This window comes from Bufo bufo, chromosome 11, assembly GCF_905171765.1.
Source record: "Bufo bufo chromosome 11, aBufBuf1.1, whole genome shotgun sequence".
NCBI lineage: Eukaryota > Metazoa > Chordata > Amphibia > Anura > Bufonidae > Bufo > Bufo bufo.
This window is the reverse complement of record NC_053399.1, coordinates 47,721,134-47,774,684: the sequence shown is the minus strand read 5'-3', so window position 1 is coordinate 47,774,684 and position 53,551 is coordinate 47,721,134. Positions and strand designations below refer to the sequence as shown.

The 53,551-nt window shown below is 45.6% G+C and overlaps 2 protein-coding genes and 1 long non-coding RNA gene across 3 annotated transcripts; 2 read left to right on the top strand and 1 right to left on the bottom strand.

Annotated features, from left to right (window-relative positions):
- Window positions 1–6,911: 6,911 nt before the first annotated feature.
- SLC39A9 (solute carrier family 39 member 9) lies at window positions 6,912–22,132 on the bottom strand. The gene is made up of 8 exons (XM_040411685.1): window positions 21,972–22,132; window positions 20,076–20,198; window positions 12,918–13,026; window positions 11,606–11,788; window positions 11,462–11,530; window positions 10,031–10,116; window positions 9,024–9,158; window positions 6,912–7,334 (listed from the first exon to the last, which is right to left on the bottom strand). Exons 2-8 carry the CDS (start codon window positions 20,169–20,171, stop codon window positions 7,104–7,106), a joined length of 909 nt encoding a protein of 302 aa, XP_040267619.1. The 5' UTR covers window positions 20,172–20,198; window positions 21,972–22,132; the 3' UTR covers window positions 6,912–7,103.
- Window positions 22,133–29,098: 6,966 nt separating this feature from the next.
- ERH (ERH mRNA splicing and mitosis factor) lies at window positions 29,099–36,004 on the top strand. The gene is made up of 4 exons (XM_040412222.1): window positions 29,099–29,219; window positions 31,958–32,045; window positions 33,248–33,368; window positions 35,560–36,004. Exons 1-4 carry the CDS (start codon window positions 29,217–29,219, stop codon window positions 35,660–35,662), a joined length of 315 nt encoding a protein of 104 aa, XP_040268156.1. The 5' UTR covers window positions 29,099–29,216; the 3' UTR covers window positions 35,663–36,004.
- On the top strand, window positions 33,725–35,335 carry LOC120982218. The gene is made up of 2 exons (XR_005774862.1): window positions 33,725–33,865; window positions 34,097–35,335. It is a non-coding gene; the product is annotated as an uncharacterized LOC120982218 (long non-coding RNA).
- Window positions 36,005–53,551: the final 17,547 nt, after the last annotated feature.

Genomic DNA, 53,551 nt, shown 5'->3' with positions numbered 1-53,551 from the left:
GCCAAACAGAAGATCCTAGAGTCCTACATACAGGACTATATTTCCAAGGGAGCTCTGGAGGAGGTACCGGTAGGGGAGAGAGGCCTAGGGATTTATTCTCCAGTATTCCTGGTTCCCAAGAAGACGGGAGATCTCCGGATCATCATCGACTTGAGATTCCTCAATCGATTTGTAAGGAAAACCAGGTTTCGGATGGAAACCATAAGGTCAGTCAGCCACATCCTCAACCCGGGGGACGTCATGGCTACTCTGGACCTCAAGGATGCTTACCTCCACATCCCGATCCATCCCGCCTCCCGGAAGTTCCTCAGGATCGCGGTCCAGATTTCAGGGGTTCGCAGGCATTTTCAGTTTGCCGCTCTTCCCTTCGGAATCTCTTCTGCCCCTCTTATCTTCACCAAGGTGGTGGTGTCGGTGGTGGCAGCTTTGAGACTTCAAGGACTGACTATTGTTCCTTATCTGGACGATTGGCTTTTCATAGCCTCTTCAGTTCCGATCCTTACCCACCATCTTCAGATCGCAATCTCCTTTCTCCTCCGCCTGGGCTGGATTATCAACTGGCAGAAGTCGAATGTGAGCCCATCGACTTCAATTCAGTATTTAGGATTCGTGGTCGACTCTGTGGAGATGTCCCTCCAGTTGACTCTAGAAAGGAGAGCGCGGATTCAGGACCTGGCAAAGGTCCTTTACGTCCCTCGTCGAGTCTCCGTCCGGACTCTCATGAAGATGCTGGGGCTCATGTCAGCGGCTGCGGACGCAGTCCCTTGGGCGCTATGGCACCTCCGTCCTCTTCAGTCGGAGGTCTTAGACTTATGGAACGGCAGCCCTGCGGGGCTAGATTCCCTGTGCTCCCTGTCCAGTCAAACCCGGAATTCCCTCAGATGGTGGTTCCATCTGCCAGTAGGGAAGTCTATGACCCAACCAGTTTGGCTCATATTGACTACAGACACGTCCCTTGTAGGCTGGGGCGCTCACCTGGACGGATCCCCAGTGCAGGGATCTTGGTCTCCTCTGGAGCGGCGTCTCTCTTCCAATCTTCGCGAGATGCGAGCTATCCGGCTAGCCATCCTTCACTTCGCCCCTCAGATCCGGGGCAAAGCAGTGAAAGTCCAGTCAGACAATATAACTGCGGTTCTCTACATAAACAAGCAGGGAGGCACAAGATCATTGCCCCTTCTGTCAGAGATCGAGGTAATTCTTCGGTGGGCAGAGATGAACCTTTCCCATCTATCTGCCACTCATATTCGAGGCTCCCTCAATATGATTGCGGACCGCTTAAGTCGAGGATTACCGACCATGGAGTGGTCTCTACATCCGGAGATCTTCAGGCAGTTAGTTCACAGATGGGGTATGCCAGAGGTGGATCTCATGGCGACCAGGTTCAACGCCAAGGTGCTGAGGTTCTGTTCCCTGTACAGGGAAGACAACCCCCTGGCGATGGATGCTCTGTCGATACCGTGGAGGTTCAGGCTGGCTTACATCTTCCCTCCGTTTTCCATGATACCGAGGGTATTGACGAAAATACGTCAGGATCAGGCCTCTGTAATAGCCATCATACCGTTCTGGCACAGGAGATCCTGGTTTACCCAGCTCATTCAGATGAGGAGTCGGGGACAATACTGGAGGCTCCCCCCGGAGCAGACCCTGGTGTCGTGGGACACTCACCTCTGCCCAGATCTGCACAGGTTCAACCTGACAGCCTGGAGGTTGATCAGTCCCTTCCCAACATAGAAGGGCTTTCCGAGTCGGTCCTGAGAACTTTGTCGCATTCCAGAGCAGAGTCTACGAAGAAGGCCTACTCCAGAATCGTGAAAATCTTCGTGTCGTGGTGTGATTCCAAACAGGTAGCGTCTGCAGATCCGCCCCTTCCTGCGATATTACAATTCCTTCAGGATGGACTAGATAAAGGTCTCTCTCCAGCTACTTTGAGAGTACAGATATGTGCCATCTCGGCCTGCCTTAACAGGCCACATTCTCGGGACCCACTCATCAAACGCTTCCTGAAGGGAGCTGAAAGACTAAAGCCTACTATACTGAAACCTATTCCCCAGTGGGATCTTTCAGTAGTGCTCAGGGGGTTAGCATCTCCCCCCTTTGAGCCATTGGAGGAGGTGGAATTAAGATTTTTGACCTTAAAGGTGGTTTTTCTTCTGGCTGTAGCTTCAGCCAAGAGGATCTCTGAACTACAGGCTTTTTCTGCAATTCATCCTTACATCATCTTCTTGCAGGACAGAGTACTCCTGAAGTTTTTACCCTACTTCAGGCCTAAGGTTCCAACCTTCCAAAATATTAACCAGGTAATCTCTTTACCAGTTTTGTTTTCAGCCTCCTCCTCTGATACTCCAGCCAGACACCCGCTGGATATTTCGAGGTGCCTCCAGGTCTATGTGGATAGATCCAGAGAGTTCAGGATAGATGAGAATCTCCTCATCCTGTTTGCCGGTAAGTCTAAAGGCCGTAAAGCGTCTAAAGCTACCATTAGTCGCTGGATCAAGGAAGCCATTATGGAGGCTTTCGTCTCCCAATCTCTAGATCCTCCAGGGTTTGTGAGGGCCCATTCTACTAGGGCTGTCTCCACCTCTGTTGCGGAGAGAAGACTTCTCCCCTTAGAGTTGATCTGTAAGGCGGCTTCCTGGAGCTCTGAGTCAACCTTCATCTCCCATTATAGGATAGATGCTAGGGTGGCAGAGTTTTCAGCTTTTGGGCAGACAGTTCTTAGTTCTGCCAGGCATGAGGACCCTCCCTAGGGGATTCTTCTTGCTATCTCCCCATCTGTGCTGCTGGTAGGACGTAAGGGAATCGTTAATTTCTAACGATAATTTGTTTTCCCTTAGACCTAACAGCAGCACACAAATTTCCCACCCTAGGTACATTATGCTCGTTACAGACATGGTGGGCTGGGGGGCGATCTCCTCCCTTTGAGGGAGCTGAAGATCGCTTATTGGTTCTTGGGCTCATAAAAAATTCCGCCGGTCCTACCAGTCCACAGGGGGCAGTTAACCCCATCTGTGCTGCTGTTAGGACTAAGGGAAAACAAATTATCGTTAGAAATTAACAATTACACTGCCTGATTTTTCAGTAGATAATCGCTAACGAGTGTTCGCATGAACGCTTGGTAGCAATCATCTTGCAGTGTAATACTGCCGCCATTGGCCGGATGAACGAACAAAGCTCGATCATTGGGGAATCCAGCGCGTGAAACCAGAAAGGGGGGGGTGGGGGCCACAGCGGGGGAACAGAGCAGCCCATCTCCTCAACATTCCTACAGTGCCAGGTACTTATACTGTAATGTCAGGACTGGTGAAAGACCCTCTTTAATTAGTACTTGCTGGTATATCCCTAAAATTTTGACTTTTAAATGAATTTCTTCTCATCCTACATGCAAAGCCAAAATTGTGGGAATATACTGGTACAAAGGGAAGGCATAAGTAGGACTTTCCCCCTGAAGGTGACTTCAGATTTAGCTAGTCAGGCTGACTAGCCAAACCTGAAGGGACTTTCAGGTGGGGGGGTGGTGGTGGTGGTGGTGGGGGAGACGGACGGAGGGAAGGTGCCCACCCCATCCCACGTCATGCACACACCCATGTCTGTATTGCAGTCCACAAACCACAGATCTATAAAACACAGACACCTTTCGTATGGAATCTGCATTTTTCTCACTCTCAGCAATAAAAAGGACTATTCTTGTCCGCAATGCAGACAAGAATAAGACACATTCTATAAATTTACGGAACGGATACAAGGATAAGGACAGCACACGGATGACATCAATATGCTGTCCGTCTTTTTTGTTTTTGCAGACCCATAGAAATGAATGGGTCTGTGCGCAATCCACAAAAAAAAGGATACAATATATTGTTGTGTGCATGAGGCCTTCTGCTTATCCAGAGATCCATGGGGCTCTTTATATAGGCAGCTCCTTTAGCATGGCAGCGCATTCGTATCATGAACCTGTAATAACTTCCAGCACGTGCACCAAGTATAACTTCGGAAGACTAGTGTGGTCATCAGGGCAACAGCCTATAGCTATAGACGGCTAGTAGTCTCATGTGTTCATATACGAGCGCGGAGGATGGAAGATCTGCAGAAACCACAAGCCTGAAAGCACAAGCTTTCTTGCTTTTTTTTTTTTTTTTTTTTTTAAGCAAATTTCATCATTGGGGACTATTCTTTTTACCCTCGTGGATCACGAGAGGCACAATGATCCAATCAGACTAGGGGAATGACATCTTCATTTCAAACAACTATTGTAATTTGTGGGATGGCGCTGTAGATTTGGAAGAGCGATTACTTGTCTATCCTTCAGTAATGTGCTCAGAGTTATAACTCAGGATCCTTACAAAAAAAATTATATATATATATATATGGGGAGACAGACAGATTTATTTCGATGATTTAACATTTAATCAAGTAAAAGTACATTATACATAAAATGTATAGTTAAAAATCAATTTACTATTCACAATTAAATTGAAAAAAAAAAAAAACATGAAAGAAATAAGGCAGTTAATGTTGGAATGATTTCATGTACATAAAAAAAATTTGTTTCTGGCCAGAAATAGCCAGGGACCCCAAACCAAGGGAGATTTTTCGAGCTTTCAAAGTGTATTTGTCCTTCTGGAGTAGAGCTGACAACAAGAGTTCACTTGCTTCCTCGGGGCTCGAGTGACGAGCGCTGGATACAGCCAGTCGATAGTGCACATTAATAAGTCAATAGAATCCAGAGCGATAATATACGCAGGCAGAAAGCAGTCAAGGATTTGAGGAAAATTGCGCACTTATGTCTTGTTCCGAATTTCAGCCCGCATCCTGCTTCAGATGAGGTGACACGTACGAAGACAGACCTAGATACGACATGTCACAGGACACTACTTCTACTTATGAACAGTAATACAATGCTATAGTCAAAACTGATAGGTCATGGAAAACCATTGTACCTGGTACCTTTATGAACAGATCAAGAGACAAGTGTCAAAAAATGACCGCCACACTTGGGAAATGATGAAATCACTAATGCCACCGGTGACCAATGGCCTCCACTATGTGCATGTGATTAGCCATTTTGCTATTAAACGCAAATTGATGCTTCACCAATGCCAAAAATAGTTCTTTTTTTCCTTGCAAGGACAACCCCATTTCTAGTAAAGACTTTGATGCAAGGATATTTGGAGAATTTTAAAAAGGGAATGTGACCTATTAATTTTTTTTTTTAGAATTTTTGTGGAGTTTCTTTATTTTTTCTGCTACTATATTAAAAAAAATTATGTCATCCTGCAATTTTCACACTGGCCACTAGACCTAAAATGTACCTCCGAGCACCTTTGTGAGCCACGGACAGGAGCGTTTTCCAGACACGCCTTGTGACCTGTGCAGACGTCAGGAGGGAGAAGATAAGCTGTGAATGATGAATCCTCTTATCTATATAGAAGTGTTACTTGTCCTGCCTGCGCGGATAAGGATGATGGCTACTGTACTGAACAGGAAACATGGCCTATTATTCGACCTAGTGGCCAGTGCGACCCATATACGGTACTTTTTTTTTTCTTTTAAATATAGTGACATGGTAAAAATTAAAAATATTTAAAAAAAACCTCACCAAAAATTCTAAAAAACACGTTTAACACAAAAATGCGATTTAAACATTAGGTCATTTTCTGATGACACATCCCCTTTAACAACAAATCACATTGGTAACACCAACCATTATTTGACAAGTATTAGGAAGCTCAGGGCAATGACAAACTAATAGACTGACCCCAAAAAACGTATTTAAAATGGACACTGAATTTTAGAAGGTCAGACAATGCTAACTTATAAACACTGACGAGTCACAATCAGAAATACTTCACATAAAACACTGCTGTCAGGGGCAATGAAAGGCATCGTCTTGCACTAAAACGACGTCCTAACCAGGGGATAATACAGGCGATTGCTTTTCTGCACTGCCAATCCCTTTACCTCATCACATTATAAAATGACTCATTCCAAGAGGATCCGTCGGCTCTCCTGACATCTCTTTTATATATACTTGCAATTTTTCATAAAACAATTGTAGAGAATCATTTCTTGGATTTTTACATTCTGTCGTTCCTCTGTTATACCTCTTGGAATGTTACTAATGGTATAAATGGAGGACTGGGCGTTACTAGTCCCATTGAAGGGCATTGTCCTATACTCTAACACTGTCCAACCTGTGCCGACAATGTCAGACTGTATAGGCTCAAAAGTTATGGACAAGCAGAACGGTACTACCCAGTAGAAAAACGGTACAACCCTAGCGAAAGGTTCACCAGAATTAATATGTCATAGGTAATGAATACGTTCATACATTGTTCTTGTGGTGGATTTCCGGGCTGTTTTCCTGCACCGAAATAGAACATTAAACGCCCATCGATTAAATGAATTCCAGATTGTAGCTCATACGACGCTGATTTTTCTGCATGTGTATTTGCAAGCCACGTCATGGGGGGGGAAATGAAAAAAAAAATAAATCTGCGTGTTCATACTGTGACAGGCGGCTGCTAAATCCTTGGGCAGCATGTAAACTGCAGCAAATACACGTAGAAGAAGTGGAAGGTGTGCTGCAGGTACTATTAATCTTGCCAGATAGTCTTCAAATTTCAAGACTGCGACAGAATACAGTATGGAGGAAGCCTTGGCAAATTGCATCGATCATGCCGGTTAATCCACCCCATAGGCAGCTGCTGCATAAAGCTCATATTTTCTGTGTCAAAAAATATTTCTGAGAGCAATCGGGAGTCCTCAAGGGAGACAAAAGAGGAGAATGTGGTGTAGCAGAGAGAGGAAAATGCGAGGAAATAAGAAATAAGAGAATTTGAAGTTTCCATTTTCTTCATGTCATCACTCCTGAAAGCACCTTATATCCCAACATTAACAACGGATCATTATGATAAAAAAAACCAAAAAAAAAAAAACGTACGTACGGGGCGTCACTGAACTGCGAGACAATCACCCCAGCAGGATATTCCAAATCCAGAACAGTCATTTTCAACTACACGATAACTCATTTTAACAGACGTCAGTCTTAGAAGGTCCTCGCATTTGTCCAGTGTAATTAGGTTTGGAACACGCAGACTTGGACTTCAGTGCTGATGTCCTATAGATAAGACCAGGGGTATTAAACATCCCACAACTAAGGCAAGTACTTCCAAGCGGCTCAGTCCTTTAGCTGCACCAGACTCTGGCTTGTGGCTGTGTCCCATTCCGCCAACTTCTGGAAGGACATGGACTGTGGCAACATAGAGGAAGGTCCCAGCAGAGAAAAGCATTGCAACTCCCGTGGCATTCACCTCGGAGAGGGCCTCTTTACTGCTCTGTGAAGAGAACACACATTGACATTATAGTACCTGCTCAAAGGTGACTTACCAGGCGCTATCATTACAAAGACGGAATGGCCACTTTATTAGAGACACTCATCTAGTACCACACTAGACCTTCTTTGGCCTTCAGAACTGCAGCAGTTTGTTGTGGCATAGACTCCACTGGGTGTTGAGATCGTTCTGCTGTAATATCGGCCCATGCAGACAGGATAACATGAGATGGAAGTGCCGACATTCTCTGCTTCATCTGATTGCTTTGAGTAAGAACTGGCGCCCGCAGGTTTAAACGCGTAGCCCTTTGGATTGTTTATCTGGTGACTGCGTCATTGGATTTTTATGGACATACAATAAAGAATATGCTTTTATAAAATCCTGCTTTTCATTTGCCGTCGCACTGAACAACCAGTTCTTATTCATCCCCGAGATGCTCTATAGTATTATAATCTTTAGAATGTAAAGGCCAGGGAAGCAAGGAAAACTCGCTGTCATGTTCCTGGAACCAACCCATGGCTAAACAAAATAGTATTTCTGCCACAGCTGCCATGAAGGGATGAACTTGGTCAGCCTACTGTCCACACGTCCACCCATCAGATGACCCAAGGTGTGCCAAGAAAACATTCCCTCCACCAGCCTGAACGGTTGACCCCTAACAGGAACAGTTCATCGATTCGTGCTGCTTGTGCCAATTTTGACCCTCTTTGCAGCACGGTGCAACAGAATTCTAGATTCTTCTGACCAGGCCATGTTTTTTCCACTGTTCATGATCCAATTTCTGTGCTCTTTTGCCCATTGACTCTTCGGCTTCCCTTAGACAGCAGTGGCATTTGAACTGGTCTTCTGCTGTTAAAATCCATCTGTGTTACGTAAGGGCAAGTTGTGCGTTTGCCGATTCCACACCAAAAAGCCGCAGGGTAGCTGCACAGAACCCGGTTCTCATTGTTTTTAATGGGAGGCCGTGGTTTATGGCCACAACCACGCCAAGAAAGGACCTGCCCCTTCTTCACGCAGTTGCGGGAATAAACCATGGCCACATGAACCAGAGAGTGGCCCGCCATTGAAAACAATGTGAGGCAGATTCCGCACGGCCACCAAATTCTGTCTGCAAAAGAGGTCATGTAAATAGCCCCTTAGTTAGAGCACCAGCATTGTATTTGCCTGTTTGTCAGAATGATTCTTTATATTCTGCTCGGACCCCATTTTGTCAATTAACCGTTTACTTCTGCAGGATCCTGTATTTTTCCTCAGTCACGCCATTCTCAGTATCCTCTCAACACTGTTGCATAAGAAAACCCCACTAGGTTGGCGGCCTGTGAAATAATGGCCCTGGCCAGTTGACAGCCAAATGACTATGCCATGTTCGAAGTCGCTCAGATCGCTCGATTCTTCCATTCTTATGTGGATTCCCACAGAATCCTTACTCCCTTGATTTTATGCTGCACTCTGAGGTTGCATCTCATTTCCATTCAGAAGGGCAAGGGTCTCTAACAAAGTGGCCACTCCGTTTATGAGGTTTTAGCGATTTGTGACATCCCTCCTAGGTAAAGAGTAACAGTGAATGTGTAATGGAATCTAGATATGCACTTTAGCCATTTACGTTATTTGCATATTCTTCTATACTGTCCGGATAGAAGCTGATCAATGACCTCTGCAATACACTGTAAATGTATTTCTGAAGTAGCTTACCTTACTTAATCCCAGGTATGTCAACATTGATAGTAAAGGAGCCGCCAAAGCAAACACCAGCAAATGCTTCCGGATGCGGTTTCGCTCTAACCCTGCATGCATAAGGAAAGAAACCAAGCCAAACGCAGCTGGAGCCTAGAAGAAAGTCAGGAGAACATTAATGGACCAGTGTGCAGAATTACTTGAAAACATAGACATTTTTCTGTTCTGCGGCATTGACAGCAGGAAGTGCGCCAAAAATAGGATAGAAGATAGCAGTCATTCAAAAATATATAGAGTCGTAGGCAGATTTTGCAACCACATGATGGCTGAGAGCACCACAGACCTGTCTAATGGAAGTCTATGGTAAAAAGTCAGAAAAGAGCCAGGGAAAAAATTAAACTGCAGCACGCAAACCTGAATTCATGCAGCTGCACGTATTGACAAAACTGAAAATGAGATTTTTTTTGGGGGGGGGGAAGCATAGTCACACGTAGTAAAATATTTTTACTTCAAATTAACCCCCCATTGGCCTATTTTTGCAATTAGGAACCAAGCATTTTTGCCTACAGCAGATATTGATAGCAGACATGGGGCTTTTGCTAGGCCTCTTGCTAACCCTTTAAAGGATAGGTCATCAATATCAGATGTCTGACACCCCGCACCCCTATTGACGGTGACATCTAAGATGTCAAAGGTTCCCCTGATCTCATTAGTTAGGGTAGGGCTGTGGTTTTGTATTGCAGCTGTTGCCCCATTCCTTATCGCATGGGCTCACTTGCTGTGCCCATCTTATCAGAAAGTGCCCGCTAGACAGGATAAGCATACTCATCCTGATTTGTCAAATGGTGAACAGTTGGGTAGCTACATTGCCAATCAGGTGAGCTGGAAAGGAAGCACAGTGCAATAAAGCTGGCTGTAGAGCCACACGTTGCCAGGTCCTGGTAAAGCAGACAATGCTATTATTCATCATGTAAGTAGTCCAGATAAATGATGAGGATAACTATCGGGGGGGGAAAAACACTTACCTTATGTAACATGATGGCCACAAATACAATAAGCTGAACACTTGTCTGTGATGTTGATGCCGCAGCCCCTAGAGCAACTCCATCAGCTATGAAGATAAAATAAACCATGGGGGAATTAATTAATTAATTATCACTGTTCTCCAAAAGTTAAAAAAGGGAATTTATTTTTTATCTGCAAAAAAATAATGACTTTTGCATTTTACACTCCGATCACTCCAGTTTTAAAAAGTGGCTGGGAAAGTGGGCATGGATAGCTATGATAGGTCTGTTTCACACTTGCGTTGTGGCATTACAATTTTGAGATCTGGCCTCAAAACGGTCATTTAATACATCGCGATGGGTCAGTTTCGGCTGGATCTGGTTGTATTATATCAAAACTGAACAAACCGGATCCAGTATGAAAATGATTGACAGTCAGTGGGAGCCATATCCGTTTTATTTGCGAACTAAAAAAAACAAAACACACGAGTCCGGCACCATTGACTTACATTGATTTTCATGCTGGATCTGGTTTGTTTCACAGATCGGATACAAAGTCGCAGCTTGCAGCGGTTTTGTGTCCGGTCAAAAAAACACTATGAAACGGAATGGAATACATCCGGATCAGTTTTGTCCACATTGACAATGACTGGGGACAAAACGGATCCATTTTGGCTCGGTTTTGAGATCCTCTGCCGGATCTTAAAACTGGAATGCCACAACCCAAGTGTGAAACAGGCCTTAGTGTCACTCCATATTTCTCACTGCCACTTCAAATGTCAGAAAAATAAAAAGTCGCAAACTAACTCCAGTAGGAAGTAGCGTAAAAAAACCTGGAGTAGCATTTCTAGACAAGAGAGGTTTAAATGGGTTGGCCCATCTCGCACTTTAGTGGCATATCACTAGGAGATGCCACCAATATCTGATAGGTGCAGGTCTCACACCTACGGTATCTCTACAACAGGGCCCCCAAAGTGAACAAGGCACCGCAAAAGCATGGTCACCATCCTCACACTTCTAGGGAAGTAACAGAGTAACGAAAATAGCCGAGCGCTGGCTCAGCCATTTCCGGAACACCCACAGAGGTGAATTGAGCGGTGGCTGTGCTTTTGCTCTCTCCATTCACTTCTATGGGAGTTCTGGGCTCTTTTCAGAAGTCCCATGGAAGTGAATGGACAGCACGCAGCGAATGCGCAGTACACTCTCCTTTGGCTTTGGCACCCACACCTCGGATATTGAGGGCATATCCTAGCGATAATTAACCAAATTGTGAGATGGGCCAACCCCATTAAAAAACAATGATGTCAGTTGATAAATTTGGCACAAAGTATGCAGACTCAAGCTAACAGACTTAAAATATTAGTGTCAGGATAAATTCACCTCAGATTATACCGTCACAGGTTAGCCTGTATTCTACTGATCAATGTTCTAGATTATGTGGTGTCTCCTTACCTGCAGCGTGCACTACAAGACCCAGAGTGGTGGTAATCTTGGAACTGGCGGCTCTCGCTGCCTCTGGGTCTAAGAAAGAAAATAAATCCATCAGACACTCAGTAACAGAACTGCTGTGTGCATATCCATCCCATCAGTACTCACCCTCCACGGAGTGCATATGAGAGCTGCCAATCTGATCCACCAGCAACATGAAGACAAAGCCCAGGACTAGAGAGACCCCAATGTAAGCATGTAGTCTAGAATGATCATGTTCATGGACTGAGGAGACTTCAGCTCCAGTCTCCGATTCCTTTACTTTCGAGCTTTCCAGTTCATGATGTTTTGCTGGGGGAAAAAAGGAACAATTTTACCCTAATATTTGGTTGCATAAGTGGACTTCGAGCGCACCAAATTCTACATCAGCATAAACTCCCTAAGGACCCAATTAGACTTCCCGATGTTCAGTCAGAACGAGTGTTGATGGATAATTAACATGTCAATTGGAGCTCGTTCCCACGGCCTATTACACAGATCGATGCAAAGTGAATGTAGGAGGAATGATTGGCACAGTAGTCCTGACTACACAGGAAGATGTGCTTCCCAATATTAGTGCGTCTTATCCCGATGAAAGATGCAAATCATCTGACAAATGAGCTTTTGCTTGTTTATTATCTCCAGTTAATCTGTTCCATCTTTGGCGGAGACGGACTGAAGGGGCTGGGTGAGAAAAGATAATACAGTAGGAAGGTTCCTGCTCTAAACACGGTCTTACAAGGAGGAGGAGGGGGACATGAATGACCTCCTAGGACAGTGATGGCCAACCTCTGGCACCCTAGTGGTGAAACTACCACTCCCAGCATGCTCCATTCATTTTTATTGAGTTCTGAGAACAGCCAAGCAAGTGTGCATCTTGGGAGTCGTAATTTTACCACGGAGGTTAGCCATCACTGTCCTAGGATACTGGATATTATGAGAAGATCGAAGAAAGACTGTCTGCCAAAAATATGATATGCTGGGTTGGAAAATTTAATATCTGTTTACGGCATGGATGGCCAAATATGGCGATTTTTTTTCTATTTTAATCAGGCAGTTTAGACGGCCATGAGGCTGGTGGTCTTATCACACACTGCACCCCAGTGGATCTCTGCGTCAGCCATTTGTTCTGTCAGCACTTCCATTACATGTTCTCCTGGAGAAACCAGGTTAAACCAACCTACTTTTCCTTGTCACCCAGTGGTGTTAATAAAGATAGTCCAGAATGTTTTCAGTCCTTAGGGCTTATGTGGACATCAATGGAAAAGAACTGTCGATATATGATGTGGCTAGGACACGGAGTACCGAGGCCGAGGTCTGCGTCTCTGTTATTAATATGTCCATTTCTAATTCTAGTGTTATTGCTATTTTTATGTTCCAACACAATCTATCCATGAAGGATACAAATTACAATCTAATCTAGCTTGCTCAGGATACCAACCTTCTAGTGCTTCTTCATAGAGAGCATGGACACCTTCTGGTACAATCACCGCTAATGCAGTTCCACACAGGAGACCTGCACCCAGTACTGTCACCAACTTTAGACGTTCCTAAAAATCAAAAGGACATGACATCTCACAGGAGTCTACACTATTATCAACATTATTTGCACAAACTGCATACAACAGATTAGATGGTCAAGGACCAACAATATTCAAGAAAATGTAACGGTTTCAAGAAGATCATTTTGTTATAGTTTTTTTTTTTTATACTATAAAAAAAATGTTCATCAATTTATATGAAAGATAAAAAATCTGGACCATCCAGTGTATTAAATGGTTCCACTCATTCACAGAATGATAAATTGTAAGATTAGGACATTTGTACTTGTTTCATCCTCCTGTCTGTCTCTCTATACAAGGTACAGCAGTTAATTATCCACAAGATTGCTTTAGAGAAGCACAGTGTAATTACACAACTCCTGCCCACAACCATTGCCCCGCACACGGTGGGTCCACAATACACAGGGAACCGGTCGTGTGCATTCCGCATCACGGATGCAGACCCAATCACTTGAATGGGTCCGCAAATCCGGAGATGCAGTGCTTCCGCGGGATTCTGTTCCGTGCTTCCATTCCGCAAAAAAGTAGTGCATGCACTATTTTGCAGTGCGGACAGTCGGATGTGGATCGCAGACCCCATTCAAGTGAATGGGTACGCGATCCACATGCAGCTGCCCCACGGTCATGCCCGTGCATTGCGGACTGCACAGGCACCGAGTGCTTACGCTTGTGGACATGAGCCCTTTCTGAGGAAAAGCTTTACACCCAAAACACCAAATCAAACCTCACCACTGACACCCTTGACCCAATCCTATCCCACAGAATCCCCGAAATGTTGCCCTATACAAGCCCTTACCCACCTCTTCAACCTATCACTAACCACTGGTATCACTCCCAGCCTTCACTTGATCTCCTCTTTATCCAGTTATCGCTTCCATCAAAACTCCTAGACTAACATGGCAACCTTGTACAATCCTCCCACCTCACATACCACTCCCTTTTTGCCCAGCTACAATCTGTCTTCCATGATGACCTAAACGTCATTACTCTATGTTCCTACTTGTAGACCTATCCTCTGCCTTTGACACAGCTGACCATTTCCTCTTGTTACAAACTCCCTCATCCTTGGCGTCAGAGACTTATGCCTCTCTTGGATATCCTTATACCTCACCAAGCTAACATTCACCCACCACCTCCTCATCATGCCCCCTCTGTCAGTGTCCCTCAAGACTCTGTCCTGGGACCCTTAGGGTCCATTCACACGTCCGCAAAATGGGTCCGCATCCCATTCATTTTCAATGGGGCCGGAATGTGCTGTCTGCATCCGCATTTGCGGATCCGCACTTCCGCATCCGTGCTTCCGTTTCCGCAAAAAAATAGAACATGTCCTATTCTTGTCCGCAATTGCGGACAAGATTAGGCATTTTCTATTATAGTGCTGGCGATGTGCGGTCCACAAATTGCGGAATGCACGATGCCAGTGTCCGTGTTTTGCGGATCCGCAGAACACCTACGGACGTGTGAATGGACCCTTACTGTTCTCCATTTATACCTTCGGCCTGGGACAGCTCATATAGTCCCACTGCTTTCAGAACCACTTCTATGCTGCTGATACTCAATTCTACCTGTATGGTCCAGATGCCACTTCTTGTTATCCATAATCCAGCGGGTCTATTACCTATATTCTTGTTCTCCTCCTCTTGCTTTTTAAAACTGAACATGGAGAAAACAAAGTTCATCATCTTTCTCCGTGCCAAATGACCTATCAATTACAGTTAATGGCTCCACACTTTCTCCAGTCTCATAAGTCCACCCTATGGATAACATTTCATTCTCTTCAATCCACACATCCAAGCCAAACTAGCTCCTGCTGCCTTCAGAAAAAATTCTCACATCAGCTTCTTTCACAACCCGGAGTCAACTAAAATGCTTGTACATGCCCTCATCATCTCCTGCCTAGACTACTGCAACATTCTCCTCTGTGGCCACCCATCTAACACTCATCCAATCCATTCTCGACTCCACTGCCTGGTTAGTCCACCTCTCCCCCCTGCCAATCCCTTCTCTGGCTCCCCATTGCCCAGCAAATGCAGTTCAAAATACAAACCACTACATACAAGGCTGACCATAATCTGGCCCTCCCTTATAGCTCTGCTTTCCCGACACATCCCCACACGTAAGCTCTTATCCACACAAGACCTCCTCTGCTCTCCTCTTGTCTGTTCCTCTCACAATCGTCTACAAGATTTCTCTCGTACATTCCCCATACTCTGGAACTCATGACCCCAGCAACCTGAAACCTCACCTCTCCAGGAAAGTCCACAACCTACAGTACCCTGCTGCCACGTCTGGGCAGGGTCCTCTCCTGATCTGTACTAGTCCCAGTCTGTCACTAAGCAGTCCTTGCTTATTGTACTTGGTTTATATTGTCTATGTAAAACCTCATCACATGTACAGGTCCCTGGAATATATTAAAGTATTAATATAAAATAACAATTTCAGTTTGGCCGAAGGCTACAGCAACCATGCTATTCTGCAGAGGCCGGACAATGCGCCACTTTTCCAGGTTAGTGTGAAACAATAACACAAGATTACTGCAGCTCAACAAGAGCAGAGTCATTAGGGTGGCCAACTAAAAACCCTGTCAATACAGGAGCCTGTTGAACAAGTCTACAGCAACATAACTGAAGTGCTGTTCAGGCTGAGGTCTGATGGTTCTAGCAAGAACTTTGATTGGGGGTCTGACATTGAGGGCTTATCTAAGGTCTGGTATGGGTCTGAAATAAAGAGCTGATCTGAAGTCTGATGGGGGTCTGACATTGAGGGCTGATCTGAGGTCTGAAATAAAAGGCTGATATAAGGTCTGATGGGAGGGCTGGTATGGGTGTCTGATGTGATGTCCTGATATGGGGGTGTCTGATGTGATGTCCTGATATTTATGGGGGTCTGATCAGAGGATCTGATGAAAAATATTTTTCTTATTTTCTTCCTCTAAAACCTGGGGTGCGTCTCATCATCAGGTGCATCTAATGGGGCATTCACACAACTGTATAAATAAATCCGCATCTGCAATTTTGTGGAACGGGTGCGGACCTATTCATTTCAATGGGGCCGCAAAAGATGCGGACAGCATACCGTGTGCTGTTCGCATCCGTTGTTCCATTCCGCGGCCACGCAAAAAATATGGAGCACGTCCTATTCTTTATATAGCGCCGGCCATGTGCGGATCCGCAAAACACTTACGGTCGTGTGAATGCACCCTTATAGAGTGGAAAATACGGTACTTACCTCTCCAATCCCTCGTCACTGCTATGATCCCCTGGTCCTCATTGCACTCCACTTCTGGAGTGAGCACACAAGAAATGGTTCAGACTGGGCACTCGGCAGCTTCCTGTGTGTCCAGTCCAGCCAGGAGAGCAGTGGGGACTGGAATAGTGTCTGTGCAGCAGTGACGGCGATTAATCTTTTTTTTTACCCTCTTTTACACAAAATTATTCCACTGGAAAACCTTTTAAAAACACAGAAGACAGCAGATATAACAAATAAGCAAACCCAACTGAAGAAAGCCTTTTTCTAACCCTCTCTGTAGGGAGATTATGAGCTCCTGTATGGGCGCACTACCCAAGTCCTACAGCGTCTTCTGTGTGGACTGAAACTCATGTTCTCTATGCAAGTCTATGAGAAGCTGCTCATTGTGCAATATAATGGCCAGTAAGAGGACTGACCCGTCTGACCGCATTACCCTATTCGTCATGCAATTTATAAATGGAGCAACAAGGATTAAAAAAAAAAAAAAAAGCCTATGGTTATTTTTTTAACCTCTTAAAAGGGGAATGTCCCAGAATACATCATTTTTAACAGCTGCCAGCAGGAGACTGAGTTCTGTTACTGCTAGCATAATTGGGGGCATTATAGCTGCTAATGTGATGAGGCACTCTGGCTGCCATCATCAGGGGGCACTGTGGCTGGCATATAGCCAGGGGGCACTGCAACTGGCACATTCAGGGGGAATCTTGTCTGCTAATGAGATGAGCACTGTGGCTGGCATAATTGGAGGCACTATGGCTGCTAATGTGTGAGGTACCCTGGCTGGCATAATTAGGGGGCACTGAAACTGGCATAGTCAGGGGGCATTATGGCTGCTAATGAGATGAGCACTGTGGCTGGCAATTTTTTTTTGAGGCATTAGATTTTGTACTGTGTCTACCCCATATCAACTGTATATCCGCCATGGGAGATATGCAGTAAAAAAATGGAATTTTCTTTTCTTATGCTTCTAATTGTAGGTCGTTGTATAGTTCGAAAAATACCATAGTTTGTAATTTATGTACATTTTTTGTTCCTTTTACTTTATTGTTTACAGTGTACACATCGTTTACATATTTCACGCTGAATAACCTGCTGAAGGAGTCATTGAGGTTGTTTCAGTCGTGCGAATACCTAATAAGCTTCGTTTTTTTTTTCTTTTACATAATTTATGTGCAATTAAATATATTTTATGTAAAATAATTAACTGTGTTTCGTGGTGGGCATGGTGAGTTCATGGAAGTTTTTGTTTTTTTGTCACAGGTTAATGGAATATGAGACTTTGTAAGAAAAAAATAAATAAAATAAAAAACGTTTTCCGCTAACTTGTGACGAAGAGTGGAGGGTTCTATGAACTCACTATGCCCATCAGCGAATACCTTAGGGTGTCTGCTTTCCGAAATGGGGTCATTTGTGGGTTGTTTGTACTGTCTGGGCATTGTAGAACCTCAGGAAACATGACAGGTGCTCAGAAAGTCAGAGCTGCTTCAAAAAGCAGAAATTCACATTTTTGTACCATAGTTTGTAAACGCTATAACTTTTACCCAAACCAATAAATATACACTTATTGCATTTTTTTCTTTATCAAAGACATGTAGAACAATAAATTGAGAAAAATTTAAAAAATAAAAATAAAAAATAATCAACTGTCTTTTTGGTTTTGTTTTTTTTATTTAAAATGTTAAACTCCCTATGCAGGCTGCTTAGGGAGAAGCAAGGACACCAGTTAAGAACGGCTCAGTGGGGTCACCCTTCTGAGGTTGAGCACATTGCTCCCTGGGCAGCATTATTAGCTCAGGTCAAGTAGGGTAATCCAGGGTAAGAGACCCAGCACACGGATCCATCAGACCCCCCAGTAGGTACCACGATATGACCATATGGTAAGACCGTTCTTTTTACCTCTATACTGTCAACCACTGCACAAGCATGCATCACCTTTATCTATAGGTAGAGTTGTTGCGATACCAAATTTTTGATTAGATTTCGATACCATAAAAAAGTATTGCGATACTCGATACCATGCGAAAAAAGAAACAAAAAAAGCCGCGTGCATTCTGCATTTTAAAAAAAATGGCGAATCGCGCAGTTTTATTTTTATTTTTTCTGTTCCGGCGTTCACCGCATAGATTTTTTTAAAAATATTTTAATAGTTTGGACTTTTTTGACGTGGCGACATGTTTATTTATTTATTGTTTATATATTTTATATGTGAAATTGGGAAAAGGGGGCGATTTATACTTAATATTTAGGTGTTTTTTTTTACTTTTTAATTTTTTTACACTTTTTATTTAATAACTATTTCCCCCCTTAGGGGCCAGAACCTGGGATCTTTTCATCCCTTGTCCTATTCACCCTGATAGATCTCTATCAGGGTGAATAGGATCTCACACTCTCCCTGCTGCCCTGGGCATAGTACACACAGCAGCAGGGAGCCGACTATGGCAGCCAGGGCTTCAGTAGCATCCTGGCTGCCATGGTAACCGATCGGAGCCCCAGGATTACACTGCTGGGGCTCCGATCAGAAACTGCCACTGCCACCAATGAAGAGGAGCGGAGGGGACCCTGTGGCCACTGCCACCAATGAGAAGGGGAGGGGACCCTGTGGCCTCTGCCACCAATGATTTTAATAGTAGGGGGGGGTTGAGGGGGGTGGGCGCACTGTGCCACCAATGATTTTAATACTGGGGGGGTTGCGCGCACTGTGCCACCAATGATAATTAACCCTTAATACAGGAGGTGGGTACTGGCAGCAGATCAGCGGCAGTTAACCCCTCAGGTGCCGCACCTGAGGGGTTAACTGCCGCTGATCGCAGCTCCCTGTCAGAGGCAGGGTGCCGGCTATGTGATTCTGCTGCCGGCACCTGCCTCCTGTATTATGTGTTATATGGGTCCGGACTTAGTTAAGTATTAGGCAACACAGAGATGTCCCAGCACTTACTATTATTCCTGGGCGCCGCTCCGTTCACCCGCTGTGCCCCATTACTGTCTCCTGCTCCATATGCCAATTACTACCGGAGCAATGGGGAGGAGACATCAGCTTTTCTAGTGGACGTTCCTTCTCCCTGCGCTGCGATTGGACAGCGCTACAGCCAGGGAGAAGGAACGCCCACTAGAGAAGCTGATGTCTCCTCCCCATTGCTCTGATAGTAGTAATTAGCATAAGGAGCAGGAGACAGTAATGGGGCACAGCGGGCGAACGGAGCGGCGCCCAGGATTAATAGTAAGTGCTGGGACATCTCTGGGCGCCGCTCTGTGTAGCCTAATACTTAACTAAGTCCGACCCAGGAAAAGTCCTATCATTGGTGGTGTCCGCGCCTCCTCTTCTCCTCTCTCCTCTCATTGGCAGCAGCGGCACAGGGGGGGAGGGAGACACTGCTTCCTTCTCCCCTGTGCTGCTGAGAGAACATGAGTGCGCCGACAGCAGCGCGCTCATGTTCTGTGATACTAGACTGCGCAGCCCAGTATCGAAAAAAATGTAATCCCGGTATCGTATCGATACTAGGACAAAAGTATCGATTGGGTATTAAAATTTTGATACCCGCAACAACCCTATCTATAGGTTTACCTGCTTATGGGCTTTTATTCTATCTGCAAACTATATTAAGAGTTAAGCATTAATAAGGTCACCCTTAGCTTTTCTTTTTGTTGTAAAAACACCATCAATAATTAAACATTATTTCAATAATGTCATGTTCTGATAACACATTCCCTGACAATCTAAATTGTTCACATGTGTTCTACCCAAAATGAAGAAAATGGACTGAATATTCATAGAAAGGATCAACCCATACCTCTGAAAAGTTAACTGCTAGCGGGATTATTCCAGACACATAGCAGCCGACCAGCATAGCCAGCGACAGGAGGCTGATAGAGGTGAAGTCATCCATGACTGCGAAGAGGATTCAGGCTTCACTCTGCAAGCCAAGAAAAAGGGTTATCCTATAATGCTGAACCCTCCGCCATTACTAACATGGCGGCATCTGACTTACTGGTCAAAAGAGAGCTAATGCAGGACATGGTCTCAAGACCACCCAGTGGAAAAGTACATGACCAGGGATTATTTTATAGGGTCACTGAGTTTTCCAAAAACTTGGTAGAAACTTACTAAAGGTTTTGATTGGCTGAGACCCCCACAAATCACTAGAAAGAGGAGAGAGAAGCGCTTAAATACAGTGCGCGCTCTCTCCTTGCTATCAGAGACCGGTCCAGTAGACGTCTATGGACCAGTCTCAATTCTGTCTCCGGCAGCAAGGAGAGAGAGCGCTTCCCTCTTCTCGTTCTAGGGATTGGTGAGGGTCTCCGCACTCAGACCTCACCGATTAAGACCTTTGAAAAGCTCAGTGACACTATAATAACCTCTTATGGATAAAAGAATCGCGTTATGGATTCCGCTACCACGGACCATAACGGAATTTAGAATCCATAACGCGATTTTTCGATAACCCGAACTTTAGATGCCGAACTTAAAACACAAGTTCACTTAACACTAATATGGACACGTCACGGCTGAGTACAGGCTGCTGCCATCATGTACAGTATATATGGACACGTCACGGCTAAGTACAGGCTGCTGCCATCATGTCCAGTATATATGGACACGTCACGGCTGAGTACAGGCTGCTGCCATCATGTCCAGTATATATGGACACGTCACGGCTGAGGACAGGCTGCTGCCATCATGTCCAGTATATATGGACACGTCACGGCTGAGGACAGGCTGCTGCCATCATGTCCAGTATATATGGACACGTCACGGCTAAGTACAGGCTGCTGCCATCATGTCCAGTATATATGGACACGTCACGGCTGAGTACAGGCTGCTGTCATCATGTCCAGTATATATGGACACGTCACGGCTGAGGACAGGCTGCTGCCATCATGTCCAGTATATATGGACACGTCACGGCTGAGGACAGGCTGCTGCCATCATGTCCAGTATATATGGACACGTCACGGCTGAGTACAGGCTGCTGCCATCATGTCCAGTATATATGGACACGTCACGGCTGAGTACAGGCTGCTGCCATCATGTCCAGTATATATGGACACGTCACGGCTGAGTACAGGCTGCTGCCATCATGTCCAGTATATATGGACACGTCACGGCTGAGTACAGGCTGCTGCCATCATGTCCAGTATATATGGACACGTCACGGCTGAGGACAGGCTGCTGCCATCATGTCCAGTATATATGGACACGTCACGGCTGAGTACAGGCTGCTGCCATCATGTCCAGTATATATGGACACGTCACGGCTGAGGACAGGCTGCTGCCATCATGTACAGTATATATATGGACACGTCACGGCTGAGTACAGGCTGCTGCCATCATGTACAGTATATATATGGACACGTCACGGCTGAGTACAGGCTGCTGCCATCATGTCCAGTATATATGGACACGTCATGGCTTAGTACAGGCTGCTGCCATCATGGGCAGTATATATACGGACATGTCACAGGACAGGAAAACAAAGCTTGGTGGGGAGACTGCATGACAGGGCCGGGCGGTTAACCTGTGTGCTGTCATGGCAGCCCTCTGTGATCATCACTTAATGCCTGCCCTGAGGCTGAGCTGATCCTATAATGACAGGCATTACTACTAACTCCCCCTAACAGGATGAGGATAGGACATGGAGCTGCCGAGCATGTCGCCGGCTGTGGCACGTCTATAGAAGGAATCTCACATGTATTTCGGGTCACGGCGGATCTGTCCGGTCCTAGAAAGATACGATGTCCCTCGGCGAAAATCCCCCGACAGCCCGATCACAGCTGCTGACTATAGGCCTTAGCGGGTAACACATACACAGGCCGCCATCTTGCTTTCTCAGGTCCTCTAGCTGCCATGGTGTCACTACACAGACTACTTCCGGGTCACATGGCCGCTGACGTCACCGCTGTGTTACACAGCTTTGTGCGCTTTCTATTACACAGACCAGTACAGTATATATACACGCACAAGAAATAGAGTGGTTGCCAGTACTAACCAATCAGAACGCTTCTCTCACTTTCTGACCTGTACAGAAAAGATGAAAGCTGTAATCTGATTGGTCACCAGCAACTGTTCCACTTTGATCACTAGTTCTGAAAGACCAGTTTTCCCATGAGTGTGTGGAGGTTGGAATATAGGAGGTCTTTGTTTCCCCACCGAGCTGCGTTGCCGCAAGGCGTGCGCTGTGTTATAAATTTGGCGCACCTCTGGCAATCTATGTACCTTGAGTAAAAACTACTGAAGTCCCAGACTGGTGTAGTCTTTACTCCTCTTTTACGCCTTAGAAAATTTGGCGATGCCTAAGTCCCGGCCCAGCGCCCTCCATTACGAAGTGGCGAAAAAATGTCTGTGTGACAAAATATTGTTGCAGGTGTGGACTGCCCATAGACCCCACAGGGAAATTTCCTAGCAGGCCAATGCCCAGGGGGCCACTTGAGCCCTCATCATGGCCGCCGGCTGGATACATAATGCGCTGATACTCTGAGCATTAATTAATATGCATCAGGTACTTATGAACCTGGCAGCCGCTGCAGGGGCCCTCCTGAATTCAACTATATCGCCATCCTCAGTATGGCTATATTAGTGGAATTCTTGGGAAGGTGGTGGGGGCAGTATATTGTCCTGCACTGTGGTATTCGGTTTTGCTGGGGCAGTATTCTGTGCTGCACTGCGGTATTTGGTTCTGCTGGGGCAGTATTTTGTGCTGCACTGTGGTATTTGGTTCTGCTGGGGCAGTATTTTGTGCTGCACTGTGGTATTGGGTTCTGCTGGGGCAGTATTTTGTGCTGCACTGTGGTATTTGGTTCTGCTGGGGCAGTATTTTGTGCTGCACTGTGGTATTTGGTTTTGCTGGGGCAGTATTTTGTGCTGAACATGGTATTTGGTTTTGCTGGGGAAGTATTTTGTGCCGCACTGTGATATGTGGTTCTGCTGGGGCAGTATATTGTGCTGCACTGTGGTATTTGGTTCTGCTGGGGCAGTATTTTGTGCTGCACTGTGGTATTTGGTTTTGCTGGGGCAGTATTTTGTGCTGAACATGGTATTTGGTTTTGCTGGGGAAGTATTTTGTGCCGCACTGTGATATGTGGTTCTGCTGGGGCAGTATATAGTGCTGTACTGTGGTATTTGGTTCTGCTGGGGCAGTATATAGTGCTGCACTTTGGTATTTGGTTCTGGTGGGGCAGTATATTGTGCTGCACTTTGGTATTTGGTTCTGCTGGGGCAGTATATTGTGCTGCACTTTTGTATTTGGTTCTGCTGGGGCAGTATATTGTGCTGCACTGTGGTATTGGGTTCTGCTGGGGCAGTATATTGTGCTGCACTGTGGTATTGGGTTCTGCTGGGGCAGTATATTGTGCTGCACTGTGGTATTGGGTTCTGCTGGGGCAGTATATTGTGCTGCACTTTGGTATTTGGTTCTGCTGGGGCAGTATATAGTGCTGCACTTTGGTATCTGGTTCTGCTGGGGCAGTATTTTGTGCTGCACTTTGGTATTTGATTCTGCTGTGGCAGTATTTTGTGCTGCACTGTGGTATTTGGTTCTGCTGGGGCAGTATTTTGTGCTGCACTGCGGTATTTGGTTCTGCTGGGGCAGTATATTGTGCTGCACTGTGGTATTTGGTTCTGCTGGGGCAGTATATTGTGCTGCACTTTGGTATTTGGTTCTGCTGGGGCAGTATATTGTGCTGCACTTTGGTATTTGGTTCTGCTGGGGCGGTATTTTGTGCTGCACTGCGGTATTTGGTTCTGCTGGGGCAGTATATTGTGCTGCACTGTGGTATTTGGTTCTGCTGGGGCAGTATATTGTGCTGCACTGTGGTATTTGGTTCTGCTGGGGCAGTATATTGTGCTGCACTTTGGTATTTGGTTCTGCTAGGGCAGTATATTGTGCTGCACGTTGGTATTTGGTTCTGCTGGGGCAGTATATTGTGCTGCACTGTGGTATTTGGTTCTGCTGGGGCAGTATATTGTGCTGCACTTTGGTATTTGGTTCTGCTAGGGCAGTATATTGTGCTGCACGTTGGTATTTGGTTCTGCTGGGGCAGTATATTGTGCTGCACTTTGGTATTTGGTTCTGCTAGGGCAGTATATTGTGCTGCACGTTGGTATTTGGTTCTGCTGGGGCAGTATATTGTGCTGCACTTTGGTATTTGGTTCTGCTGGGGCAGTATATTGTGCTGCACTGTGGTATTTGGTTCTGCTGGGGCAGTATATTGTGCTGCACTTTGGTATTTGGTTCTGCTAGGGCAGTATATTGTGCTGCACTGTGGTATTTGGTTCTGCTGGGGCAGTATATTGTGCTGCACTTTGGTATTTGGTTCTGCTGGGGCGGTATTTTGTGCTGCACTGTGGTATTTGGTTCTGCTGGGGCGGTATTTTATGCTGCACTGTAGCATTGCAAGCTTTGCCTACTTGTGTTGCCTGCCTTCTGTCAATTTGGACCTGCCTACAACATGGGGCCTCTTGTCGGTTTCTTCCAGGGACACTTTAAGCTCCCAGCCCGCTCTGAACAGCTATTTAAAAATTTGCAATAAGGGGTCTTGCTATTTATTTTACAGCAAAAACTGGAATAAACATAAATGATCCCCATAGAGTCTGTGTGACGTCCACATGTCCCTGACCTGAGCTCCCTGTATCATGGTGCTGTATGATGCTGTGAGTTCCGCCTACAGCCCTGTACTGAAATGATGCTGTGAGTACAGGACAGTGGACTCATGGTTGAGCTGGAACTCACAGCATCATGGATCACGATAATACAGTGAATCTGGGTCAGCCAAGCCACTGTTGGTCCACAAACGCATCCATCATACTATTTTCAGGACCTCACACACTTGTGGTTAACTGGCCTAAATATATCCTCTATAAGGCCTGGTTCAGACTAGACCTAGAGAAGCAAATGTGGCAATTCACCTCCATTTTTCCATATGAAGTGAGGGTCCTTGAGAAGGAACTAAGGGCATGCATTACTCTGGTCCTTGTCTAATGGCACACGGACATGGAGACCATTACAGATAATGGTCTCTGTGTGTCGCCAGGTCCTTGTCCTGTGGAGACACACAAATCTCACGCATAGTCGCCAACAGTCCCAAATTGCAGGGACTGTCCCAAATTTTCAGAGACAGTCCCGGCAAATTCGGGCTATCCTGGGTTTATATCATAAGTGCGGGTCCTTGTTGGGTTTCGGCATTCCCAGGGGCAGGAAGTATATGTCCTGAATTTACCAACTGCAATGTTGGTAACAACAAAAACCAGTCCATCAGCATCTCTTGTCGGTGCTCAGACGTGGTCCAGCTCCTGTGGCTTCAGACACGCAGGGAACAAGATGATCCATCACTCATTACAGTTAAAATGTAACTTTTAATACAACCGCAATGTCACAAACTCGGGATCCAAACTACTCTTACACGTTTCAGATCGCACGTGGTTACTGTGTGGACAGCTGAGTGCAAGACCGCACCATTCAGAATGAAAACCCATGGACGGAACTGCTGCGGTTTCCGCTGTGAGTTTTTATTAAATGGCGCTAAACCAAGAGCAGGCTCCCGTTGCGGCTTTCCAATGTCTCCACGCCCTAACTTCGCCAAGAATGGATGTGGTCTGGAAAAATCCTCATCCTCATCCTCATGAACTGTGGCATGGCCTCCCATTGAAAACAATGGAAAAAGGTTTCAGTGCAGAGTCGGCAGTTTTCTGCACCGAATCTGCACTTAAAGGGAACTTGTCACCGGGATTTTGTGTATAGAGCTGAGGACATGGGTTGCTAGATGGCCACTAGCACATCCACAATACCCAGTCCCCATAGCTCTGTGTGCTTTTATTGTGTAAAAAAAACGATTTGATACATATGCAAATTAACCTGAGAGGAGTCCTGTATGTGAGATGAGTCAGGGACAGGACTCCTCTCAGGTTAATTTGCATATGTATCAAATCGGGTTTTTTACACAATAAAAGCACACAGAGCTATGGGGACTGGGTATTGCGGATGTGCTAGCGGCCATCTAGCAACCCATGTCCTCAGCTCTATACACAAAATCCCGGTGACTGGTTCCCTTTAAACCTGTGCCAAAAATCCAACGTGTGAGTATACCCTAAGGCCCCTTTCACACATGCGAGTTTTCCACGCGGGTGCAATGCGTGACGTGTAGTAACAAACTCCAGCTTCTGCTCGGACCTCCGGGGCACGGATGGTGCAGGACTGCACTCCCACAGCAATAAATGTAAACGATTTCCAGCCACCGTTATTGGTAAAATCCATTCAACTTAATTTTTTCTCCATTAAAAGCAGTTACAAAAGATAAATTCGAAACATGCCTCACATCTCTCTGACGCGTTTCGGGTACACGCTTGTAGCACCTTTAATCATAGAGTCACTAGATGACTATACCAGTCAGGTTTTATGGTGGAAAGGGGGGGAAGAAGACGCATTGCACCCACACTTAATCCTGACCCATTCTTTTCAATGGGTCTGTGTACATGAGCGATGTTTTTCATGCATCACTTGTGCGTTGAGTGAAAATCGCAGCATGGTCTATAGTCTGCATTTTTCACGCAACGCAGGCCCCATAGAAGTGAATGGGGCTGCGTGAAAATCGCATTGCATCCGCAAGCAAGTGCGGATGCAATGCGATTTTCATGGATGATTGCTAAGGAGATGATGTGAATAAATAGGGATGAGCCCCGGGACCCCATTAAAGAGGACCTTTCACCAGAAGAAAGTATCTAAACTGACTATACAGACGTGTAGAGCGGCACCCAGGGATCCCCCTGCACTTACTGTTATCCCGGGGCGCCGCTCCGTTCTCCAGTTATAGCCTCCGGTATGTTCGTAGTTAGGCTCCACCCAGGGGAACCTGCCGCGGTCTCCTTCTCCTATGCTGTAGCGCTGGCCAATCGCAGCGCTCAGCTCATAGCCTGGCTGGCTATAATGGAAAATAATAAAATCTACAGAACACCGAACCCAAACTTCAGTGAAGAAGTCCGGGTTTGGGTCTGGGTACCAACATTCAGTTTTTTATCACGCGCGTGCAAAACGCATTAAAACGCTTTGCACTCGCGCAGAAAAAAACTGAACAACGCAATCGCAGACAAAACTGACTGAAATTGCGTGCGCACTCGCGCGGGTTTCCCGCAACGCATCCGGACCTCTTCCGTGACATGCCTAACTGTATTAAAGGGGTTCTTCGGGATTTTTGATGTTGATGGCCTGTCCTCAGAATAGATCATCAAATATGAGATCAGCGGAGAGTCTGACTCTCGGGGCTCCCAACTATTAGCTGTATGAAGAAGCAGTGGCTCAGGCCTCTTCCTAGACCACGTGAGGCCACTTTGGGGCTGAGCTGCAATACCACCGATGCTAGCAAACTTTGGTGGGAAGATGCAAGGAGGCAGCAGCACTCATGGGAGAACTATGGCTTCCTCAAACAGCTGATCAGTAAGGGTGCCTGGTGTCGGACCCCCACCAATCTCATATTGATAACCTATCCGGAGGATAGGTCATCAATATGTAAATCCCAGAGAACCCTTTTAACCCTTTCGCTACCAGAACCATACATGCACATGCAGCAGGCGTCATGGCCGCTGTTTGAAACAGCAGAGACCTGCAGCTAATTATCGCGACCAACAATAATGCCGATGGCGGTAATTAAATTAATCAGCAATTTTTATTTTGGTCACCAGGAGGTAGGCTAACATAAGAAATGAGCAATAGACAGTAATAAAGTCATTTTAAAAATACATTATTGTTCAAAATTTAAAAAAATATATTTTGTAGGCTCAAATACAAGCTTCAAAATCATTACAAAAAGGTAAAAAAAACTGTTAAAAGTTTAAATCACCCCCCTTTCCGTATAATAAAAAAAAATACCTACAGTAAACAAAAAATCTATCATGGGTATCACAGCGGCCAAAAACGCCCGTACTATTAAAATATAAAACTTTTTCCAATACGACGAATGGCGTAATGGAAAAAAGGGTCAAAATTGCCAATTTGCCATTTTTTCATTGCTTCTCTTACCCCCAAAAAATTTATAAAATGTGATCAAAAAGTCACACACACTCCAAAATTGTATTAATAAAAACTACATTGTCTCGCAAAAAATGAGCCCGCTATACAGCTCAGTAGATATAACTATAAAAAATGTTATGGGGGTCAGAGTATGGTGATGTAAAAAAAAAGTTTTTTTCAAAGTTTACATTTAGTTTTACACTATTTAGACATAAAAAACTTTACATATGCGGTAATCTTTGTAATCATACTGACCCAGAGAATGCCACAAACGGAACGCCGTGGGAACAAAACCCGTGAAACAGTGGAGGAATTGCGTTTTTTTCCAATTTCAACTCATGTGGAATTTTTTTACCGCTCCCAAAAACATTGTATTCCATAATTAATGGTGGCATTAGAAAGTACAACTTGTCCCGCAAAGAAAAGCCCTCATACAGCTATGTGACCGGAAATATAAAAAAGTGATTGTTCAAGGAAGATTGAGAAGAAAAATGAAAATGCAAAAACGAAAAACCTCTGGTATCCTAAGGGTTAAATAGGGCCCATTTTGGAGCCAATATCACCAGAATTCCAACCACTAGCCTCTATGGATTTAGAAGGGACATGTAATAAGTTGACAGCTCCCCCTAGTGGTGGCTGGAGGCAGCTAGAACCGTAACTTTATAAAGCCTAGTCAGCCTAGCATTGCAAATCGTGACTCCGTGCCTCCTCCTCGTTACCGATCTGTACTGTGTATATTGAGTACAATGTATATCGATAAAATAAGCTAACAACCCCTTGCCTCCTGTGAAGTATCGCGAGATGAAAACGTGGTGACGTCACACATCGTCACTTCCTGTTCTGGCTATTACCTGCGGCCTCATTTTCGCCGGAACTTGCAGAGAGTCCTTCCGGTCTGAGTTACGGTTGGTTTGTGTTTTTGTGCAGAGCCTGGAGATGGTGAGTAAGGAGACGGTTCGCGCTTTACCTTACCGGTACATCTGTTACCGGGAGGGACGTGTTCCCGGCGTGCTGTGCGCCACACTGCGTGTTCCATGTGCGCCCAAGACCTGGGGGGTTGGGGTGAGGCCTCGGCCATGGCTGGCTTTAGTTAGCGCCTGCTCTGGCGGTGATTCCATATGTACACATGCGGCAGGCTAGAGGGGTTGTCCCTGCAGGACCGTATCTGTCCACATGCCCTGTATGTGCCAACATGGAGAGCCCTGCAAGCCCGGCCTATGTTCAGTTTAGCTTTTCTTAACCATGGCTGTGATTAAGAACCGCAGGGTTTGAAATGCGTCGGCCAGGCACGGGCTCTTGTGCTACATCCCAGAGAAGCTTTTTAAATAAGGGGCCATTTTGGAGCCAGTATACCCAGCATTTCCATATGGATTTAGAAGGGACATGTAATAAGTTGGCAGCTCCCCCTAGTGGTGGCTGTAGGCAGCTAGAACCATAACTCTATAAAGCCTAGCATTATAATTTGTGATGCCTCCTTGTTACCCTACTGTATGTATCGAGGGTACAAGCCCTGTATGTGCCCAAATGGAGAGCTCCAAAGATAAAATAACACCCTGTAACACAGCCCTGATAGCCCGGCCTATGCATTTTTAATTATGCATTTTTTTAATCATGGTTGTGGTTAAGAAACGCGTAGGCCAGGCACGTGCCGTTGTTACATGGTGTCATTTTATCTTTTTGATTATACCTGTGGATTTTATCAAGAAGCTACTGTGCTGAATCGCCTTATCTGAAATGGAAACAGACCGAGCACACCCATGCGCTATTTGTGGCTTACTGCAGCGATGAAAGCTGATGGAGGGGTCTTAGGGAAGCCTTAAAGGGGTAGGATAGGGAATAACTTAATATTTTTGGGGACAGAGAATAGGGGTCTTGTGTCCCATTTGGACTTCTAAAATGAATGCGGGTCTTACACTGATGACCTATACAATGGCCAGCGCTGTGCTTGGTGAGCTGTGAGGAGGCCGCAGCTAATCAGGGAGGGAGTCGGACCACCACTTATCAGATACTGATGACCTATGCCGGTAAGAAGTTATTAATGTGCCAGCAGGCTGAGCATTCATTATTATGGGCCTGCCAGAGACAGAAGAGCACCTGCACCCAGCCATAGAGATGAATGGGGCGGAGATATGAAAGTGTTTGACTCATTCCGTTTGGAGGGACTTGCTGTTGTGATTGGACCCCCATTGGTTTAATACATGTTCCTTATGGTGTGGAATAACCCTTTAAATGGCTTGTACCCCTTAATTTTAAGAGGAAAAAACCTCAGCTGGCGTAGGATACAGGTATTCAAAGACCAGCAAAGGGACAATCTGGGGACTTCTCTATCACTTCAACCCCTGGCTGATAGTAACTTACTTTTTTCTAAGCAGGAGGTACACTGGTTAAGGCTATATAGGTTCACTATAGATCTTGAAGCAGTTCCGTCGCAATCTTGATTGATCATAATATTGTTGGGCTATGTTGATAAGTGTGTTTTTGACCGCCAGGACCCCATACCCCCCAAGAAAGAGGATGTAATTCTCAGTGGAGTCCTGCTGCCCCTTTGGCTTTTACTAGGCCTATTACCACAATAAACCTTATTGCATTCTGTAGCATGAATATAAAGTTGTCTGTCTACCTTACGATGCACCAAAAGTCCGGAAAAAAGACTTCTATTCAACTGGCCGCACTATGTAAACCATAGCCTTGAATCAAGGAGGCAGCGGCTTTCTCGCCTGAATTCAAGAGCGCCCCGCCCTTACCGACTTATAGGATGTCCAATTCCTTCACTGCCAGGCGCTCTAACTTAGTCTCGCACTGGCTCTTTTGTGCGAGTGCCTGAGCATTGAGCCTCTGAAAACTACCTCACGGCAGAGGGGAACAGTGCGCATGTGCGGGGACACGGCGCTTGTGCAAGACTATGTTCAAACATCGTGTAGCGAAGGAATTGGAAATCCTATAAATCAAATGCTAATGGATGGGAAAGGGGACAGGGCACTCTTGATTTCAGGTGAGAAGGCTGCTGCACCCTTGACTTCCAGATGTCGCCAGTTGAATAAAAGTCATTTCTTTCAGACTTTTGGCACAATGTACAGCAAAGACACAGACAACTTTATAATTGTGCGACAGGCTGCAACAAGTTACGGCTAGCGGTTCAATATGTGTTTTCTAGGTGACTGGTTCCCTTTAAGCCCCATTAAAGCGATTGCGACTGATCGGGTATACCCAGATGCCAGTGAACAGAAGAAACGTCATTCTTGTGACCCTTGGAGATCCCAGCACTTGAAGCCACACTTGCTTATATGTTGGCGTGTCGTACCTACAGGACATCAATTATTATACCTGTAGTGATCCGGGTGCTTAGAGCTCTGCTCATCACCAGAATGAGGAGGCAGAACAGTCTCTACCATAGAAAGTCTATGAGCCGGTCTTCAGCTAGTATGGAGAGAGAAGGGGATTGATGGGGGTCTTAGCATCTGGGCTCCCACTGATCAGATCTTTTGATGTTGTTTTTTTTTTTAAATGAAAGTTACATTTTAAGGGCTATGTTCACACAACACTTTTAATCTCTAACACCCTTACCTTTATCATGTAAAGCTTACCGTTGACATAATTTTGGTAACATATTAAACATTCTGGAAATGAGGATTTAATATTTATTATAAATAGTGCTATAAATTATCTTTCTCTTCCAGTCTCACACTATCTTGCTGGTCCAGCCTACAAAGAGGCCCGAAGGAAGAACATATGCGGATTATGAATCTGTCAACGAATGCATGGAAGGTATGAAGTACCATATTTCCCACACCATAAGACACACCTAGGTTTTAGAGGAGGAAAATAAGAAAAATAAATATTCCTCTTTAGACCTCAGATCAGTCCCCCAAATCACATTCCTGTTCCCGAACAGACCGCAGGCCTTCAGCTTACCTGTCCTGCTCCAGACATCCCCGCCACTCTCAGATCCAGCTCTCTTCCTGCACTCGACACTCCCTGCCGGCGCGCCTCTGCATTGTGACCTTACATTGCACTGCCCTGTTGGACCTTTGGGGGGGAAAGCGTGTCTTATAGTGCAGGAAATACTCATGTTTTTTTTAAATAACTACCATATTGTACAAGGATCTTTAGGTTCTCTCTATCCAACAGGGGTTGGGGCAGAGAAAGGTCGTGAGTTCTCTCTCCCAGTCTTTAACTTCTCAGATGCTGTGGTCACATTTGAGCACGGCATCTGAGGGGTTAAAGGTATTTGATTAAAGATCTCGTTGATCGCATACATAAGTCCTGGGTGCCTGCTGTTAAAAATGACAGGCACCCAACGGCTATGGTTCTCGCTCTGAATGCGAGTGGGCGCTATTTTTTTAAATGCCCAATCGTCAACTTAAATTTATATTGGGTGGTCGGGAAGAGCTTAAAACATATCATCAAGTAACTTTGTATTCACATGCTGTTAATGCAGCGTATGTCTTCAGCTATTTGATGTTTTAAGCATGTCTTTTTCATCTACAAGTTTCAGCTGTCTAAACTAGGATAGCTGCTTTTTGGGACAGCAGGTTTAAGGGCTATTCCCATCTTGGAGCATATTGCTAGGATATGCCCCCAATGTCTGATAGGCGTGGGTCCCACCTCTGGCACCTAGAACCTGCAAAGTGCTGGAGGGCGCACCGCGCATGTACAGCTGCCCTCCTCTCATTCCTATGGCAGCACTGAAAGTAGCCAAGCGCTGGCTTGGACATTTGCGTCAGCCCCATAGAAGTGAATGGGGCGGTGGCCACACTTGCGCAGTGTGCTTCCCATTCCTTTCAGTTGGACTTCCGCAGGCTCCGTTCTAAGCATAGTTGCAGATCCCAGAGGTGGTACCCACACTTATTAGACACTAAGCATATACTATCGATATGCCCAACATGGTAATACCCCTTTAACGGCTGGTTCTCAGGAAGAACGACAAAGATCATTTTCTCATTGCTAACCTTTCTTCTATTGTACAGGAGTTTGTAAGATGTATGAAGAACATTTAAAGAGAATGAATCCCAACAGCCCATCCATCACATATGATATCAGTCAGCTCTTTGACTTCATTGATGACCTAGCAGACCTTAGCTGTCTAGTGTAAGTATAGAATCATATCACTTCACTTATGATAAATCGTCATAAGATGCTGAGTAAATATTAGTACAAGTGTGTTTTATCTGCATTGAGTCCAGCTACATCAGAATATACACACTAGCTCTCAGTTCATCTGTGGGTCTGCAGGAGATCATGGTACTGAGTGATCTCTCATTCTCATAGAGATGAAGCTGACAACTGCTGCTCCATCCGTGGAGGGGGGCACACAAGACAGTTCTTGTGATCAGTGGACCAGTGGGAGTCCCAGTTATAAAAAAAATATATATATATTATGCATTAGTTAAAAGGGAACGAAGACCCTTCCAGTTACTTTTGACTGTGCCTTTTTTTACTCCGAGACCCAGCACCTCCACAATCAGCTTTTTGAGTCTTCGACCTCCTCTGTCTACCAAGCACAGTGCTGTACTTCGAATAACAGCTGTGCATGGTATTGCAGCTCTGCCCTATTCATTTAGAGGGGTTTTCCAAGTTATTTGTATGTTTCTATCTAAACAAAAGTAATGTATTTTCAGTTGATTAACGTCTTCTAAAGTGGCCCATTTCTCATATTTCACTGTGACATAAGCTTCTATACACAGAACGTCATTTAAGTCTGATTAGCGGACTGTGCCTGCTGGAGGGACATGCCACACCCCCTGTGCGTGGGTCCTCACTGCTGATGTCTGCAGGCTTAGTTGTCTTGTCATGCTCCATCTATCCTTAGCTGAGAGGTGTCAGGCATGTCCAGGCCATTCAGAAGGCATCCTCATAGAGACTTGTCAGCTGCGAGTGTATATGGGCCATAGGAACATCAGAACTGAGGTTTGAAAAGTGGGCGGAGCTTGTTGGCGCGAGGCCTCACTTCCTGCACGTTACTGGAGGCAGAATGGCTTAGCATTAGCTTTTATAACCCAAGAAACAGAAGAGGAATTCCAGTCACAATGAAAGCTAAGAGGGTGGGTGGTTTACTGGACTGGAACAGGTGAAATACTTTGCCTGTATAAACGGAAGCAGCAGCAAGATGTAAATGGCCAGAAGAAAGAATGTCTGAGAGGTCAGTAAATACTGGGAAGAGCTGCAGCATGAGAAGATGGATCTGTCAGCAAAGAGAACCAAGACTGGGCAGGAGGAGGGGAAGGTAGTCTTAGCTGACACCCACAAATATTCATGAGAAGAACGTCCGAGAATGTTTCGCACTCCCAGAGCTCTGCAATTGCATGTAAACAAAGGGGCCAGAGCTGTGCTGGGTAGCCTTTTTGCTTTTGCTAGACCTCACTTATCTAATCTAGTCTATATATTCCTGACCATCGGGTTTGCGGAGTGTATTATTTTTTTCTGTAACTCGTACAACCCCGTTAAATGAGACTGAGCTGTCCCTAAGCTGCATGACCAATGAACGTGACGTCACTGGCATAGGAAGAGGGCACAGTATTCACTGGAGCCTCTTCAAACAGCTAATCAGCAAGGTGCCGGACATCAGACCCCCACCTATCGGATTACCTATTTCCCCCCAACAACTAATTCTGAATATAGCGCTGTCTGATATGTATATTTTTTTTATCTGATGCAGTTATAAGGTAAGGCATGAGTTAACAGGGTTTTCCATGACTTTTCTACTAATGACCTATCCTCAGTAACCTAGGTCATCAGTATCTCATCGGTGGGGGTCTGATCTGCTATCCAGAGAATTGGTCATCAGTAGAAAAGTCTCAGAAAACCCCTTTTAATTTTGCAGACAAATACTGACTGCAAGGAATCCATTTTGAAAGTCTGAGAGATAAGTGGGGCACACGTAATAATCCTGTTGCTGGCCTAAGCTTAGACTGGCTGTCTAGGTCTGCACCAGATTATCACAGGGGCTCAGGCTGGATAATGAAGGGTTAGACACATTTGTCTAGCTAAAGCCACTCCTCCTGTTTGGGCTAGTCGCAGTAGATTCCTGTATAACTATATACTCAAATTTGTTTAAAAAAATTCACATTTTGGTGCATTTTACTACGCTGTCTAGGTGCACTCACATGTTACTGCCTTGGGCCTATCCACATAATTTCAACCAGCCACACTGACCTATAAACTCTGAGGAATAAAAAAATCTGGAACAGGGCCAATTTCGGCAGACAATACATCTGCCACGTGTTGATACTGATCCATAATTTTTAATTTAATAAAATGCTTCTGTGTCATTCCCCTGCAGGTATCGGGCCGACACTCAGACATATCAGCCCTATAACAAAGATTGGATCAAAGAGAAGATTTATGTCCTCCTTCGTCGACAGGCTCAGCAAGCAGGGAAATAAGCGTCGGATGGTTGTGTGTACAGCGGGCAGTAGAGGGCGTTTTGTTTTGTAATATAGTGATTTTTTTTTTGTTCTGTTTATGCTATAGGGGACAATGTTTTAGATCAGTAACGAAACTGTTATATGTTAAAAACTTTTGTTACATTTTGTTGACCAGCAGAGATGAAATGGCAACTGGCTTTATGCTTGTACCCCTGAGAATCCTTGCAAAGTCAAGCTGTACCACCGCAGGACAGCTAGGTTGTGCAACATTTTCCAAAGCCCCTTTATGGCTGGATTCACTATGCCCTAAATTTAATATTTTAGACAAAAATAATAAAATGACTTCGTAGTTAAGATGTGGTGTTTTTTTTTTTGTTTGTTTTTTTTTTGTGTTTTTTCTAGTCCACGTTTGTAAGACGCAAATTGAAATTATTGGTGTCCAAGACTTTCTCCTGATGACCTATCCAGAGGATAGATGAGTATCTGATTTGTGGTGGTAACCAGGATCCCCGCTGATCAGCTGTTTGAAGAGGCATCGGTGCTCGCAGTAGCACCACAGTCTTCTCGCAGCTATGCCTAGGTCATGTGATGCCACATGGCCTAGGTGCAGCTCAGCCCCATTAAATTGAATAAGGCTGAGCTGCGATACCAAGCACAACCAGTATCAAATTGACGGTGCTGTGCTTGGTGAGCAGAGACAGGCCCACGGCTCTACTGCAAGCAGCAGATCGGCAGGGGGCCTGGGTGTCGGACCCCCACTGATCAGATATTGAGGATATTATGCAGAGGAAAGGTCATCAGTAGAGAAGTCTCAGAAACCCCTTTAACCTAATTTTTAACCAGCAGTCATGCACCAAGGTGACTCCAATTCTCCATAGAAGCAGTGAGATTTGGGTCTCCATTGTCAATAGTGAGTTCTGTTGCTAAGCCACCTCTGGTGTATACTTAAGCTGATCATTTCAAACGCCTGAGTAGGGACTGATTTAGGCTGCTTTCACACTGGCGTTTTTTCAGTTTGTGGGATCCGTTCAGGGCTGTCACACGCGGTCCAAAACGGATCAGTTTTACCCTTAATGCATTCTGAATGGAAAAGGATCCGCTCAGAATGTGTCAGTTTGCCTCCGTTCCGCTCTGGAGGCGGACACCAAACGCTGCTTGCAGCGTTTTGGTGACCGCCTGATGATGCGGAGGCAAATGGATCTGTCCTGACACACAATGTAAGTCAATGGGGACGGATCTGTTTTCACTGACACAATATGGCACAATAGAAAACTGATCCGTCCCCCATTGACTTTCAATGGTGTTCAAGACGGATCCGTTTTGGTTATGTTACAGATAATACAAACGGATCCGATCTGAACAGATGCATGTGGTTGTATTATTTGTGCAGATCCATGACGTATACGCATCAAGCGTGAGTGTGAAAGTAGCCTTACTGTACAATCTTAAGTCTGATTAGTTACAGTAGAAAATGTCAGCATTTCACTTTACAAAAAGTATTAAAAAAAAAATTAATTCGCAGCAGCATTGTAGTGCCATTCAGTTCTTTGCTTTTGATCTCCCTGGATTAACCCATTTCCTAGAGGCTTTGATACAGAACAATAAAGCAAAAGTATATTGACCTTAAGTGTAAATGCAAGCAAGAGGTTGATTTGTTGCAGAAATTTCTACAACTGTCCTATTCATCTGGGTGTGAGTGGGTCATACAGGAACCCATGTGCTTCCTTCACAGAGCCTTCTTCTGGGTCTGTCCACGGTTTGCTTTCTGGCACCTGCCATAAACTGCTAATTGGTAGGGGTGTCAGACCTCCAACAATATGACATTGATGACCTATCAAATACCGGTTTAAAAAACATTGGGGATGGCCAGGTTATAACAGGAAAAAACAAACCCTCATCTGCACTGGTCGTACCAGCTCCTGTGGTATGTGACCCCCACAGTCTTGTCGCTGCAGGTGCCATTTATTGGCATCAGGGTTCATATGCTGTGCATCGTCATGTCATCTTCCAGCCAGGTAGCAGGTCAAATGACCAGAAATACCAGCATCACATGGAGCGGCTAGTTTGGATCATTTGATTTGCAATCCAAATATGGCTCAGAAGTGCTCCTGTACTATTCTCATCTGAGCTGCCTCTGTGTTTTATTTTATGAAAAGTGAGTTTTTTTTAATAGAAACTAAATGTACTCTGCTGTCTCCAGCACTCCCATAGAAATCAGTGGAGCTGCAGTATGCTTTTCTGCCTAGCTGGGCTGTCTATTTCGGGGGCGGGGGGCTCCAGACGGCACAGGGCCCCTGTTCTTTTCATCGGTGGGGATCCCAGCGGTAGGACTCCCACCAATCTGAAAGTTCTCACCTAGTAGATATATATGTGAGAACATAATGCATCACCGTTGAATGGATGGGGCTGCAGACCAGTCCACCTGCCAAGGCTGTCCCCACCAAAAGCGACTATAATGGCCACTTGAGCTTTTAAACTGGACCATGGTGCAATGCAAGAAGGTGGCTTGGTCACATTTATGTTTTCTTTAAATAGTGTCCTTACAGATGCATGTGCGTAGCTTATTTAGGGAGCGGGGTGCATTGTGGGAAGAAGGTGAGCTGAATAAACCAGTGTGATGCTCTGTGCAATGTTTTGTTCGGAAACCTTGAGTCCTGGCACTAATATGGATGGCACTGACCCATACCACCTACCTAAACATTAATGTAGACCAAATACTCCCTATATCGCAGCATTTCTCCCTAATGGAGTCCATGCTTCGAAGGATCAGAGCTGTTTTGCCACACAAGGGGCGCCTACCCAATATTATGCCGGTGGGTTAATGTTTGGCTGGTTGGTGTAAAAACTTCTTTAGGGTGCATTCACATGACTGTATTAATGCGTCCACCTCCGCTTTGCAATTTAGTGGAACACACCGTGTAGGACTAGAAAAATAAAATGCCATTTAATAAAATAAATTTTAAGTGTTTTTAGTTAAAAAAAAAAAAAAAAAATCCATAAACATGTCTTAGGCCACTTTCACACTGGCATTTCTGGGTCCGCTTGTGTGATCTGTTTCAGGGCTCTCACAAGTGGCCCAAAACGGATCAGTTCAGCCCCAATGCATTCTGAATGGATAAGGATCCATCAGTTTGGCTGCGTTTGGTCTCCGTTCCGCTTTTGAGGCAGACACAACGCTGCTTGCAGCGTTCTGGTGTCCGCCTGGCGATGCGGAGCCAAATGGATCCGACCTGACTTACAATGTAAGTCAATGGGGACGGATCCGTTTTCACTGACACAATATGGTGCAATTGAAAACGGATCCGTCCCCCATTGACTTACATTGTAAGTCAAGACGGATCCGTTTTGACTTAGACTTTTTTTTTTTTTTTTTAAAGAATAATGCAAACGGATCCACTCTGAACGGATACAAGCGTTTGCATTATCGGTGCACATCCGTCTGTGCAGATACAAGACGGATCCGCACTGAACGCAGGTGTGAAAGTAGCCTTATTTTGTAAAGTTTTTTTATTTTAAATTAAACTACACAATCTTAAAGGGGTATTCCCATCACAGACAATAGGGGCATATCGCTAGGATATGACATGCCCCCGTTGTCTGATAGGTGCACCTACACCGAGAACTGAGCGGGAAGAGTGGTGGCCCCCGCCAAGCCCTCTCCCAATTCAAGTGAATGGGAGTGCACCGCACATGTTCGGACACCACTCCCATTCATTTCTGTGGGGCCAACAGAAATAGCTCGGCTATTTTCGGCGGCCCCATAGAAATGAATGGAGGGTGGCTGCGCATGCGCAGTGCACCCTTCGCCACCTTCCCAACTCTGTTTTCTGTGTAGGTGCGGGTCCCAGAGCGATATGCCCCCATTGTCTGTGACGGAAATACCCCTTTAAAGTCTACCTAAACATTCACATATACTGTATTAAACCCTGTTTTAAATGTCACAAAATAAATCAAATTTCAATATTTTTTTATTTATTTTTTTTAAAGGTTTTCATGTGAAATAGACACCTGAAGTCCAGGTGTCTATAGTGCTTTGGAGTCTGTAGACTAGTACACAGCTAACGTGTCGGTGGTGTACGGGAGTGCAGCTTCTACTGCGGAGCCCATTGAGCGATGTACAGGATGTGAATGGGATTAGGCTTTGTTCACGTTTCCATGTCTGTCTGATGTCTATGAAAAAATTGGTCCATGTTTCATCTGTGAAGGATCCGTGTTTGTTCCATGTGCATGTTGTTTGCGCTCCGTGTGGCCTCATTCATATTCCATGGACACTGCTCTGTTGAAAATTACTATATATTTTCCAGACTATAAGACACACCTAGGTTTTGGAGGAGGAAAATAAAATAAAAAAATAGTATTTTTTCATCAGACCTCCGATCAGACTCCCAATCCTCATCAGACCCCCAACCTTCATCAGCCTTAGGTCAGACCTCAGATCAGAAGTAAAAAAAAAAAAACTTACCTCACTCCAGGCGGCGCTGCCACCCACTCACCGATCCCTGCTCTGCCTGCCTGTGCTGCACTGTCACCTGGCGTTGCACAGTGTCAGGTCATAGTATGCACCTACGTACACAACGTCCTGGCACTGTAAGCTATCAGGACACCGTGCAGAGCAGGGCCCGGAAGAAGACCAGGAAGGGTAAGTAGAGCCAGCGAGTGATTGCCTCCCGCATGCAGGAAGCGGTCATTAGCATTTGGACCATAAGACGCACTGCCACTTTCTCCTCACTTTTGGAGGGGAAAAAAAGTGTCTTGTAGCCCCAAAAATACGGTAATATCCATATCATCTCCTACCAGTGGTCAGTGAAAAACATCCGTGTTGTGTCAGTGATTTTTCATGGACCCATAGACTTCAATAGGCTAGTTTGGTCCCCATCACAGACTAAAGCAGTGCATGTGTCTCCATGACGTTTTTCACTGACCGATGGTAAAAAATACTGATATGTGAACAAACACATTAAAATTAATGGGTACGTGTGCTGTTTGTGGAAAATGCGGTCAGCACACATCAGTGAAAAACAGAAATGTGAGCGAGGCCTTATTTGTAGAAACTGAGCAACAGAAAACCCGTCACAAAACTGTGGTGATTTGTGTTATATATGTGAATATACCGTTTTTGGAGGATTTGGAGCTCTGTAAAAATTGAACCTTAACTGAGGTGTACACAAATAGCATGCCCTCCACAGGGCGATTTCTACTGCATTTTTATAAAAATTTTCAGTAAGTGGCAGAATTTTTTAAATAAAATATAAAATCACACTCACTCTGTAGAAAACATGTGCTTTATGAATTTGGTACTGAACACCATATTTCTTTATGTATTTACACCAGATAATTGTCATAAATACATTGAGCAACATAAACCTCTGCATTCAGATCTACAGTATGTACAGTACAGTACAGTACAGTACAAGAGAAAACTGCAGTCACCACTAGGGGGAGCCAAGTGCATAAGAATTTATACGGTTACTACTGATCTCCCCCTGGTGGCGGCTGCAGGAAAATGCCATGGTTTTATGTGGGGGACAGGAGTTGTTGTTGTTCAGAGTTGGGCCCCATGTCACGTGGTCACCTTTCATGGTGAATATGCCCCTACAGATTTATGCCTTATGAAATGAAGCAACCCAGTACTTTGGACATGTTTTATTTTTAAATAGAAAACCCTGCACTTGATACATATGTGTGTATGACTTGAGTGCTTTGTGTGAGGTGATTTGGAGCACACACGGTCTCCATGACAACCATGCACCTGGCAGGAATCAGCCGCAGCCAGTCTCACAGCTCAGGCTTTGGGCCTGTGTCTTCTCATCTCAGATATGAAGTAACCTCTCTCACAGGACAGTTCCTTCTGGTGAACATTCTTCTCACCTCAGCTCAGGTTTGCAGCTTCATGTAAGCCATAGCAGCTATTATATTACCACAAATACTGTTACACCAAGCTTATTACTGTGTGTGCATGCTCTGGTAAATACGGCACAGTTTCTGTCTAGTTTTGTTTTATTTGGCTTTTACTACAGTATTAATACATACTGCATTTAGTTTGACATAATTTCCCCTTTTCGAACCAGCGGTGTGACAATATTTAGCTGGTGTAAATGTTAGCGAAAAACTACGCCAGTCAGGCGCAGCGACTGCCACAGATGGGCCTAGTTTATGACGAGGTGCATGCCTCGTCATAAATTATACAAGTCTAATTCGAATGCAGAGGGAGAAACTAAGTCAAGTGTAAAAACCCGGTATTAGTAAATGTGTCCCTCTGACTTTACCATGCCTCGTGGTCAGACCCATGGAGCCATGGATCCTAAGGCCTCGTTCACACAGAGTTCATTGATTCCGGAGCAGAAACATCATCTGAATCAGCCTGGAAAAACTCCACAAAGGTGCTTCCCATTGGTGACCATTTACTAAGACCGGCTTCTTACACCAGTCTTAGATTTCCCTCTGTGCTGCTGTAAGATCCGTCTTATTTCTGACGAGGCCTAAATTAGGCGCATCTGTGGCAGTCTGTGTGCGTCTGGAGTAAAAAAAAATAAGCCAGCCCCTGCTTCCGCCCCATCATGCCCAACTGGCGTACACGGCGCAAAACCAGCGGTGGGACACAATAATGTGGCATGGCTGGGCGCAGAAAAGGGGACTTGTGACATGTCTAATAGTGTCACAAGTCCCTTAGTAAATGTGCCCCGAAGAGTTTTTGAGAGTTGGGTGGGACGGGGGCAGTGCAGATTTACTAACATATGCCTAGAAACAGTTGTACATGTTGGTTTAAAAACTACACCAGCTAAGGCTACTTTCACACCTGCGTTCGGGTGTCCGCTCGTGAGCTCCGTTTGAAGGGGCTCACAAGCGGCCCCGAACGCATCCGTCCAGCCCCAATGCATTCTGAGTGGATGCGGATCCGCTCAGAATGCATCCGCCTGCCAGCGTTCAGCCTCCGCTCCGCTCAGCAAGCGGACACCTGAACGCTGCTTGCAGCATTCGGGTGTCCGCCTGGCCGTGCGGAGGCAAGCGGATCCGTCCAGACTTACAATGGAAGTCAATGGGGACGGATCCGTTTGAAGATGACACAATATGGCTCAATCTTCAAACGGATCCGTCCCCCATTGACTTTCAATGTAAAGTCTGGACGGATCTGTTCAGGCTACTTTCACACTTAGAATTTTTTTTCAACTATAATGCAGACGGATCCGTTCTGAACGGATCCAAACGTCTGCATTATAGGAGCGGATCCGTCTGTGCAGACATCAGACGGACCCGCTCTGAACGGTAGTGTCAAAGTAGCCCCACCCACGCATTTTACCCGGGTGCACTGTGGGCATTGTTGCTGTCATAGGGGCATTGGGGTAGATTTTGTTATAACTGGTGTAAAGGAAAACAGGCTTAGTTGCCCATAGCAACCAATCGGATTCCACCTTTCATTTTTCAGAGATCCTTTGGAAAATGAAAGGCGGAATCTGATTGGTTGCTATGGTCACCTAAGCCAGTTTTCCTTTGATAAATCTGTGTTTGTAATGAGGAATTTTATCTATCATGAGGCATTGTAGCTGGCCTAAGGTGTATTGGTGGTGATAAGGGACAATGTGGCTGCTATAGGGATGTTTCACAAGATAAGAAAAAAAGTGAGAGACCACTTCCTTGGCGCTGCTGACATATAGAGGAGTCTTCAAGACTGATAGATATTCCTTTTATTAATTTCAGTCGACGCGTTTCAAGGGCGAAGGGCCCCCTTCATCAGGACAATTTACAGAATACAAGTTTGCTACATGCTGTACAATTTAAATAGCAGTTTTGGCGCGCTCATCCGTGGGAAGGTACAGGGGCGGGAGCGGGCGCGTTCTGCATAATGAGGCTCCAGTGAACCTCACTCTCAGAACACGTCATTACTGCTCTGTTCAAATCACTAGCTACTTTCACACTTGCGTTGTTCTTTTCCGGCATAGAGTTCTGTCACAGCGGCTCTATACCGGAAAAGAACTGATCAGTTTTTATCCCCATGCATTCTGAATGGAGAGTAATCCGTTCAGTTTGAATCAGGATGTCTTCAGTTCAGTCGTTTTGACTGATCAGGCAAAAGAGAAAAACGCAGCATGCTACGGTTTTCTCTCCGGCGAAAAAAACTGAAGACTTGCCTGAACGCCGGATCCGGCATTTTTTTCCCATAGGAATGAATTAGCGCCGGATCCGGCATTCAGAATACCGGAATGCCGGATCCGTCACTCCGGCATGCGCATGCGCAGATTGGTAAAAATGTGAAAAAATGTACAAGACGGATCCGTCGGTCCGCATGACAAGCGGAGAGACGGATCCGTCCTTGCAATGCATTTGTGAGACGGATCCGCACCCGGATCCGTCTCACAAATGCTTTCAGTCAGCGGCAGATCGGCGGATCCGGCAGGCAGTTCCGACAACGGAACTGCCCGTCGGATCACACTGCTGCAAGTGTGAAAGTAGCCTTATACTGCTTACAGCAATGATTGGTGGAGATGGACACAATGTATTTGGTAACATATATGACAACAGGATGATACATGTTATACTAGAATGATCATTGCTACATGAGCGCTACATCAGGCGCTCCCCTTCCTATGTCTGCCCATCTATTCGGGCTGGTATATTCTCACAGCGCTGTCTTCTTAGCGCTGTGAGGTTTCCTGCCTTGCAACATCGTGGCACTTTTCTCATAGCTGCCGGGCGCTAGTGTCTTGCGGAGCGCTGAAGCTACTAGTACTGGACCTGTCCCCGCTAGCAGGTAACACTCATTTCACTGGGATGGTAACTACCCTGCGGCTGCGATCCCCCGACACTATATTTTTCGAATACCGCACGTATGTAGGCCTCCATACTGAGGGGATAAAAAGGATGGAGGATTACAGGGCATTATATGGGCATAAAAGCTATAATTTACTCTCTCTGGTGACTCACTTAAAAACCATATAGCAGTGACATGTAGAAGAAACCCAAATTAATGAAAAAATTACAATAATAATGATAATAAGGGTCAATAAATAGATACAAGCTAAAATAGGTACATATAGTGAAATCTAAATAAACACATAAATAATTATATAGCTATAAGATAAAAACTGTAAGCTGATATATTCAAATACATACTGTATATACACACACACACCGAGGCATATGTCTATTCATATTATTGCCTGTTTCCATATATAATTATTATTTTCATAAAAAACATGAACTCGCTCGGAATTGTGTCCGATTGATATACATCCATATACACTGCTCAAAAAAATAAAGGGAACACTTAAACAACAAAATGTAACTCCAAGTCAATCACACTTCTGTGAAATCAAACTGTCCACTTAGGAAGCAACACTGAGTGACAATCAATTTCACATGCTGTTGTGCAAATGGGATAGACAACAGGTGGAAATTATAGGCAATTAGCAAGACACCCCCAATAAAGGAGTGGTTCTGCAGGTGGTGACCTGACCACTTCTCAGTTCCTATGCTTCCTGGCTGATGTTTTGGTCACTTTTGAATGCTGCCGGTGCTTTTACTCTACTGGTAGCATGAGACGGAGTCTACAACCCACACAAGTGGCTCAGGTAGTGCAGCTTATCCAGGATGGCACATCAATGCGAGCTGTGGCAAGAAGGTTTGCTGTGTCTGTCAGCGTAGTGTCCAGAGCATGGAGGCGCTACCAGGAGACAGGCCAGTACATCAGGAGATGTGGAGGAGGCCGTAGGAGGGCAACAACCCAGCAGCAGGACCGCTACCTCCGCCTTTGTGCAAGGAGGAACAGGAGGAGCACTGCCAGAGCCCTGCAAAATGACCTCCAGCAGGCCACAAATGTGCATGTGTCTGCTTAAACGGTCAGAAACAGACTCCATGAGGGTGATATGAGGGCCCGACGTCCACAGGTGGGGGTTGTGTTTACAGCCCAACACCGTGCAGGACGTTTGGCATTTGCCAGAAAACACCAAGATTGGCAAATTCGCCACTGGCGCCCTGTGCTCTTCACAGATGAAAGCAGGTTCACACTGAGCACATGTGACAGACGTGACAGAGTCTGGAGACGCCGTGGAGAACGTTCTGCTGCCTGCAACATCCTCCAGCATGACCGGTTTGGCATTGGGTCAGTAATGGTGTGGGGTGGCATTTCTTTGGAGGGCCACACAGCCCTCCATGTGCTCGCCAGAGGTAGCCTGACTGCCATTAGGTACCGAGATGATATCCTCAGACCCCTTGTGAGACCATATGCTGGTGCGGTTGGCCCTGGTTTACTCCTAATGCAAGACAATGCTAGACCTCATGTGGCTTGAGTGTGTCAGCAGTTCCTGCAAGACGAAGGCATTGATGCTATGGACTGGCCCGCCCGTTCCCCAGACCTGAATCCAATTGAGCACATCTGGGACATCATGTCTCGCTCTATCCACCAACGTCACGTTGCACCACAGACTGTCCAGGAGTTGGCAGATGCTTTAGTCCAGGTCTGGGAGGAGATCTCTCAGGAGACCGTCCGCCACCTCATCAGGAGCATGCACAGGCGTTGTAGGGAGGTCATACAGGCACGTGGAGGCCACACACACTACGGAGCCTCATTTTGACTTGTTTTAAGGACATTACATCAAAGTTGGATCAGCCTGTAGTGTGTTTTTCCACTTTAATTTTGAGTGTGACTCTAAATCCAGACCTCCATGGGTTAAAAAATTTGATTTCCATTTTTTTTTTTGTGTGATTTTGTTGTCAGCACATTCAACTATGTAAAGAACAAAGTATTTCAGAAGAATATTTAATTAATTCAGATCTAGGATGTGTTATTTTTGTGTTCACTTTATTTTTTTGAGCAGTGTATAATCGTATATAATCCCACACCCATAGATTATTACAAAATTTATTTAGATGGAAATATTGTGAATTTGGGTGCTATTTTCTGGGGATTATGACATATAAAAAAAGGGATGATTCATCATTGTGATAAAAATTATTGTGTGTATGTAAGAGAATATTTCTATACATGAAAATAAACAGAATAAAATAAAATTAAAAGTATCTTTAAAAATGTCCACTTATTAACCTCTTAAGGACACAGGACGTACAGGTACGCTCTGATGTCCGAGTCCTTAAGTCCTGCGGTTTGCTGCGTTTCCGGGTCATTCGGGTCTCAGGTGACCCGATAACCCGAAATAGGATGGTGATCGGTGGTGTTATAATACACCACCAATCACCATCCTTAGATCCTGAGAGGTGGCGGTGACATCACCTCTCAAGATCGCATCCTATTGGCTGGCTGGACGGGCTGGCGGGGGTTAACTTCCCCCAGCTCTGCTCTCCTCCTTCACACTGCTTCCGTGGAGAGAGGAGCCCGTCCATCCACCTCTGAGCCCAGCACCCCCACGTGAGCCACCATAGTGCCATCTGGCACTCAAAAGTTAGCAGGGACAGGTTTAGGGAAAGGTTAGATTAGGCAGGGAGACTGAGGGATAGTTTTAGGGGAAAAAAAAGTTTTATTTTTGGTCTTCACCCTGATCGGGTGTCTGGGGTCCACAGCACACTTAGCTGCAGCTTGCCCCCCCCCCCCCCCCCACACACATTTTTTTGGGCGCAAGCGCTTTTTATTTTTTTGGGCGTGCGCTGACTGATTGTTAGCGCATCGCCCACCCTACCGCTGATCAGCTTCGGACCGGTAGGGTGGGCGATGAAGAAAGAAGAGAAGCCGGGCTGCGCGAACAAGTGGATGAGGTGAGTTACATTTTTTTAATATTTTTTTTAACCCATCCAGCCCTATTTTACTAAGCATTCTGTATTAAGAGTGCTATTATTGTCCCTTATAACCATGTTATAAGAGAAAATAATAATGATCGGGTCCCCATCCCGATCATCTCCTAGCAACCGTGCGTGAAAATCGCACTGCATCCGCACTTGCTTGCAGATTTTCATGCAGCCCCATTCACTTCTATGGGGCCTGCGTTGCGTGAAAAACGCACAAAATAGACCATGCTGCGATTTTCACGCAACGCACAAGTAATGCGTGAAAATCACCACTGTGCACAGCCCCATAGAAATGAATAGGTCCGGATTCAGTGCGGGTGCAATGCGTTCACCTCACACATTTTACCCGCGTGGAAATCTCGCCCGTGTGAAAGAGGCCTTAGGGTGGGTTAGGGTAGTGAACGTGAACACCCGTCCCCCCCACACACACTAAATAAAGTTTTGCCCACACACAGGCACACACACACTCCCCTATGGCCCGCCAGACGTTCTCGGCCAAGGAGGCATGCGCCCTGCTTGTCTCCGACTCCGAGAGCCCCAGTGAGGACGAGGATGACCCCACTTTCCTCTTGTCATCCGCGTCCTCCTCATCATCTAGTGATGATAAGCCCCCAAGCCGGCGGAGACGCCGCCAGGTGGAGCCAGGGGACCCCCATGCCAGGGACCCTGTAGCCCACACTAGTATGAGCCGCCCTGGGGCTTGTACTAGTTTTCCGGCCCACCAGATAAGTCCACCTGAGCCCCCTACCGGTGAACTTGTCTGGTGTACCCCAGAGGATTTTGAGCCTGTGATTCCTGACTTTGTTGGCCAACCAGGAATCCAGATTCCCACAGTGGGCTTCACTGAATATGACTTTTTTTTTTTTTTTTTTCCAGTGACCACTTTGTGAATCTGATGGTGGAGCAAACAAACTTGTTCGCCCAACAGTTCATTGCTCAACAACCGGGCTCCTTTTTGGCTAGGTACGGTGGCTGGACTCCGGTCAGTGCAGCCGAGATGAGGACGTTTTGGGGCCTCGTGCTGCACATGGACCTAGTCAAAAAACCCAGTGTCAGGCAGTACTTGAGTGGGGACGTCCTCTACCAGACCCCACTCTGGTGTATGGCCATGATACGTTCCCGTTTTGAGGCTATTTGGAAATGCCTGTATTATGCTAATATCCCCTTGTTCCAGTCCCATGCCGCTAGATCCACGTCCGCTTGTGAGACCGTGCGGAAAAATCAATGCGGCCTCCCTACCCACCCCCTCCAGGTACCTATCCCCAGGGGTGAGACCCGTGCCCAGTGGCGTACCTACCATATAGGCAGGCCACGCAGCTGCTTTGGTGCCTGTGAGGAAGGGGGGCCCGCAGTGGAGGAGAGTCCCCGCCCCCATCTATCTTCCTAAACTGTCTCCCGTCTGCTAGCCCCGCCTCCCGCCTGATTCCTCTGGATTGCCACAACCCCACCAGTAATGAAGTAAGTGACAGCTTGTAGGTGAGGACAGTGCAGAGGTGTGTGTGTGGAGGGGAAGGGAAGGGGGGGGGTCACTCAGCTTTCCCAGGCTATTCCTCTGCACATATGCCATTCAGAACAGGAGGAAAGCTGGTTGTCACTACATTATGTAATGTGACTCAGCTTTCCTGATGTCCTGCATGGCACAAGTGCAGAGGCATGAGAAGATATGAGGGTAGGTGGGAGTTGTGTTACTCAGCTTTCTCATGTCTCTCCACATGTGCCATGCAGGACTGCAGAAAAGCTGGGTGCTATTACATCATGTAAGGTCACTCAGATTTCCTGCTATCCTGCAAGGCATAAATGCAGATAATAAGAACATGGAAAGGCAGGGGGGAGGGGTTCACTCAGCTTTCCCAGAGACTCCTGTCTCTGCACATGTGTCATGCAGCATAGCAAGTAATGTCACTGTCTCCCAGCTGTCCTGCATGACACAGAGGATGGGGGAAGGGGGGGCACTCACTTCCTCAAACTTTTCTCATGTCTGGACAGCAGGAAAGTTGGGTGTTATTACATCATGTAATGCCCCAGATTCTTGTCAAAATATGCTGAACACCGCCAGAACCTACCAGATCCCATTCACTATAATGGGTCTGTTGAGTTCCAGCATGAGTACTGCCATTTTGTAGAACAAAATACTGCTGCATGAGGTGGGGCAGGGGAGAAGTTAGGGAGAAGAGCCAGGGCGTATAGTGGGAGGGACTAGGAACGGGTATGGGGGCCCAATTTATATTCTTGCTATGGGGCCCAATGATCTCTATGTACGCCCCTGCCCGTGCCCTTACCAGTGGAAACCTGTTGCTGGTCAGATATAAGGACAAGAGGGATGTCCTTGTACTGTCCACAATTCACAATAACGGCATCACCCCTGTCCCTGTGCGAGGTACCGCGGCAACGGTCCTCAAGCCCAATTGTATCGTGGACTACAATCGGTATATGGGAGGAGTTGATCTCTCTGATCAAGTCCTCAAGCTGTATATAACGCCATGTGCAAAACCCGGGCATGGTACAAAAAAGTTGCGGTCTACTTGGTACAGGTTGCCTTGTACAACTCTTTTGTGCTGTCCCGGAGCGCTGGCAACACAGGTGCACAAGGAAAGGAGCGCCATATGGTTTTTGGAAGGCCATGTCTCATTTGAAGCCCCCTGATGCACCCCTAGAGTAGAAACTCCATAAAAGTGACCCCATCTAAGAAACTACACCCCTCAAGGTATTCAAAACTGATTTGACAAACTTTGTTAACACTTTAGGTGTTCCACAACAGTTATTGGCAAATGGAGATGAAATTTCAGAATTTAAATTTTTTGTAACCTTGCCTCACAAAAATTTAATATAGAGCAACCAAAAATCATATGTACCCTAAAAATAGTCCCTACAAAACTGCCACCTTATCCCGTAGTTTCCAAAATGGGGTAACTTTTGGGAGTTTCTACTCTAGGGGTGCATCAGGGGGTCTTCAAATTGGACATAGTGTAAATAAACCAGTCCAGCAAAGTCTGCCTTCCAGAAACCATATGGTGTTCCTTTCCTTCTGCGCCCTGCCCGTACAGTAGTTTATGACCACATATGGGGTGTTTCTATAAACTACAGAATCAGGGCAATAAATATTGAGTTTTGTTTGGCTGTTAACCCTTGCTTTGTTACTGGAAAAAATTGATTAAAATTTAAAATTTGCCAAAAAATTCAGAAATTTCATCTCCATTTGCCAATAATTCTTGGGAAACACCTAAAGGGTTAACAAAGTTTGTAAAATCAGTTTTGAATACCTTGAGGGGTGTATTTCCAAAATGGGGTCACTTTTTTGGAGTTTCTACTCTAGGGGTGCATCAGGGGGGCTTCAAATGGGACATGGTGTAAATAAACCAGTCCAGCAAAAATCTGCCTTCCAGAAACCATATGGCAGGGATGGCCAACCTGAGGCTCTCTAGCTGTTGCAAAACTACAACTCCCACCATGCCCTGCTGTAGGTTGATAGCTGTAGGCAGACTGGGCATGCTGGGAGTTGTAGTTTTGCAACAGCTGGAGAGCCTCAGGTTGGCCATCCCTGCCATATGGTGTTCCTTTCCCTTTGCGCCCTGCCGTGTGCCCGTACAGTAGTTTACGACCACATATGGGGTGTTTCTATAAACTACAGAATCAGGGCAATAAATATTGAGTTTTGTTTGGCTGTTAACCCTTTGTCACAACCAGCTCTCTGAGAAGCTCTGGCAGATGTTCTTCTGTACCTCTTGCATGATGTTCTTTGTTTTGGTTTCACTTTGTCATCTCTTTTCCTTCTCCCAGCTGTCATCTATTTACACTGATTGCCTCCCTTTATAATCCCTCCCATACTGCCTCACTTTGCGGTTTATACTACTTCCTGGATTGTGTTCACTGCTAGATGCTGCAACTGCTGGTTCCTAAGATAAGTCTTTTCCTTTATTTGTGTTTCCGTGCTGGCTTGATTCTAGGTGACCCTGACTCCCTCCGTATTAAGTGCAGGGAGCCGGTGGTAGTGTCCCCTCACTATTATAGGGTTTTCAGGTGTCACACAGTCTAGGTACGAGGGCATGCAATTTTCTATCATAAAGATCTTTGCATGGGCAGAGCAGTCAGGGAGAGCTCTAGGGGTTTTATAGGGCTCACCCATATGTTCCTTAGTGTGGGATAAAGTCAGTCGGATGTTTATTTATAACTTCCAGTTTTCTGCTACACCATCCGTGACATTATAAACCACCAAAACCGTCTTAAGCATGGATCCGGTTTCAGCCTTGATTGACCGCATGCAGGGTCTTTCACTGGAGGTAGCAGATCTCCGTAAAACTGTGTCTCAGTTTCAGGTGACCGGTTCTGCTTGCGTTCATGGAGTTTGTTCCGAGCATAAGATTTCGCTTCCGGATACGTTCTCCGGGGGTAGTGAGAATTTTGTTCGTTTTAGAGAGGCTTGCAAACTCCATTTTCGCCTACTTCCCCATTCCTCTGGTGATGAGGAGCAGAGGGTGGGGATCATCATCTCGCTGCTCAGGGATAACGCTCAGTCTTGGGCCTTTTCGCTGCCGGAGGGGGCACGGCCCCTCCGATCGGTGGATGAATTTTTTCTAGCCCAGGGGCAGATATATGATGACCCGGATCGTATTGCTCTGGCTGAATCTAAACTGCATCTTTTATGCCAGGGTAAACAGTCCGCAGAGATATATTGTTCAGAATTTCGGAGATGGGCAGCTGATACTGGTTGGAATGATGCTGCACTCCAAAGTCAATTTTGCCATGGTCTTTCGGAGGGATTGAAAGATGCATTTGCCTTTCATGAGAGACCTGCCTTGTTGGAGTCTGCCATGTCTCGAGCTGTTCGTATTGACAGGCGTCTTAGAGAGAGAGGAGAGATCACTCCTTCCTGTCATATTCAATCCAAGGACAGTGGGGCGGTCTCATTCAGTGCGCAGGGGCCTCAGTCTCTCTCAATCCCCTCTGAGCAGGAGGCTATGGAGCTAAGTTTGCTTGCCTCTGATAGTAGAGGATTTAGCTGTCAGAGGAGGGTTTGTTTCTGTTGTGGAGGTATAAATCATTTGGCAAATGTTTGCCCCTCTAGGAGATTCAGGGGGTTTTCTGAGGGTAATAAAGAAACAAAAAGAAAAAAACCCTCTAAAAACTTTCCATCTGTTACTATTGGCAAGGTTGATACGGAAATGGAAGGTTTGCCGTTTGCTTGTAGTTCCCGTTTTGTCCTACCTGCCAAGGTGGTGCTAGATAGCAAGAACATTGTTTGTGAGATTTTTGTAGATAGTGGAGCAGCTGTCAATCTCATTGATAATCAATTTGCTATAACACATGGTTTCCAGGTATGCACTTTGGGAAAGGATATACCTGTTTTTGCTATCGATTCCGCTCCACTTTCTCAAAAATCGTTAAAGGGCATAGTTCACAATATCCGTTTGACTGTGGGTGATGCTCATGTTGAGGATATGTCATGTTTCGTCCTAAGCGGATTACCTAATCCTCTAGTGTTGGGGCTACCCTGGCTCACTAAACATAAGCCCGCCATTGATTGGCAAGCAAGGCAAATAAATGGTTGGAGTGACTTTTGCAGAGAGAATTGCCTCACGGCGTCTCTTTCAGAGGTTTCTACCAAGACGGTACCATCTTTTCTCTCTGAATTTTCGGATGTGTTTTCAGAGAGTGGTGTCCAGGAGTACGATTGCCCTATTAATCTCATCCCAGGCGCCAAACTGCCAAAATCACGTTTATACAATATCTGCGCTGTTTTGTGGCAGAGAATCAGGAGGATTGGTATTCTTTTTTGTCCCTTGCTGAGTTTGCTTTAAATAACCGTCGCCAGGAGTCCTCGGATAAGTCACCATTTTTTGATGCATCCGCAGTTTGGGACATTCTCTGGAGAGGGGTCTTCTGGTTTACCTGATGAGGAGAGATTTTCCTTGTCTTTGTCATTTATTTGGCAAAAGATTCAGGGTAATCTGAAGAGGATGAGTGAGAGATATAAGCGTGTGGCGATAAGAGACGTGTGCCTGCTCCGGACCTGAATGTGGGTGATCTGGTGTGGTTGTCTACAAAGAATATCAAACTGAAGGTTCCCTCCTGGAAGTTGGGTCCTAAGTTTATTGGGCCTTACAAGATCTTGTCCGTCATCAATCCCGTTGCCTTCCGTCTTGATCTTCCTCAGACTTGGAAGATCCATAATGTTTT

Coding starts and splice junctions, on each gene's coding strand:
- ERH (XM_040412222.1), top strand. Junction 32,046..33,247: donor TGTCAACGAATGCATGGAAG/GTATGAAGTACC, acceptor TCTATTGTACAG/GAGTTTGTAAGATGTATGAA. Junction 33,369..35,559: donor GCAGACCTTAGCTGTCTAGT/GTAAGTATAGAA, acceptor ATTCCCCTGCAG/GTATCGGGCCGACACTCAGA.
- SLC39A9 (XM_040411685.1), bottom strand. CDS start 20,171: ATGGATGACTTCACCTCTATCAGCCTCCTGTCGCTGGCTATGCTGGTC. Junction 11,531..11,605: donor TCATATGCACTCCGTGGAGG/GTGAGTACTGAT, acceptor TTTCTTTCTTAG/ACCCAGAGGCAGCGAGAGCC. Junction 10,117..11,461: donor TCTTGTAGTGCACGCTGCAG/GTAAGGAGACAC, acceptor TTATCTTCATAG/CTGATGGAGTTGCTCTAGGG.